The sequence below is a fragment of the Erpetoichthys calabaricus genome, chromosome 11 (assembly GCF_900747795.2).
Source record: "Erpetoichthys calabaricus chromosome 11, fErpCal1.3, whole genome shotgun sequence".
In the NCBI taxonomy this organism is placed as follows: Eukaryota; Metazoa; Chordata; class Cladistia; order Polypteriformes; family Polypteridae; genus Erpetoichthys; species Erpetoichthys calabaricus.
The window spans coordinates 19,198,186-19,270,274 of record NC_041404.2 but is presented as its reverse complement, the minus strand read 5'-3'; the positions used below and the strand labels follow the sequence as shown (position 1 = coordinate 19,270,274).

The following is a 72,089-nucleotide window of genomic DNA, read 5'->3' as shown; positions in this document are numbered from 1 at the left end:
ACTGTTATGTTATGATACAGATTAATATTGCTTGCTCCATCTTAAGTCAGTACACACAGCATAAGGCCTTTCATTTTCTCCCAAAATTGTCTTCCTGGGTGTCAATGCTCTTGAGCAATTGTAGCCTGTAAGCAGTGCCATTTCTGTCTTTTAGTGGTGGGATTTTATTTGCAGTTGCTGGCAGATGATTCCACTTTTGTGCTGCTTCACATGTGGGAATGTGTGAACGTTTTACTGGTATGCAATCTTTAGTATATGCAGGAGGAAGCTCACTAAGGACTTGGGAGCAGAAACATCTCCCACCAAGCCCAATGACCCCTTCATTCATGGTAGTCATTTTCAGTTTCACTGGATATTTATCTGCTTCTGTTGTAGTACATGACTTAGGCCTGGATCTATGAATGTAGTGTCGCTGTGGGTGTCATGCAGGATATTAACAAGTTTCTCCACTTCTGGTCATTTACTTGATGGCACCCACACTGGCACATCCATGGAGGTATCTGCAGAGTGTTTTCCTTCTTGCACAGTAAGTACCACTTCAACTGTTGTTCCAATGCTGCTAACTGCGTTTTAAGCTTTGTAAAGTTGATGTCACATAGTGTAGACTTGTAGAATGCCTTTTCTTACAGAGGTCACAGGAGTGGCAATGACAGCATTTCTTTACGTTATGGCCTGGTGTCAAACACCCATAATAGAATCTTGCTGGTAATGAAACTTGACATTTAATTAGGTGACATGTTCTTGCTTTTATTGTGTTGCGCCAGAAATTCCTTCCCATGTTTACTTTTCTGAGAAAATCACTTTGTGGTGTGGAGTGGATTGATGTCCCTTCATTCCTAAGCTTTTTCTGTACATTTTCTTCAATATTTTAAGTATTTTCTCTACATGCTCTCTGAATGACAAATGGCTGGCCATAAAAACTGTAGTTTAATTTGTTCTAGGAATCCTGAAAAGCCCCATCATTAATTCTGTAGGTTCCACCTAAGATCTTACATACCAGACCAGCTATATATATTTTAAGATAGTAAAGCTTGCAATCAGAAGAAATGGATCTCTACTGAGGACAGATGGTTCTGGCAATGGAAGCCTATATTTAGAGTTACACTGTTTTGTAAGGCCTGTACAAATGAATTTGTGTTCTCATGAGGAGATGTTAATTCATTGAAGGACTGACAGATGACTGTTGCAGTCATGTGCTTTTGTTCTGTTATGCTGCAAGTCATTTGGCGTGATACAACTCCCCCCACCCCACTTTACTAGTCGCTCTAATTCACACTTGAGAGTCTCTAGATGCCTTCTTCTCCGTTGTCCTTCTGATTGCCATATTCTCTCTCTCTCTCTCTCTGTCTCTTTTCTTCCAGCATAACCACAAACTCGGCTTCCTTTGCTGCCATCTCTGCTGCAGCATCTGCATATTTGGCTGCCATGCATGAGGTTATGGAATTGTTATTAAGGTGAATACCAGACCTTTCACTTACACTTTAGATTGTAGATCCACAAAAGGAATGAGCTTATTTGTGACACAGTACCTGATGAAGATGACATTTTTCTCATTTAGCATTAAACTCAACATTAATACCAGCTATGCTTTCATATGAAATTTTGGCAATGTCGGCTGTTACTGCTTTACATGCATCTTCTCTCTGTCTCTGATCTAAAGATGGTTTGATATAACTTTGCACTGCTACATAAATGGCTAACGCATACCAAAATCATATTTGCTGCTAGTGCTATTACATTGCCTGTGTTTTTAAAGTGTAATACACAATTAAGATTGTTATTTAATAATTAAATAAATAATTTAATTATTTAGAAATTTAACAATTTTTATTAAATAAAAGCTACTTTTACTAATGTCTGAATTTCTTAAAATAAAATGGGTAGGCTTTTAAGAATAAGTAATAAACCACGCAGTAATTTCCAACTACAAATATTGTCAATGCAGATATTTTTGATAACAACAAAAGCTGCTTACTACTCATCACATGATGTATTTCTTTTTAAATTAAACATAACATGATTAAGTATTTCTGAAAATAAAAATGCAGAATTAGTCACTGCAGATATTTTTTCTTAATGTAATTTTCAAAGGTACTTTGTTCTCCTCAGGGTTTAGCACTAGAGCTTTTCCATCTCTGAGAGCCACATTTAAGACGAGTGGACATGCAAATGTGTTTCTCTCCACATACAACAATCAAGTCAGCAGAAAAGACAAAAGAATCGTGTGGGGCTGGGACTGCAGTTTGGTAATCCGTGGAAGGATGGTTCTCCGTGACACTTTAAAAAATGAGTGGAATAGCAGCAGTGGTGTGTGTTAAAGTCAACCTACCATATCCTTTGTGAGACTGTTTAGTCTTTGCCATCATGCTAAAATACTAAATTTGTTTATGGCAGTGTGCCATGTCACCATATTTTCACTTTTTCCTGTTGGACTATTGCAAGTAGCCTGTTCCCATCCTAACTACACTACTGGTTAAAAGTTTTAGAACACCTCAGTTTACTGTATTAATGTTTCATGAAATCAAGGCATAGAACAAATAAACAATGGCAAATAAAAAATAAGCCAAGGAATCATTAAGTGTACAAAATTGTATTCAAAGCTTTGATTCATCAAAGTAGCCACCTTTTGCAGACAAACTGTGGTAACCCTTTTGATTCAGAATGCCAATCACTCTGTTGAAGTCACCAACTCTGCCTCCAGCAAAAGAAGCCCAGACCATCACACTTGCTCCTCCATGTTTGACAGTTGGTGTCACACATTAAGGAACCATCCTGTCACCAACTCGATGGCGAACAAACACCCTGAGTGACAGTCCATAAAACTATTTTCATCTGCAGTTATCCACAGCCTGTATTTCAATCCCTATGTTGTCCTTTAAGCAATGGCTTTCTTACTGTCAATCGCCCTGTCAAACCTGTAGCATAACGTCTCCTCTTCACAGTAGAAACTGAGACTTACCTTCTTCGACCACTGTTAAGCTCTTCTTGAAGATGTTGTGCTGTGAGGCACCTATCACGCAAGCTGGTGACCCTCAGAAACTTGTCTTCTGATTGGGTTGTGACTTTGGGTCTGACAGATCTATTCCTATCAGAGTTTCTTCCAGTTTCCAATTACCTCTGGATGGTGTAGAACGACCACTGTATTCACTGACACTTTAATTTTTTTGCAGTTTCTTAAAATGAAAGGACTATACCTCTATTTGTAATAATGCTCTGTCTCATTTCATTTGTTATTTGATAATTTCTTGACATTATCACTGGAACTGTCTACAGTGTAATATTGTCCAACTTGTACTTCAGAGGGTGTAGTAACACAGTTCTTTCCAACTCTGCTTTAAGACAGACAGAGGGTTTTAAGTAATCAACAGAAGTTGGGACACTTCTGCAAATTGTTTGCTTCAACTTGCAAGGCTTAAGTTACTTTAATTGCTTTAATTACATCTGTGGATTGTAAACTATTATTTGTTCGCTTAAGCATGCCATTTGTAAAATTCTGAAATTTCCCTTTGTCAGTTTATACTAATCTAAACTTAAAATGTAAACCTCTTTTTTTAAGGATAACTGGAAAAACCGAGGTGTTCTAACACTTTTGACTGGTATATAGTGTATAGCAGGGGTCTCCAACTCCAGCCCTGGAGAGCTACTGTGGCTGCAGGTTTTCATTCTAACCCTTTTCTTAATTAGTGACCTGTTTTTGCTGCTAATTAACTCTTTGCCTTAATTTTAATTGATGCACTACTTAAGTCTCAGGCCCCTTCATTATTTCTTTTTTCCTTAATTAGCAACCAAACAATATTAAGACACAAAATGAACCAACACATAAACAACAACCTGTGTCCATCACACAATAACTGAAAATAAAGAAAGGTGAAGGCCTCAGTAATGTTGATCTGCTCAGGTCCCCAAAACATTTTGACAGCACTCTTATAAAGAAAATCAACAGCTTTGGAAATGTCTGCCATGGCAGAATGAGCGTCATGGAATTAAATAACGGGTTTAATTAGCAACGAGCAGTGGCTTCAGATTAAGAAACTGAATGAAGTGAAGTTGGTTGGAGTTTGAGGGTCCAACTTAGTTGGCCATCTGTTGGCTCACTCACTTCACATCAAATTTATGTTTAGGTGCCGTCTAAGGAAAAAAGAATCAATTCAGCGGTCAGAGTCTCAAGAAAAGTCAATTAAAATAAAAGGAAATAGTTAATTAGCAGCAAAAACTGGTCACTAATTAAGAAAAGAATGAAAACTTGCAGCCACAGTAGCTCTCCAGGACTGGAGTTGGAGACCCCTGGTGTATAGGTTAATAGCTGCTGCATGCTAAACCGCACAGATTAATGTCAGAGGACAGTGAAGATGCATTTTAATGGCAAGTGTAAATGTAATCCAGCTAATTATAAACAGTGAATAATCTGTGAAATCAACATTAAAGAGAGTTTTTAAGAAAATTGTCAGTCATTGCACACTGTATGTATCATATTTCGGATATTGATGAAGTGTTCTGCTTTAAAAAGATAAGTTTGACACGTCTGCTGTAGCTTGACTTTTAATGACTTGAGTATTGTGCTGCTACTTTATAATTATTTTCAGTCATCTTGCAGCCCTCCTGGAAGTTTACTAAAGCCCCCAGATGAGCACCACTGTTCTAGTTTGCATCACCTCTTCAAGGCAGTCCCTTTGTGCAGCCCGCTTTATTTTAGTTCTAAAAGCTTTAACTGTTGATCTGGGGTGTGCTTCCCAAAAATTCAAAGTCGTAATGATTAACAAGTAACTTTATGATGCATACACAGTATATAGCATACAAGTGACTTTTTCATAAGTTTCCCCAAACCTTTTTAAACAGCCACTTTACAAGAGAAGTATAAAGTGTGAAAAATAACATGAAGTAAACATGACAACATAATTTAATAACATAATATGACTAAGTGTACAGTATACATAACTAAGCACCAAAATAAAACATGTATTGTTTCTGAATGAAACACAAAAAATTATGAATACACAGCTAAAAAAAATCAAACCTTAAAAAAAACCCTAAAAAGCAAACTCAGTTTAGTCAGCAAACAGCAGAGTGTTAGGTAAACTGGCCATAATGTGTGTCTATATGAGTGTATGTGTGTGTGTACACCCTGCAAAGGACTGGCAACTTGTCCACATAATGTTCCTTCCTTGTTCCTGATGTTTATGAGATAGGCTCCACCATCTCTATGACCCTGCTCAGGATAAGCGGATTTAGAAAATGGATGGATGGAAACGATACAAGGAAGACATTGAGCCTGCACATCACAACCTATTTTAGTCTGTTTTAGATATGTACAGTACAGTATTCTTGAAGGAATAGGAACTGGTTCTGTCACCTTGCACTCCATGTGAAAAATTCAAGCAAATAAGCACTGTCACACATGTGTGAGTAAGAGGACGTTGTATGGATCAAGCAAAGGTAATTCCACACCAGGCCAGGGGGTGGCGGGTGCACTGAACCTTCTCCTGTTATCTCTACAGACCAGCCACGGGAAAACCTGTCTGATTCAGAGCTGATGACGTCGCTTCCAACACCCAGCATGATGTCATGTCCGGTTCCAGCACACAGAAGAATGTCACTTCTAGTTCTCCTACATCATTTCCGGTTCCTACACATAACCTCTGGTCTGATCCCTTAAAGCTGCCATCTTTGCAAACCCTCACCAGTTCTGTTTTGGACTCAGCATTGTGAACATCTTTGTTCCTTTAAAAGCCTTTTGCAGCCAGGAAAAATTATACGGGTGGCTGCCCCAAACCTTTTTGAGTATGTCGAGTCTAATCCTTTTTACAGCACATAAAATAATAGAATATAACATTAAAAAAATCACAACATCTCTTACTTACACTGTTAAAGAATTGTGTTAATTTGAAAACTTTAGAATTAACCAAGAAACTATAAATAAAATAACAAATGAACAACAAAAAGACAGATACTGTATTTCACAGTTGATTTGTTTGCGCAAACACTTTTCTTTTAAGTTAGCAGTTAAAAAAGTCAAAGATCAAAAAAAACTCAAGACTAATCCTCTTTTATGTACACACACACACATACAGTCATATGAAAAAGTTTGGGAACCCCTCTTAACTCTTTGGATTTTTGTTTATCATTGGCTGAGCTTTCAAAGTAGCAACTTCCTTTTAATATATGACATGCCTTATGGAAACAGTAGTATTTCAGCAGTGACATTAAGTTTATTGGATTAACAGAAAATATGCAATATGCATCATATCAAAATTAGACAGGTGCATAAATTTGGGCACCCCAACAGAGATATTACATCAGTACTTAGTTGAGCCTCCTTTTACAAATATAACAGCCTCTAGATGCCTCCTATAGCCTTTGATAAGTGTCTGGATTCTGGATGGAGGTATTTTTGACCATTCTTCCATACAAAATCTCTCAATTTCAGTTAAATTTGATGGCTGCCGAGCATGGACAGCCTGCTTCAAATCATCCCATAGATTTTTGGTTATTTAAGTCAGGGGACTGTGACGGCCATTCCAGAACATTGTACTTCTCCCTCTGCATGAATGCCTTTGTAGATTTCGAACTGTGTTTTGGGTCATTGTCTTTTTGGAATATCCAACCCCTGTGTAACTTCAACTTTGTGACTAATATTTGAACATTATCCTGAAGAATTTGTTGATATTGGGTTGAATTCATCTGACCCTCGACTTTAACGAGGGCCCCAGTCCCTGAACTAGCCACACAGCCCCACAGCATGATGGAACCTCCACCAAATTTGACAGTAGGTAGCAGGTGTTTTTCTTGGAATGCGGTGTTCTTCTTCCACCATGCAAAGTGCTTTTTGTTATGACCAAATATGTTCCAAAATGAATCTGGCTTGTCTAAATCAGCATTTGCATACAACAAGTGACTCTGTGGTGTGAGTGCAGAAAGGGCTTCTTTCTCATCACCCTGCCATACAGATGTTCTTTGTGCAAATTGCGCTGAATTGTAGAACGATGTACAGATACATCATCTGCAGCAAGATGTTCTTTGGAGGTGATATGTGGGTCTCACAATCATGCACATATGCCTCTACTGTATTTTTCTTCGCCTGCCAGACCTGCTGGGTTTAACAGCAACTGTGTCTGTGGCCTTCCATTTCCTGATTCCATTCCTTACAGTTGAAACTGACAGTTTAAACCTCTGAGAGAGCTTTTTGTAGCCTTCCCCTAAATCATGATACTGAACAATCTTTGTTTTCAGATCTTTTGAGAGTTGCTTTGAGGATCCCATGCTGTCACTCTTCAGAGGAGAGTCAAAGGGAAGCACAACTTTCAATTGACCACCTTAAATACCTTTTCTCCTGATTGGACACACCTGTCTATGAAGTTCAAGGCTTAACAAGCTAATCCAACCAATTTGGTGTTGCAAGTAATCAGCATGGAGCAGTTATATGCATTCAAATCAGCAACATTACAAGGGGACCTAAATTTTTAAATATTTTTGAATAGCCAGTTTTTCACATTTGATTTCATTTCATACAACTAAATACTGCTTCACTAAAAATCTTTGTTCGTCAAACACCCCAGTACTCAGATGTTCCTAGGAAATGAAAGACATACCACTGTTATCTTTTTTGTTGAAAGGAGAGTCAATTATTATGCAGGCTGAGAGGGTTCCCAAACGTTTTCATATGACAGTATCACTGTTGCTTTTTTTAACCTTATTTATATGTATCTATATCTATATATAAGACAATATAATAAACAACAACTCTTTAAAATTAAATTGCAACAAAACTGAACTCCTGCAAATTGGTACTAAAGCGCTACTTAAGAAAATGAACTCCTTTTCAGTTACTCTTGATGGTGATCTCATCAGACCTTCTTCTGATGCAAGGAACCTTGGTGTCATTTTTGATTCCTCCCTTTCTTATTCTGCTTACATAAACCACATTAAGAAACTTTCTGACTTTCACCTCCATAACATGTCACATGTTTGCTCATTCCTTTTCAAATGCTGAGAAACTTGTCCATGCTCTTACCATATCCCGCATCAATTATTGTAACTCGCTGCTGGCAGGTGCCCCTTCTAATCTTCTATCATAGCTCCAGCTGATTCAAAACTCTGCTGCAAGAGTCCTAACACGAACCAGCAACAGCGAGCACATCACACCCATCCTGCTTCACCTTCACTGGCTCCCTGTGTCTTACAGGATTGAATATAAAATTCTATTAAAATCCTACAAAGCTTTAAATGGCCTTGCTCCGGACTACATCAGTGACCTTCTCCATCACTCTGCTCCTGTTCGCCTACTAAGGTCCTCTGATTCTGTTAATCTGGTTGTGCCTCACACTAACATGCACTCTATGGGTGACAGGGCCTTCAGCTCCATAGCACCCAGACTTTGGAATAATCTCCTGAAATTAATGAGATCAGCGGACTCCATTCATTCTTTTAAAAAACAACTTCAAACTCATCTATTTAGGAAGACTTTTAACTTAACATTCTGCCCTTTCTTTCAGTTTACCTCTCTGTCCAGGTGCTCAGGATAATTTGTGTGTCTGTCATATCACAAATTAGGTTATTTGTTAGTTTTTTCTTTTAGTATTGAATTTAGTATTTTACTCTGGTTTATTGTCATTTATTCTATTTAATGCTTTGTTATCTGTTTCATTGTTCTATTCAGGAAAACATTTGTATCCAATGTTACATACTGTATACCCTGCTGTTTTTTTTTTAAGACTCTGTGAAGTGCCTTGAGCATAGGAAAGGCGTTATATAAATAAAATGTATTATTACTATTATTATTATTAAAATGCTGCCAATACAAAGTGTTGTGTTGTATCATGTATTGTACAACATTACCACATGACTAAAATGAAACACAATGGCAAACAAAAATGTCTTTTGTTGCAAGCAGAGAATTTAAACATTTTGAATGAAACCCTAGAACTAAGGTATAACATGGCAAACTGACAGCGCTTTGGCAGGACTGTTTATTCACTGTCTGTACAATGATGTTTGCTGACAATTTTCTCCTTCACAACAGACATCCTTGTACATAAAAGTGTGCTTGGAATGCAGAATAGGTGTTTCACAAACACACTTCATTTAGTGAGTCGCTTCCTCTGACAAGTATGGCAAATTGCAACATTTTGCAACCCCAGCACTGCACTGCACTGCACCCCCAGGCTTGTTTACATCGGAACCAGCAAAGTGAAGACTTACCATCATATTGGAACAGTTCTCATGCTATACTCAAATGCTACCGGGAGCAGTAGCCTGTGGTCACTGTAGCTCTCATGAGTCACAGATGTAAGAATAAGAGTGTTACATTCATGTGCCGTCCACTGATACTGATTCAGAAATATGGGCAGATTACAGGAAGGAGGAATTATACAGCAGTGGATCTTGCTCTGCCCTCAAGACCTCTAGAATGATGGAGACAGAAAGCAGACAAATTCCCAATTGTTGCTTTTGAGATCAAACAATATGTCTGGCCCTGCTATACCTGTACCTAATGAGTGTTTTCAAATGTACAGGGTCTTAGCTTGTGCTGATGTTTTCATTTTTCTTAAAAGGAAATATAACATTATACGTTCTTCATGGATTCAGTCCAGCTAACAGGTCAGTGAGATATTTAAGCTGGAAAATTGCTGGAGCAAAGTTTGATGTTAATTCAGAAAACAAAGAGATTAATCTTAAATTTGAATGCCGTTGCGGTGCACGAACTGCATATTATAAGTTTATAGAGTTATTATTGTCACCTCTACAGTGAAGTTAACATGCAACACATGTTTTGGTACAGCAGCACAAACATTTTCTGTTGTAGTTGCAGCAATCGGCAGATTAGCCTGAAGATGGGCAGGGCTGAATGCATGATTGACAGTGATCTGTCACACGGGTACAATGAGCTCTGCATTCCATTTGCGATACACTTTTCAAGAACGCAGGCAGACACTCTCACAGCAGAGAATAAATAAAAGTCCCTGCAGAAGATAAGTGGTCTTTCAGCAAGGAAAGATAGTGCCTGCTGTTTTATTAAGGCGATTCCCATGGCCATAACAGCAAGAAGGTATTACAGTACTTCCCAGAGTGCAGTCTTTCAGTGTTGAATTAATGCACCCATTCTTGGGCTTAACTGTCATTTGGTGTGTGGCCTTCACGCTCAATGTTCTTAAAATATTTAAGATTATTTTATTTTAAAACAAAAGAAAAGGCTTAAAAACATACATTAAAACTTGTGTATTTCCAGACTATTATGAGTTTATATGGCAATGTTTTGATTTATGAATGTCTGATAATAAGTATCACTAAACATAAAGTACATTTTTTTAATGAAGATTTCATATTGTAGGACTGTTGTGTCATGAAGAATAGCAGTATGAATTGTATTGTGGGTTAGGTGTATTGTCTCATGCCTAATATTTACACATACACCTTTTTTTAAAACCTTAATTGCAGTACACACATTAACTACTTATAACTGTTTATGCCTGAATTTGACCCTCACACAAAATCCACACATCTTTTGCTGTAATACTTAAGAATCATTTGCTGAAGCCCTCTTATTGCAATTTGTAAAGACTGCCCTGTGCTTTCCTGTTAATTTTGGAGCAGTTCACCCTTAAACTCCGCTGCTACTGAGACAAAACTGCGGTACTTTACCTTTTTTGCTCAGTTATGACTGAAATGAAACACCAGCACTTCTCCTGGGATGTCAAAGCCGCAGGATGACAGGACATGATGAGCGGTTAAGCTCTTACTGTAGCGACCCTGGCTGAATAATAGTCAGCTCTCTGACTGATGCTTTATTCAAGTGTATCACCGTAATTTGTGACTTTTTGAGAAATACACATATGTTAAGAGCCTGCTCACCTTCCAGCCAGGGGCTTATTTGTAGTTTCAAAGGCACCGTTTTTCTGTACTTTTTCCAGCAAAGAGCACGCAAGTAATTATGGGAGCAAAAATTAATTTGTCAAAGTAAAAGAAACTCAGGCCCAGTGATTTAAGCCCTGCTACATCATTTGCATCGAGTGTCCTTTGTAGTTATTGTTTGTTATATTATTTCTTTATTTCTTGAGCTACATTTCCCCTTGGGACAAATAATGTACTATCTATCTATTGTGGCAGACGACTGGGAACTGGGAGAGGGCCAATATCTTCCCCAGGGCACAAGAGGGCAGACCCCTGGATTACATTAGGGCCATGGATTGGGAGCTTGGAACCTCAACCCTGTTGGGGTCTGTGGCCACCGGCAGGGGGCGCCTGCACGATCCCGGAGCCCTGGATGGCAGCACTTCTGCCACACCAGGAAGTTCTGCAGGAAGTTCATCAGGGTGCACCTGGAGCACATCCGGGTGCAACGTAAAAGGGGTCACCTCACTCCATTCAGGGAGCCGGAGTCGGGTGGAAGAGGACAGAGCTTGTGAGTGGAGGAGTGAGGGTGGCAGAGAGAAGGAAAGAAAAGACTGTGAACAATATGGCTGGTGAGTTGTGAAGTGTGTGTGAGGTGCAAAGGACTGTGTAGTGAGAAAATGAAATAAATTGAGTGTGCTTTTGGGACATCTGGCTGTGTCAGTGTCTGTCTGTGTCTAGGCTTCTTTTACACTATCTATCTATCTATCTATCTATCTATCTATCTATCTATCTATCTATCTATCTATCTATCTATCTATCTATTCTGATATTTGGCTGGCTTGTCATCCCGGCCAATACCCCCAGGCCGCCAGATGGAGCTCTCCCTGCAGCATGGAGGTGCCCCGGATACCAGCAGGGAATCATGGACGATGGAGTTTTCCTTTACACCCCTGCTGGATACCACAGGGGCCAACAGAGCACGCTGCAGGGAGATTCAGGGAGTCATTTGTGCCCTATAACCCAGAAGTACGTCTTAGTCACAGCGACAAGGGAGATGACGTACTTCCGGGATGAAGAAGAGGACTTTTTATCTGACCCGGAAGTGATAAGGAGTCACATGGACTGAAGGCTGGGAAACACTTCCGGGTCAGGGACTATAAAAGACTCTGAGAAACACCAGAGTGTTGAGCTGAGGTGGGTGGAAGGGTGGCAACGCGTCTGGGAGAGTGGAGGATTGATTATTGTTTATTGATTAGTATTGTATTGTGTATGAGTATTGTGGAGAGGGGGGTGCTTTGTGCACTGTATAGTTCGAATAAATTCAATTATTGGACTTTTACCTGGTGTCTGGCGTTTGATCGGAGGGTTCAAGGGAGCGATAGCGCCCCCTATCTATCTATCTATCTATCTATCTATCTATCTATCTATCTATCTATCTATCTATCTATCTATCTATCATGTCTTTTATGCAGCAGCTTCCACAGCCACTATTGATTTCTGCCGTGTGTATATTTTACCAAATTTTGAAACTGCCCATTGAACACATTTTACGGAGATGACACTGCATGATCCTCACATTGCCAGCTTGAAGTCTATGTGCAGCCCTAAGCAAGATTTTAAAAAAAAACCACCATGCCAGATTAACCACACAAACAATGAACGCAACAATGGACATTTCCAGTTCTGAAGCACTACTGTGGCTGCCAGTTTTCATTCTAACCATTTTCTTAATATCTTACCCCTTCATTGTTTCTTTTTTTCCCTTAATTAGCAGCCAAGCAATAAGGAGTTACAATATGAGCTAACACATGACCAGCTAATCTGTGTCCATCATAAAATGTCTGCAAATAAAGAAAGCTGAAGGTCTCAGTAAATTTGCTTTGTTCCACAAAACATTTTGACATTGTTCTTAGAAAAAAGAAAATCAACAGTTTTGTAAATGTCTGCTGCAGCAGAATGAGCGCACCAACAAGCCCTAGAACTTAATAACAGGTCTAATTAACAGCAAGAATCAGCCTCTAATTAAGAAGCTGGCAGGATTGAAAATGGTTGGTTGGAGTTTGAGGCCCCAACTTAGCTGGTCATCTGTTTATTGTTTATTTTCATCCTAAACATAACTGCTGAGGGTAGATGTTGCCAACCCAACCTCCATCATGCTAGAAAGTGAAGCACTAGCAGAGGTGGAGAGCTTCACCGATCTTGTTAGTGTCATTGACATGCATCAGGGACAGACAAGGACATCAGATTGGCAAGGCGAGAGCAGTATTGCTTCCTCTAAGGAACATCTGGGGCTTCAGGGACCTGCCCATTACAATTAAGATGAGGATCTTCAATACTAACATGAAGTTAGTCTTACTCTACGGAGAAGAGATATGAACGACTACTGTTGCCACCACTAAGAAAATCCAGACCTTTATCAACTCTCGTCTAAGAAGGATCCTCCAGATAAAATGGCCTGGTAGTATTGGCAACCAAGAGCTGTGATAGCAAAAAATACAAGAGCCAGTGAAGGAAGACATTGTCCACTAGCAATGGAAGTGGATAGGCCACAACCTCTGCAAACCAGCTTCTTGTATCATCAGACAAGCCACTGCATGGAACTCCTAGAGAAAGAGGAAAAGAGGCTGGCCAAGAAACTCCTGGCAGTGTGACATGGAAGAAGATGGAGTACACCTGTGGGCTGCTGGAGCAAATGGCTTGGGACTGAGATGCCTGGAGAACCCAGGTTGGCAGTCTGTGCCTCAGAAATAAGGGGTGATAAAGATGGAGAGAGAGAAAACTTTTAAATGGACTCGTACATTATTTAAGGAAGCTATTATTTCCCAGTTCCTACTTTTTGGTGTCAATGTAGAAATTACATAACATGTTTTGTCAATTTGTACTGGGATGGATATAGCAAGAATTTCTATAAATCACACAGATATAATTGAATGTTTTTTAGTTATCATTTTTAAGACTTTTTCAGGTGTTCTTGTTATTTAAGCCATTAATTGTTAGTGGGTCTGACATGAAGGAGCTGCAGCCTTTCCACATTAAGTGTCACTTGTGTTTGCCTTCATATCTGCTCTGGTTGTCATTAATCATCATTATTTAGATTAATTGAAGGGAGTAGAAAAGGTTATTTAACAGGAAAATGACAGATTTAAGTGTTGTGGCAAAAATATAAAAATTACTAAACTTATTATCTCATACTTATGCACTTTTCTTAAATCAGAATAAGAGGAGAATGAAAAAGGCAGACCAGCAAATTAAACAATGAGAACAATTAGAGGAATAAAGACTTACTGAGGGTGAAACTGGTTAGAACAAAAAACTGCAGCCACTGTCGGACCCCCAGGACTGAGCCTAAGTGCCACTGGCTTAATCCATTACCCTGCATCCCTCTTGATATTTGGTGTCTTCAAGATATTTTCATTTTGTTTTGTAAAAATTAAAGATGATCATTTCAGAGATGTAACAACATTAAACTTTCAGAAGCGTGTCAAGTAAAAAACAGGATCCATTACTGTATTACTTGTCCAGTGCAGTTCAACAGTGAACAGCAGGTCAAGAAGGTGGACACAGGAAAAGGGACAATTACTAAGGGGTGCCATTCCACATCGGTGTAGCCCAGTGTGACAGCCAGCACTTTGGAATTCACTCCCTTCATAGCAGATGCATTCAGAGGTGAACTGCCACCAAAAACTAATGAAGTTGATGATTCTGCTTTGCTTTGCAAGAAATGAAACAGAGAGCTTCCACATCTGGATTAACAAACGAAGGCATATGAAACATGCTACATACTAAATAAAAAAATAAAAGTTTAAAAAAAGTTAAGTTCATATGGGATAAGACTAGGCAAAAAGTTTGAAATTTAATCAGGACTTCTTCTGTGATTAACAGCAGCAAACCCAGCAAAAGCCGGACATTGGAGCCGTGAAGGCAAATACTCGTTTTGGATGATAAGAACATTGGCACTCTGCAACAAATTGTAAGTTTTTCTTTATGTCTACAAGACTAGCTAGAAAGATCTTTCTTTGCTTTTGTAATTCACTCCTGTTTTTGAAGTAATGGGTTTTCTCAAAATATTTATTAAAGAAAAATCTTGATGCTAAAGTAGAACAGCTATCACTAATTAATTGCCCAGTTACATTTGAAAATAAAGACAACTGGGAAAGAAAAAACAATAGAACTATCACCGTAATCGAGGGAAATGTTTGCAGGTCAACTGCCCTAAAGTACACCTTCATGGAAGGGTTTTGTCTGTGCCACCTTAAAACAACAACACTGAGATTTGTAATGGAGAACTTGTGAAGACAGTACAACACTCCCTGGTTTGGACATAATAATAATAATAATTCTTTGCATTTATATAGCACTTTTCTCACTACTCAAAGCGCTTAGCAATTGCAGGTTAAGGGCCTTGCTCAAGGGCCCAACAGAGCCATTTTACAGGATTGGAACCGGTAACCTTCCGATTGCCAGTGCAGATCCCTAGCCTTAGAGCATCCACTTTGCCTAACACAGAGCCACATGCAGAGTTTTTATTGGTATTTCTACAAATGGTTAGTTTCAAATACAGTATCTCTGCAATCCAAAACTGGATTAAGTTGGTTTGAAAATTGATGGATAGACAGTTTGCATTACTAGAAGATGATTTAGACTGTAAAATAGTGTCCTCTCATTTCCCTACCATTGTGAAGGACAGCCGGGTCCCATGCCTAGCAGGGATGCCCCTGCTGCATCTGTTCCGGGGGAGCCACCATGGGCAGCTCAATACCTCCCCCGGGACGCTTGGTGGCAGCCTCCCTGGTGGACGATGATTCCCCAACCTGGTGCAGGGCTCCATGGGAGATGGAGTCCTCCACAGCCTGGTTGGGGGCTCGGATGGCCGCTAGGGGGAGCTGCATGACGTCTGCAGCCCAGCTGGTCGACTCGTCAGCCCCACCCAGAAGGTCAATTAGGACCAGATAATCAAGCACCTGGAACGCTTCCGGGTGGGGTATAAAAAAGGCCAGCCACCACCACTCGGGAGAGCCAGAGTCGGGAGGAGGAGGAGGAGGACTAAGCCTGAGGAGGAGTGGTGGTTAAGAAAGGAAGAGAAGAGAAGAGTGTTGTGGTTTGTGAGTGTTTCGGGACTGTGTTGGGCCTGTGGGACACGGGGAAGGCGTGCCCCACGGCTGAAGAAAAATAAAGGAGTGTGCTTTATTTAAGTACGTGCCTCTGTCTGAGTCTGTGCCGGGTCGGGCGCTATATAGCGCCGTATTACACCATCATGAGTAACTCGCATCCACCTTGTTAGGTACACTTAGCTAACAGAGAATGAGCACTCCACTTACCCTCAAAACAGCCTACATTTTCACGGCTGGACTCCATGATGTGTGAAAAGTGTCTCGCAGGGATGCAGGTCCATGGTAACTCCAATAAATCCTATAGGTGTGGTTGATTCTGTACTCCAAATAGCTTGGAATAAAGTGTTTCATCTCGTCCGCTAAATGTTCGAATGGACCGAGATAACTGAGGAGACAACTACATTAGAATGAATTAATTCATGTACCTCAGATCATTTCAGGACCTACAGAGCTTTACAAAAATATAGTTAAACTGAATGGAAAAAAAGGGAAAATGTTGGAAAACAGACTGGGGGATGACAGGAAGAATCCGAGTCTTATAACGAGCAGGGGACTGAGCCCCTGTCTGTGTGTCCACCCTGTGATGAACGCCCTCTCCAGGGTAGGACCCTGAAAAGCTGCATTCACTCACCATAACTCTGACTTGAGTTATGTAGATTTGAAAATATATGTGTTTTTTAATCTCATTATTAATCAACTAAAATGAATGTACATGTCACCCTTTTAATTACCCTTTTTTTATTTAATTACTCGTTTAATTACTGCCTTGCACTTTGTGTTTTGCCACAATAGGTTTTGGCTCCCGGTGGATAGATTGTTAAAATAAAGATTATTTTCAGTTCCCTATGGCTCAGGAGCTGCACTTGTGCACATTTCACATAACCAAATCAGTCTAAGAATTTACTTTAAATACCTAATAACGGCGTTGCTGCATGAGACATTTCTATACCTGTAATGCAATTTTATACGTAAAGCTGAATGCAATCCTTTGGGGCTCTTTATTCCAAATATTTTTTTTTTAATACAAGAAATTTGTTAAAAATCTTTATTATATACAGTAGATTCACAAAATAGTCAGTCCCCTTCACATTCTGCACATTTTATTGTGTTGTTCATTTAATTTTAAATGAATAAAACATGTTATTTTTGCCTGTCAGTTGACACCCAATAACTCATAATGACAAAGTAAAAACATTTTCAGAAAGGTTTGCAAATGAATTAAAAATCAAAAACTAAAATCCTTCATTCATTAAGTGTTCAGACCCTTTGCTGTAGCAGTCCAAATCATGGTCAGGTGTGTCCTGTATGCTTTAATTCTCTTTGTGATGTGCCCAGAACTTGATTGGAGTCCAATTGTGGCAAACTGAATTGACTGGACATCAGTTGGAAATGCTCACACACACACACACACACACACACACACACATACAGTGCATCCGGAAAGTATTCATAGCACATCACTTTTTCCACATTTTGTTATGTTACAGCCTTATTCCAAAATGGATTAAATTCATTTTTTTCCTCAGAATTCTACACACAACACCCCATAATGACAACGTGAAAAAAGTTTACTTGAGGTTTTTGCAAATTTATTAAAAATAAAAAAATTGAGAAATCACATGTACATAAGTATTCACAGCCTTTGCCAGGAAGCTCAAAATTGAGCTCAGGTGCATCCTGTTTCCCCTGATCATCCTTGAGATGTTTCTGCAGCTTAATTAGAGTCCACCTGTGATAAATTCAGTTGAATGGACATTATTTGGAAAGGCACACACCTGTCTATATAAGGTCCCACAGTTGACACTTCATGTCAGAGCACAAACCAAGCATGACGTCAAAGGAATTGTCTGTAGACCTCCGAGACAGGATTGTCTCGAGGCACAAATCTGGGGAAGGTTACAGAAAAATTTCTGCTGCTTTGAAGGTCCCAATGAGCACAGTGGCCTCCATCATCCGTAAGTGGAAGAAGTTCGAAACCACCAGGACTCTTCCTAGAGCTGGCCGGCCATCTAAACTGAGCGATCGAGGGAGAAGGGCCTTAGTCAGGGAGGTGACCAAGAACCCGATGGTCACTCTGTCAGAGCTCCAGAGGTCCTCTGTGGAGAGAGGAGAACCTTCCAGAAGGACAACCATCTCTGCAGCAATCCACCAATCAGGCCTGTATGGTAGAGTGGCCAGACGGAAGCCAATCCTTAGTAAAAGGCACATGGCAGCCTGCCTGGAGTTTGCCAAAAGGCACCAGAAGGACTCTCGGACCATGAAAAAGAAAATTCTCCGGTCTGATGAGACAAAGATTGAACTCTTTGGTGTGAATGCCAGGCGTCACATTTGGAGGAAACCTGGCACCATCCCTACAGTGAAGCATGGTGGTGGTAGCATCATGCTGTGGGGATGTTTTTCAGCAGCAGGAACTGGGAGACTAGTCAGGATAAAGGGAAAGATGACTGCAGCAATGTACAGAGACATCGTGGATGAAAACCTGCTCCAGAGCGCTCTTGACCTCAGACTGGGGCGACGTCCTGCTGAAAGATGAACCAACGACCCTAAGCACACAGCCAAGATATCAAAGGAGTGGCTTCAGGACAACTCTGTGAATGTCCTTGAGTGGCCCAGCCAGAGCCCAGACTTGAATCCGATTGAACATCTCTGGAGAGATCTTAAAATGGCTGTGCACCGACGCTTCCCATCCAACCTGATGGAGCTTGAGAGGTGCTGCAAAGAGGAATGGGCGAAACTGGCCAAGTATAGGTGTGCCAAGCTTGTGGCATCATATTCAACAAGACTTGAGGCTGTAATTGCTGCCAAAGGTGCATCGACAAAGTATTGAGCAAAGGCTGTGAACACTTATGTACATGGGATTTCTCAATTTTTTTATTTTTAATAAATTTGCAAAAACCTCAAGTAAACTTTGTTCACATTGCCATTATGGGGTGTTGTGTGTAGAATTCTGAGGAAAAAAATGAATTTAATCCATTATGGAATAAGGCTGTAACATAACAAAATGTGGAAAAAGTGATGCGCTGTGAATACTTTCTGGATGCACTGTATGTACAGTATATATATATATATATATATTGCATATGTCGTGCTGGATGGACTGGCCAGGTTAATAGTAGATTCCTATCCCAGTCGGGACAAACAAATAATGGATGGACAATTCTTTCCCCAGTATACAAGGGGGCCATGCTTCTCTGGTTTGGCTCCAGGGTGGCCTGGAATTGGTGTTTTGAAGGGCAACCCTATTAGTATCTGTGAGTGCTGCCAGGGGGCACTATTAGTTCTCCAAGTTTTAGAGGACTTCCGTCTGACCCAGAAGTACTCCCAGTACGTAAGACCGTAACCCCGGCAGTACTCGCGGGTCCAGCATAAAAGAAGCGAGCTGGAGTTGAGAGGGAATGAGATGATACTTGTGGTGGAAGAAGGAAGAGGTGGTGAGTGCTGTATTATTGATTTGAAGCCTGGAAAAGGTATTGCTTTTAATAAACCTTTATTTAAAAAGACTTGGAATTGTCTGTGGTGGGTTGTGTCTGGAGTCAGGGCGCCCCCTGTGGTCACAGTGATTCATTACTCGGCTGGGAGGCCAATGTAATTAAAGAACAGGGGGAGATATTGTATTTGGAGCAGTGGCTTCCCAGATATGCTAGATGGTAGCACAACCAGACCAAGACTTCCACATGGATACCTGCAAGGTATAATGGGAATTGTGGACCCACAATTCACACTGCATGTCAGGACAAAAGCAAGCAATAGCATCCAAAGAACTCTCTGCAGACCTCTGCAATAAAACTATGCTGAGGCACAGATCAGGGCAAGTTTATGCAACCATTTCTAAAACTTTGAATGTTCCCAGGAGTACATTGTGAGATGAATGAAGTTTGGAACCACCAGGACTCTTCCTAGAGTTGCCAAAATATGTAACCAGGCAAAAAGGGCCATGTCAGGGAGGTGAGTAGGAACCCAATGGTCACCCTAACAGAGCTTCAGAAGTCTTCTGCTGAGATGGGAGAACCTTGTTGGAAGGATGACCATCTCTGTAGCTCTCCATCAATCAAGCATTTATGGTAGGTGTGTAAAGCTTGTAGAGACTTACCTAAGAAGATTCAAAGCTGTAACTGCTGTCATAGTGGCTTCTACAAAGTACTGAGCTAAGGCTTTTAATACTTTTATGAATGAGAAAATTCAATTTTTGATTTTTAATAAATTTGCAAACATTCTTGAAAACACATTTCACTTTGCTATCATGGGTTACCAAGCATAGACTGATGGGAGAAAATGTCAAATTTATCCATTTAAAATTAAGTCTTCAATGCAAAGTGAAGCATTCAGAATACACAGTTTCTCAACCCACTGTATGTCCAACATCTTTGACAGCATGTACTGTAACAAGACACAACAGAATATATACAGTAACAATCAAATCCAAAGCCACAAGGTTCAATGTGCTTACTCATTCTGCAGTAACAGTGATGGAGGGCTGGTTTCTTATGCTGGCAGCATTTGCTGAAATGCAAGATGAGACGCCACCTACACTTGAGTATTCTGGGTGAATTTACAGTTGACAGTTCATTCAATTTAACTGTGAAATGGCAGCAGAACACATACAGATACAGGGAGAATGTACAACTCCATACAGTCAAAGTCCAGGCCAGGATTTGCATTTATGTCCAAGGATCTTTAAGGCAGGACTATTAAATTCCCCAAAATATGAGAGCACATGACAAATGCCAGAAATGACTTACACATATCTGAGCGCTTTGAGTAGTGAGAAAAGCGCTATATAAATGCAAAGAATTATTATTATTATTAATTATATCCAGACATGAGTGAAGGAATGGAGAACATACAAGTAAGAGTTGAGTGGTGGAGCACTAGACACTGTTCAAACTGCCTGAACTCCCAGAGGAAAAGTGGGCTCTTCATCATGATGGGGCTTATGGACCAACCTAAACCAAGAGTTCCGTTGGCTACAAGCCATAAAGATGAAGAAGAGCTTACTTTAGACTGTTTAAGCAAAATGTAGAAAACAGAGGGAGGATTTCAGGTGTCTGGCAGTTTATCAAGAGCCAAGCAGGATGGTTGACAGGCTGGAGTGTTTAAATTAGCAGCTTGTTGTAATTCTGGGGATGTTTGGATAAGGATGGCTCTACCATTAGGGCATTCTTGAAGCATGTCCAGGGGCCTATGATGGCAAGGGACCTTTTCTCCTACGAATGGAATGATGAAACGATGTAAACTTAATGAAATGATTGAGCTTCTGTACACTGAATACAATAGTGGGAAATACAGTAAAGTACTGGCTGTCCATGCACCATATTGTTTAAAGTATGGTTAACTTTTTATTATGGACCTAAGTCATCCAAAGGTCTGTGGGGGGTCTTAATCTGAGCTGGTTTTTGGATATCAGTCAGAAATCCAGTGAAAGTGAGCCATGTGATGGTTAAGGGAATTACATTTGATCTGTGCTGGAACACTGCCTTCTTCTTCTTCTTTCGGCTGCTCCCATTAAGGGTTGCCACAGTGGATAATCTTCTTCCATATCTTTCTGTCCTCTGCATCTTGTTCTGTTACACCCATCACCTGCATGTCCTCTCTCACCACATCCATAAACCTTCGCTTAGGCCTTCCTCTTTTCCTCTTCCCTGGCAGCTCTATCCTTAGCATCCTTCTCCCAATATACCCAGCTTCTCTCCTCTGCACATGTCCAAACCAACACAATCTCGCCTCTCTGACTTTCTCTCCCAACCGTCCAACTTAAGTTGACCCTCTAATGTACTCATTTCTAATCCTGTCCATCCTCATCACTCCCAGTGCAAATCGTAGCATCTTTAACTCTGCTACCTTCAGCTCTGTCTCCTGCTTTCTGGTCAGTGCCACTGTCTCCAACCCATATAACAAAGCTGGTCTCACTATCGTCCTGTGGACCTTCCCTTTCACTCTTGCTGATGATACCTGTCTGTCACAAATTACTCCTGACACTCTTCTCCACCCATTCCACCTTGCCTGCACTCTCTTTTTCACCTCTCTTCTACAATCCCCATTACTCTGTACTGTTGATCCCAAGTATTTAAACTCATCCACCTTCGCCAACTCTACTCCCTGCATCCTCACCATTCCACTGACCGTCTTCTCATTTATACACATGTATTCTGTCTTGTTCCTACTGACCTTCATTCCTCTCCTCTCTATATATCTCTATATATCTCCACCTTTCCAGCGTCTCCTCAACCTGCTCTCTACTATCACTACAGATCACAATGTCATCAGCAAACATCATAGTCCACGGGGACTCCTGTCTAATCTCGTCTGTCAACCTGTCCATCACCACTGAAAATAAGAAAGGGCTCAGAGCCAGTCCCTGATGTAATCCCACCTCCACCTTGAATGTATCCGTCACTCCTACCACAGACTTCACCACTGTCACACTTCCCTCGTACATATCCTGTACAGCTCTTACGTACTTCTCTGCCACTCCCGACTTCCTCATACAATACCACAACTTCTCTCGATGCACCCTGTCATATGCTTTCCCCAGGTCCACAAAGACGCAATGCAACTCCTTCTGGCCTTCTCTAAACTTCTCTATCAACATCCTCAGAGCAAACATCGCATCTGTGGTGCTCTTTCTTGGCATGAAACCATACTGCTGCTCACTAATCATCACCTCACTTCTTAACCTAGCTTCCACTACTCTTTCCCATAACTTCATGCTGTGGATCATCAATTGTATCCCCCTGTAGTTACTACAGTTCTGCACATCCCCCTTATTCTTAAATATCAGCACCAGTACACTTCTTCTTCACTCCTCAGGCATCCTCTCACTTGCCAAGATTCCATTAAACAACCTGGTTAAAAACTCCACTGCCATCTCTCCTAAACACCTCCATGGTTCCATAGGTATGTCATCTGGACCAACGGCCTTTCCATTTTTCATCCTCTTCATAGCTGTCCTTACTTCCTCCTTGCTAATCCGTTGCACTTCCTGATTCACTATCTCCACATCATCCAACCTCTTCTCTCTCTCGTTCTCTTCACTCATCAACCTCTCAAAGTACTCTTTCCATCTGCTCAACACACTCTCCTCGCTTGTGAGTACGTTTCCATCTTTATCCTTTATCGCCCTAACCTGCTGCACATCTTTCACAGCTCGGTTCCTTATAGAGCTAGAAGTACTGAATAGAAAACAGCAATGAGGTTTAGTAACAGTATGACACAGGTGTTTTGAATGTGTGAATGGTCAGACACCCGCAGTAATTAAAAGACGTTTTGACTGGTGCCATAACATGACAGTTAAGAGTACTATCGAGTAGGACTCCAGTGCTGGTAATGGAGGACACCAAGTGTGCTTGATTCCTTCACCTGTGATAGATTTTGGAATGAATTGTAGACATCACTGTGAGTTTGCACTAAACTCGGTGGATAATTGATCACACTAAAGGGGATCATGACAAGATGGCCCAATAGTTAGCAGAATCCCACCCCTGGTTATGGTTTGGGTGGAGTCTGTATGTTTTCCTTGTGTGGGTTTTCCACTGGGTACTCTTGTTTTCTTCTCACATCATGCAGGTTAGGCCACTTGGTGAATTTAAATGGTCTCCATCTGAAAATGGGTGTGTGTGGGAGTGGGCTTGGGCTGTTTCCCAGTGCTGTCATTGACCTTGAATTGGATTAAGTGGGTATTAGGATTGGTGATATTAAATTTGCCCTAGTGTGTGTTTGTGTGGGAATGTGTTCACACTAAGATAGACTGGCACCCCACCAGGGATCCTTCCTGCCGTACACCTAATGCTGGCTGGGACAGACTCTAGCATTCCCGATATCCTGCTCTGGAAAGGCGGGTTTTTGATGATGGAAGTATGGGTCTTAGAATGTACTGCATATTTTTGAGAAAGTTATGTTATATAATGGAGATCATAAGGCAGGATGGAATGAGAAAGCTCTTGAATGTGAGGGTCACCTTCAAACAGAACAACAAACCTCTTTTTACATACTTTCCATTTACACAGCACCTATCCCATGCTCACAGTGGAATCGTCTTTTAAAAATAAAACTCTTTCAAGGGGCTGTAAAATACTGCTGTTGTGTTTGAAGCACTGGGACATTAAACAACTCACTCCAGGTCAGACAATGACACAGCAGTGACTATCAGGTACTTTCCAGTCCAAAGTCTTAGCCAGCCACGAAGCCACACTGACCATCTTACAAACCTAGGAAGGTCAAGATTTTTCCATTCAAATCATTTAACTTATTTGTCCTTGATCTTCACTAAGTTAATAAAAGGTCAGTTAACAAATGCAAACTTCAAACTTCTTACCTCAAAAAAAATCTTGAGGCAAAAAAAGGTCTATGCTGCCACCTGGTGATGTTATTTGGATCTTTAAACCTTTCTAAAAATGTGTTTTCACTTGGACGTTATGGGTTACCGAGTGTTGATTAATGGAGAAAAGTGGCAAATGTATCCATTTAAAATGAAATCTGCAAAACCATAATGTATGCAGAAAGTGATGGGGTCTGAATACTTTCTGAATCTACAGTATGTAGCATCTCACCAGAGACTTTGGATTTATTTGAAATGGTTACATTTTTTCCAGTGATGGATGTTGTATCTGTTTAACGTGTTTTATTGAAAAAAGAGAAAAAAAATCAGCCTCTTTTCAAGACTTAAGACTTTGAAGTAGGCACTTAATGGTGGATAGAGGCAAAATAAATATTCTTGCGTAATGGAGATACTTTTTCCATGTTTTATGTACCTGTCTGCTGTATATAATCATTATGTATATATTTTAGGGGTTTTAATAGTACACATTTGCTTTCAATTCCAGTCAGCTTAAATAGAAGGTACTAGTAGGAATCACAAATGCTCAAAGCTTAATAGACTATGCCCAGGAGCTTATGAAATATCCATCCATCCATCCATCATCCAACCCGCTATATCCTAACTACAGGGTTACGGGGGTCTACTGGAGCCAATCCCAGCCAGCACTGGGCACAAAGCAGGAAACAAACCCCGGGCAGGGCGCCAGCCCACCACAGGACGCGCACACACACACCAAACACACACCAGGGACAATTTAGGATCACCAATGCACCTAACCTGCATGTCTTTGGACTGTGGGAGGAAACCCACACAGACACGGTGAGAACATGCAAACTCCATGCAGGGAGGACCCGGGAAGTGAACCCAGGACTCCTTACTGCGAGACAGCAGCACCACCACTGTGCCGCCCATTTATGAAATAGCCTGGTTAAAACATTTGAGGTTATTCTTGAGGTTCCTGACACCCAACAGACAATACAGGATGTTCTAAAGCATCAAGAAAAATTAAAAACGGCATATCTAAATTTTTCTTTTTTTTTTCTTTTAATTTTATTTAAAAAAAGAAAAAAGAAAAAGGTTCAAAATGAATCATCCCCCACCACAGAGAAAGCGAGTTAGGCCAGCAGTGTAAAACTTTATGCTAGTAAAGACAAATGAATAGATAAAATAATAAAGATAAATGGAGTAAAAGAGGTGAGAGAACCTGCTTCCTCAATGTAAATGCTTATTCTAAAATGTTATTTATTTGATCCTGCCAGGTTTTGAAACAGTTTTGTACAGATCCTCTAAGTGAGAATTTGATTTTTTCCAGTTTCAAACAGCATATAACATCAGTTACCCACTGACTTAGAATAGGAGAGTTAGGATTCTTCCAGTTGAGCAAAATAAGTCTACGTGCCAATAGTGCAGTAAAGGCAATCACAGTTTGTTTGGAAAAGGAGTGGAAGGCAGCAATGCACAGAATTCACTCGAGCTCCATATGCGCAAAGCATACAATTATTCAACTCAAAATTATATATCGAGCACATCTATCTCGTTTAAAATTGTCCAAAATGTTTCCAGGGCAAGATTCAAACTGCTAATATTGCAATTGAGCTCCCACCTCACAGGCCACATGTTTTGGCCTGCAGCAAATTAACGTCATTTTGGACCAAAATCTTTAAATGCCTCTCAGACAGCCTTGGCGTCACAATCCCTCCTAATCCATTGACAGTTGTATTTGGTGGACTCCCAGAAGGGCTTATATCTAAATTTTTCTGCCTCTTAATTTTTTCAGGTTTTTCTCCTACAAATTGGCTAAAGTTAAATTCAAATTAACTTTCAAATCTTGTTTCCCGTATTTGCGAACACAATCATCGAGTGAACACATTCGACTTGTTCTTGTTCTTGTGTTTTAAAGCGAAAAAAAATTCATGAAGTCTTGGAAAACAACGACAATTTATTTCTTGCATAGCTCAATGTCACATGCCTCAATGGGCTTTAACAGGCCCTGTTTTTTGACATCTCCCCAGCCTTGACTCCTTAAGAAGATAAGAAAAAACTCCCAGACTTCTAAAAAATGCAATACAGAATGAGATCCCCTTCCAGGTAGGTTGGGCATACAATTGTAGTCAAAAAATGGGGTACAGTAAATACAATACACTAAACAGAACACAAGTAATCCTCTTCACAGAGCTAGATGTCCCATCTATCATCTATCCACCTCAGAAATACAACACAAACATACAAACTACTTTTTCTTGCACAGCTCTCCTCACCGAGTTCAGGCACAGAGCTCAGCAACAGCTCTCAAGGTAAAACGCAAGAGGAGATGATACCTCTCACTAAATACAGAACTAGGACATATGAGGGAGTAGATTTGTGAAAATACATCAAAAACAAAGTAGAAATTAATTAACATAATCAAGGCAAATGATACTGCTTTTAAACTGACTTATTGAATAAAGAGGACAGCAAATCAGACAACCTGTGCAGGGGAATCCGAAGTGAGTTAAGTAAAACTTGGGTGAACATTGGGAAAAAAGTTATATATATTTTAAAAGTATCTTGTTTTCTTTGGATTAATTTTGAAGCATATTGTTGTATCTATTACGTGATTCTTGATGGTCTGATTCATCTGCATGTTGTTGTAATGTTTTGTCTTTTAGTATACTGTAAAGATGTACAAATTGGATGTAAAGGCTCAATGGCACAACCTCTGTGTCAGGGAGGCACCTTTTTCTAAAAATCTCAGTATGCATATTTAATTTGCAATTGCTGATAATGGTTTTTCAATTCTTACCAACACCAAGAAGCAAACGTTATCAAACAAAATGTCTTTCCTAGTGAGCATGAAGTTGATGACGATTTGTTTTGGCCTGATGCATTGGTGCAACAACAGCAACATTAATTTATATAGCATGTTCTAATGCACAAATGATAGTAAGTGGAAACAAACAAACAAAAAAAATGACCAATTGAATTACTTATACTAAGGGGCAGATGGACATTGGGGAGAGGAAAAAACTCCAATGAAGAAAAAAACCTCTGGGGTTCCACAACAACCCAGAGAACTGCAATTTCAAATTCAGGGCCTGGACGGCTGCAGTGGCTTCTGGTTTTTGTTCCAACTGCGGTCTTATTTAGTAGCCAGTTTACTGCTGCTAGTAGAACTACTTTACTGCCGTCATTTTAATTGATTTGCTTGTTCATATTCTGAAATTTAAATTTCTTATTTTTTTCCCCAAACTAACTGCCAGTTAACAATAAGTACTGAGCTGCATCAGTGTGTCCCCTTAGATCAATGACCACTGTAACAGTTAACGGTGTTCTATACAGCCAAGTTTATAATCAAAAGCCAATTCATCCTGTTAGAGATATGTGTGGTGGCAGCTGGTGAAAAAAATTTGGGCAGAGACACAGTTTTTGAGGGACAAACTGAAGCAGCACTTATCTATTAAATTGTGCCTTTCACATCTATTTATTATATAGTGCCTTTCATATCTATCTATCTATCTATCTATCTATCTATCTATCTATCTATCTATCTATCTATCTATCTATCTATCTATCTATCGTGCATTTCACATCTATTTATTATATAGTGCCTTTCATATCTATCTATCTATCTATCTATCTATCTATCTATCTATCTATCTATCTATCTATCTATCTATCTATCTATCTATCGTGCATTTCACATCTATTTATTATATAGTGCCTTTCATATCTATCTATCTATCTATCTATCTATCTATCTATCTATCTATCTATCTATCTATCTATCGTGCATTTCACATCTATTTATTATATAGTGCCTTTCATATCTATCTATCTATCTATCTATCTATCTATCTATCTATCTATCTATCTATCTATCTATCTATCTATCTATCTATCGTGCATTTCACATCTTATTATATAGTGCCTTTCATATCTAGTTGTCTCTCTATCTGGTCATTCCACGTGCTCTCTTGGTCCTCATCATATTGTCAGTGCACATCTTGGCCTGACCAGTATCAGATCCATAGTACTAATCCAGGCTAAAATGTATTATACCCTTTGCACCATGCTGTCCAATCTAATGCCAGCTTTCCCATTTCTATTGTGCTCCAAAACTTGTCTGTGTCATCAAGTCCGTGACATCCACAGTCCCCTTATTCTTCCCATAACTTGCACTATAGATGTGGAAAGTAACAACTTCACCTGTCAACCACATTTTACACTACACCTGTCTCTAAATTGCCCAATCCTCTGCCACCTTGCCCAGTTCCCCATTCTGCCAAAACCCACACCATAATGTCCACACCCCCACCTCCAGTAATCTTCCAATAACGTGGCCTTCTGTTTTTCCTATAACACATCCATAGCATAAGTCCAATCCAAATCTTATTCTGCCTCTGCTAATAGAGTGCCCAGTCCTGGGCCATTTCCACTGTATTCCACAAATCCACATCATACAATCACTAGTCTTCCGATTTTTCTCAAGTCTTGCATCCCAGTTAATCATTTTACCACACCCACAGAGTCATTCTCACCCTAATCGTATTTTACACTTGCTGCCATTCTGCCCAGTCCTGTGGAAGCTTTCCAGGTTTACCTCACCTGAGCACAAATTCACATTGTAAGATTCACAGACCCCCACATTTTAAAATGTAACTCACTCCCAACCGGTCTTGTACTACGCCCACAAGACAAGACAATATTAAATGTTACTTTCCTTCTGAGATATGGAAGATGGATTGGGATTCTTTCTGTTGAGCCAAGTAAGTCTGGCTCAGGATATTCCAGTGAGGTTTCCATTGCACAGTGTTATCTTCTCTCGTATTCCACATATTAGACGTCACTTTAAATCTAAGGCTATCCAAGAGCTGACATCCCCAGAACATGTGACCTTGTGATGCAGGCGCTTAATGACATCACTTGTGGGCTGAATCTCGCCCTGGGCACATTTTATATATGGACGATGAATAATTTTAGTTACATTGTGGCTTGTATGGTTAATATTGAACTAGTGTGAATGTTATGTCTGGCTAAGTTCCATCCCTTATCTGAGAAATCCTTTTCTCTTCAATCGCTAAGGCCATTAAGAGGTAATTTCCTTAAAATTTTTTGATACACCCTGGAAATGCTGCCTGAGTTTTCCTATGCACAAGCCACTGTTTCCTCAGGGACAGATAACGGCGAAAGATAAGGCTAATTAGAAAGGTTTGCTTTAATGTACTGTAATTTCTAATACATACAAACAAGAAAAGGGTCTCAGTGGAAGATTAAATTTGAAGGTTAAGAAATAATAAACTATAAAATATTAAAAAGTGTAAATGTATGTTTCATTGAAAGCAGCATAATATTACCAGATATAGCATGTTGAAGTGCGCATGGCAGTAAATACTCTATCTCCATGTAGGAGGATGAATGTAAAATAAATGTTAAGCCATTCTGCCTCAGTATTTGGATGGCATTGAAGACACCATCCCAACTTCGGTCAATGTTTTATTTTGAAAACATATATATGACCCTGCCCAATAATGGATTACCTTAATGCAATAGCATAATATTTGAGATGCGAAAACACCAAAAAGAGCCTTTACATGAATTATTTTTATGACTTACTTAATCCTATTTGTGCTTGACAAATGCACTCACATTTCTTCATGCCAGCTCCTCACCTCATCCTGTCCAGCACAGTTTCCTTCATCTCGCCTAACTCTCCTTAGCCTTGGATTGAATCTCCTTGGTCACTCCAGTTGTTTCGTATTCCCCAGTACCTCATTTTTGCCCTCTCTTTATTGCTAATTGTGTGTTGACGGTCTGATGCTGCAAATGACAAACAGTGCAAATGACATTTTTGTTAGAAAACTGGGTGAAGGATGTTATGGTAGCTATCTGCTTGGTAGGCAAACTGAAAAACTGCACATATGGGACATGCATAGTGGAAAAGAGTGAGACTGTTAATTGCCTGGAATCAACTTGCACTTTTTAGGTGCATTCAGATATAATGTGAAAAACACCTACTGCTACAGCCGTCTTTGACTGTCTGTCTGTCTGCATGAAACAACTTATTCTTCAAGGAACTTAGCCGGGGCAGTTTCATTTTCACTGAGATATCTGAAATACAAACTGTTTGGAGGCTGCACATTCTATTCCCTTATGCTTGAGAGTGTTCTCTGAGTTCTTTCCCAAAATCATGAAGGTTTACTTGGTTATAACTCTAAACTGGCCTAATTGTATGTGTGTCTCAGAGTCTGCCTTGCAATAGTTGGGCTGCCAGAAAAAGACACAGACTCTGATGTTCAGCAAGTACAGAAAACCATCAAACCATCAATCCATTATATAACTTTCTTAGTTTACTTCAGGGTTGCAGGGGCTAGAGCCCCCTGGTAGCATTAGCCACAAGCCAGTGTTGGAGGCAGGCTGGGAGATCAATGGATGGGACTTTTAATGGTATTGTTTTGCTTTTATTTTCAGTTTCCCTCTCGATTTATTTTTTATCTAGTTAAAACTGCTCATTGAACGTCTTTTGTTTCCTTGGAAACGAAGCCTGTGAAACAATCTGCTCATGACGTCATATCCGTCTCCCTCCTCCATGTTGTGCACCAGCGAGACTGCCTGCTAAAAGAGCCGTGAGTACCTTTCTTTACTTTGAAGTGCCATGCGTCACCTCTTCTGTGTCTGTGTCTGACTTACCAGAGCACCTCAAGGTCTTGGCCTGGACTGATGACTAGCATTTCCCCTTTAAGTACAAACTAGAAGAAAGTTACAGTACAAGTACCAACAGATAAAAGTACGTGGGCGATGAGGAAATATTTTCTAGCTCTGCATGACAAGCCAGAACAAGCTTTGCAGTGAGTGATTGTGGGAGGGAGAACACACAAGGAGTCAATCGTAGGCAGCACAATTAAAGAAGCTTTACAACTGTTAGACGGGTTTGAAAACGGTGGTCATCTGAGCTTTCAGCCAGCAAAGTGGAATCACTTTGGCCATTTTGGATTGAACCACATATTGGTTACAATTGGTTTTGTTATGCAGATGATCAAATCTGCTGTAGCCAGAGCTGTTTTAGCAGGTTGTCCTAGTCCTGGGTTATTGAGATATTGGGGATTTTTTAGTGTGTTGTGAGCAAGCACTCTGTGTCGGCCTACTGTATAGTTTTCCAAAGTATGCAGTGCTGAAGATGATGGCTATCAATGCCTGTCCATTTGAGTGTCATTTGCCAAATGGATGGACTCCGAACTATTTTTTTCAATCCAAAACAACCAATACTGGTATGCAAAAAAAAAAACAAACATTGCATGTTCTCTGAAGGATAAGTTTGCTATTTTTCATGTCAAAGTTATTTGCCTAGCAAAACTGTGTTCTAAAGTCAAGCATTTTGTCCATCCATCCATTTTCCAACCCGCTGAATCCGAACACAGGGTCACGGGGGTCTGCTGGAGCCAATCCCAGCCAACACAGGGCACAAGGCAGGAACCAATCCTGGGCAGGGTGCCAACCCACCGCAGGACACACACAAACACACCCACACACACACTAGGGCCAATTTAGAATCGCCAATCCACCTAACCTGCATGTCTTTGGAATGTGGGAGGAAACCGGAGCGCCCGGAGGAAACCCACGCAGACACGGGGAGAACATGCAAACTCCACGCAGGGAGGACCCAGGAAGCGAACCCAGGTATCCAGATCTCCCAACTGCGAGGCAGCAGCGCTACCCACTGCGCCACCGTGCCGCCCCAAGCATTTTGTATAATTTTTAAAAACTACATAGCCAGTGGAACCTTATGGGGCACAGCAGACACAGAAATCAAAACATAAAAGCTTACCTAATGTGTCAATCTTTTAAGCCAAGACAGATGTTGAGCATTCATCCACATTCTGCAATTACACACACATTGTAAAAAGGCTTATATGTGTAACTTTTGATAAAAAAAACACCAATATCATGATATTTAGCCATTAAAAAAACAGCTGTGCGCACCACCTTAGCGCATGTCTTCTTTGCCAATGACCTTTCACCCCCCACCAGGACATGGTTTACTCTGAAAAGACAAATCACAATAAACTGTTTGTGTCACATAGTCAGTTTTGTTTTGATTTGCTTCTGTATTTATGTGCCAGTTCACACAGAAAACATGTCCTTGCCTTAAGAAAAATAGTACCAGAAACATGCAATAAAATAATCATTTGTGGATCCCTTTAGTTGCCACAAACCCATGTTGGAAACACAGAAGGCATGTTTTCTTTAATCAGTTTGGAAAGTTTTTATGCTTTTATTTCCCACTGATGCCCAAAGCCCCATTGGGTCCATTTAAAAAAAGAAAATTATAGAAAATGCTTAATTTTAGAACACAACTTTGCGTGGCAAGTCCAAATTAAAGGATAAGTATCCGTGTGTCTGTCTGTGTGTCGGTTGCTGTGTCCCTGTCATTCCAACAGATGGTGCATCACAAAACATTTTTAGTAATAAAATGCATTGCATTGTCATTCTGATAGATGGCGTATCACAAACATTAACAATCCCATACCAAATAACAGAGACATAAGCATTGCAAACGTTAATGCTGAGGCCTACATTGATTAATTAGATTTCAACCCGTCTTAGATGAGTAGCGCAGCTAGTGCATATATAAAATGACAAAACATCCAGTGTCCATCCATGGAAGGGTGTAATGTCATCCGGTGTCCCTAAGAGGGCTAGAATGTCCAATGAACAGGCGACAAGAAGCCCAAGGAAAGAAGGACATAAGGGCTAGCATATCCAGTGAACAGTAGTTGCTAAATGGGTGACCTGACTGAAAGAGACAGACTTTCCACTGCATTATTTAGCCAGTTTTACTAAACAGACATTTCTTGTGGTAGGCAATACTAACTGGTAGCGATTATTGAATCACTATCTAGCTGTTCTTTCCAATAGACACAAAATTAGTACATGTTTGGCTTTTTAAAGATTTTCTTTAAGTAGTGCGGCCCACCACGGGGCATATAGCCACCACAACAGACAGACATTAGACACAAGTGGAAGCACACACACGTTTATTTTTCTTTCTTTCCCGTGGGAAACGCCTTCACCCGTTTCCCACCGGCACAGCACGGTCACAAGCACAGGTCAGCACAAAACCTTTTCTTTGCCTTCTTTTCTCTCGACTCGGCTCCTTCTGGCGAGCTTCGTCTTCTCCCATCCGACTCAGGCTCCCAGAACAGCAGCTGCTGGCTCCTTTTATAAGGCACCCTGAAGCGCTTCAGGTACTTGTTGACCTACTTGCTGCAGCAAAGGGCTCAACAGTTCTCCAGGCGCCCCCTGGTGGAGGCCGTGGGCCCAAACAGGGTTGAGCTTCCATGCTTCAAACCTGTGGTACCACCACACTCCAGGGGGGGATGCCTTCTAGCGCTTCAGGGGAGGAAATGCTCTGGAAACGGTCCATCTCCCGGTCCTTCCAATGTAGAGGCTGGATAAGGGCCCCGGCTCTCTGCCACAGTAGCGCTTATTACCCAAAAGTGGAATCAAACAAACACAATAAGGCCTGCTTGTCATTTCTCTTCTAATTATACGTACTAAAGCAGGATCATAAAATGTGAACAAAACACACTGCAAATGTTAAAGTTGAGGTCTACTTTGATTATTTAGATTTCAATCCATCTTAGATGGTTAGTACAGCAAGTGCATATATACTACATTTGTGAAGAAATAACTTTGACTTGAAAGATACTGAACTTATCCTTTAAGATGAGGTACAGAACACAACTGCAAACCACTGTGTGTGTTGTTCATTGTGTGGACTGGCAAAGGCCATCCTGATAACACTGAAGAGAACTAAGACCATCTCACCTGATTTACCTGATGTCTTTGGCTTACCCCAACGATGCAATGGTGTTTTAACTGTGTAAATTACAAGATGGAAAGACATCATTTACTTAATGACTACTGACAGATGCACAGACTTTGTTTTTGGTACCGAGAATTCAAAAGATACCGTATTGAAGTGTAATATACCTTATTTTTTAAGAGCAGTATAGTAGCCACTGATCAACTCAATATGAAATTTAAGATGCACTGTCATTCAATAATGTACTGAGAGCTGTTGTCTGCAGCCACAGGTTGAAATAGTGAAGGACTTTGATAGTAAAATCCATCCATCCATCCATTTTCCAACCCGCTGAATCCAAACATAGGGTCACGGGGGTCTGCTGGAGCCAATCCCAGCCAACACAGGGCACAAGGCAGGGACCAATCCCGGGCAGGGTGCCAACCCACCGCAGGACACACACAAACACACCAAGCACACACTAGGGCCAATTTAGAATCGTCAATCCACCTAACCTGCATGTCTTTGGACTGTGGGAGGAAACCGGAGCACCCGGAGGAAACCCACGCAGACACGGGGAGAACATGCAAACTCCACGCAGGGAGGACCCGGGAATCGAACCCAGGTCCCCAGATCTCCCAACTGCGAGGCAGCAGCGCTACCCACTGCGCCACCGTGCCGCCTGATAGTAAAATGATAAACAGAAAAGAAGACTGTTTAAGATTACAAATAATTCAAAGATGGTAAAGTTTCGTTAAGTGGGTGAATTATCTACTCTATATATTGTAAATAAAGAGCACAAGACACTCATAAAGGTTTGGGGTTTGAGCCCCGTATACTGTAAATAAAACGTTTCGTCAATTGTTTTTCACCAAAACTCAAAAGACATTGATGGGAGGGAGGACGGACAGTTTATAGTGGAGGACCAGAAATTAAACTGTGGGATGCTGGGAGAATCATGGTGGAGTATGGGAGTATGATGTCATCCATGGGTAAGCAGAGGGAACAAAGGAACCCGGAAATGTGTGTCTCTTAAAGCCATCCGGGTGATCTTTACGGCGGCGGTGTCCTGGTCATTCTGAGGAAGCAAAGAGAGAGATAAGTACACTGCCGTTGTCCCCCTGCAGGACTTGTTGCGAAGCAAACCGGGTTGTTAAGCTGCTCCCCAAGCGCTCGTGCGTGACAATATATAAAATCCTAAGCCTAAAAGTGCAACAATTTTATGTCACTTTTTATGTCATGTTTTTTGTCACGCTTTGAATCGGGCTTATTTTAAAATCTACTGTACATATACAGTATATGTTTGGTATCATTCTTTTCAGAATGTATCGAACTTTAATGTGATGTTGTTAGATTTTCAGATTCTTATTCCGTTTTTAAATTATAAACTAAAAAATATCAAGAACTCACATTCCGCAAGACAAGACTTTGTGCCAAGAGATTTAACCTCACCCGGGGCCGGAAATAAAAGACCAAGAGTAGGACAGCTGCTGTACAGGCTTTTAAACATTTGAAGCACCGCATGAGATGCAGATCACATGGCACGGCAGCAGCAGTAAGCCAGCAGCTGATCGAGCAAAGAGGAGGTAAAAAAAACTTTTTGTTTCCCATTGTATCACCGTTTAAGAGGGGTTTTCGGAGGAGCGACCGCATCTTCACAATGCGAGCGGCAGAGACACAAAGTGGCTGGTGCATAGCGCAGGCCGGGGGGAGGGGGGGTTGGCGAGCAAAGCACGGAGGGGGCGAACCCTAAGTATTATATAATTGTCCACATTTCTAAGCTTTTCCATTCTTTTTTGTGAATCTACTTGTTTCAAAATTGGCTTGTGGGGAGCCATAGCTTGGCAGCATTGTGCACATTGTAGAAAACAGCCATGTTAGGACAAATGTGTACCCACACTTAGTTACACTGAGCCAATTTAGGGTCACCAACCAGCATAAAACAGAATACCCTGCTGAAATCTACAACAGCCAGAATTTAACACTGGGAATTGTGAGACAGCAGTGCAACACTCAGCCAGCACGCAGCACTAAACCAGTTAACTGGTCATTTTAAAGGAATATTCCACCCAAAAATGATATTTATTATATGTACTTACACCATGTAGTTTGTAGTGATGGTCATGAATTTTTACAATCTCTGGTTTTTGGGAAGAATGAAAATAACACAGTTCCTGATAGAATGGGACCCAATTGTGACCAACGCTGGACAACAACAAAAAATATCAAAAGCATCCATGAAAAAAATCTCAAATTATCAACATCTCTTATTGAAACCAGACCGTACGTTTTTATGGAAAAAGTTGCAGGTATTTGGAGCAAACTTCCAAGCTGAAGCAGAAATGTTCACAACCTTTAAGAAGGATGACATATTGGAACAGCTTGGCTATTAGCTAAACAAACAAGCTTGATAAGCTGAATGTTCTCCTCTTGTTGGGCAATTATGTTCTTATTATAATCCACACATCAAGTCATCTAACAAGCAAAATGCATGTATTTTTTGTAAAAATATGAATGACTCAAGAAGATTAAAGCGGATCACAAACAGGAAGCCACTTCTCATGGGATTGTGCTTTTGAATTGAAAACCAATGAATGTTGGAGAGAGGTGGCAGTTAACAAATTCCCAACATCCAAATTAAGTGAGTTTCACAACAGATGGATGGTTCCTTAGTTACAAATATGCAGTAAAGCTCTTTCTCTGCTTTCACGCCTCTGCACAGCCATATAAACAGATCTGATGTCACTTCAGTTCACAAGCCAAAGTGCTTACGTATGCTGCTTTAACTACTAGTTAAATGTATTCATGTATTTATATGGCAGGTGAAAAAGAAGCCCACGTCTGGCAGATGTGGGTTTTTAGGATCATCCTGCCATCTCAAGCCATTTTTTCAATTCAATACGTTATTCACTAGGCCAGACTACCTTTAGATGTTAAATGTAAGGCACAGCCAATCCAGACCAGACATTTAGAGCTGATGTCCATCGACTGCAGAGCAGGTTTCATATTATGATTTTACATTATCTGTCTTTAGCAATTATTCTGGTGATGCCATTTTGTTTTAGTATGGTAAGTTCTATTTTGTAATCATCTCTGCACGGCAGCAGTAATGCAGTTTTAGTTGAACACCCATTAGCCACATAAGATATTTGTCGTGACATTCTGTTTATATAAGATGGCGGTGTACAACTTCTGGCATCCAGACCTTTTATAAAAGAAGCAAACAACAATAATTAGTGTTATTTAGGGTAAATAAGTTAGTGTGAGGACCTTTTTGCAATGCTATTTTGACTTTGACTTTAGTGTGTTTGGCTTAGACATTGAGTTCTGTGTTTCACTGTCAGTATTCTGACTGCTGCTTATTCTAAGACATACTTTTTTCACGTTCTTAGTTGCTTCTTACATCTCCTGACCATTTCCTCTTTCACATTCTCTTTCTCTCTGGACATTTTGCTTACAAGATGCCCATAACGCCCACATTTTCAAAGTAAACTCGTTCTGTTCTCCTTCTGCCTGTATGTTCTCAGCCAACCTGTCCACAAACTGCAGACTCTTTCATTTATTACATGGTCCAAGCAGACTTAAACGGGCTCATTAGAAAATTAGGAACAGTTTGACAAGAACAGGTCATTCAACCCAACCTATTCGTCTAGAATAATAATGTAGATCAATAAGGCCCTACAGTCTATCACACTACTTGATAATTTATCCCATGTGTCTATGGTTCTCCATTTAAAGATAAACCTATTAATATTTGGGCTCAAGTTTCTAACTGTGCCTATTTATTCTTGTTGAGCAAATTTTAAAGTAAAAAGTTGGATCCGCTATACTAATTCTTTTCAAACATTTAAAAACTTAAATCATATCACATCTTCAGCTGCATTTTTTTAAACTGATAAAGCACACTTCAATCTTTCCTCATAGCTCATACTTCTCAGTCCCAGAATCAGCTTAGTCACTCTTCTCTAAAGTTTCTCTGGCACTGTCATGTCATTTTTGTAACATGGAGGCCAAAACTGCACACAGTACTGTAGATGAGCCCTCACCAGTGTGTTATAAAACTTTAGCATAACCTCCTTGGACTTGTTATATAAGCTAACATTCTAGACTTCTTCATGGCTTCTGTATGTTGTCTTGATGTAGATAGTGACAGGTCCACTATGACTCCTAGGTTATTCTCATAAGGGGTACTTTCATATTCAGACCTCCCATTGTGAATTCAAACCTAACATTTTTAATTCCTACATGTAATACTTTACATTTTCTTACAGTCCAAGTCCCTCTGTATTTATTTCCCTCTGTATTTTTACAGATTCTACATTATCTGCCAATCCACCTAGCTTGGTATCATCTGAGAACTTAACCAGCTTGCTACTTATATTCCTATCTAAATAATTAATATATAGTAGCCAACCCGCAGTGTAGCATACGCATGCATAATTATGTATTGATGGGTGAACACTTCCTGAAAGACACAGTTGTCCAAATGGGGTTGGATTTGAGGATACGACTGTAGGTGAATGAAAAGATGGAACTCTGGAGAGGGCAACATAAAATACAGCGTTTTACACGCTGCATACAGCGATTCACATCAAAGCGTAGACACTGCTAAGACCATGGGATACCCCTTGCAAATTGTTTTACACGCTGCATACAGCGATTCACATTTGCGACAAATATGATTCTTCTTAGATGGTCCTGTCGCGTCCACCCTCACTCTCGAAGCATACACACTGCTTGGTCATGTGCTCGCTCGCAAGAGCAACTAACAGAGACCCACCCACCAACTGTAAGACCATGGGATACCCCTCGCAAACGGTTTTACACACCGCATACAGCGATTCACATCCGCGACAAACATGCTTCTTCTTATAGGGTGGGTTTGAGGATACGACTGTAAGGAAACTCTGGAGAGAGCAACATACAATTGTCCGTGACTGAAAATGGGAGGACCACCGCCGCGCCCCCATCTCCCAGAGCGAGGGACGGGGCTGGACGGTGGGCGCGCATGGAGGGCGGAACACATCTACGACAAATATGATTCTTCTTAGATGGTCCTGTCGCGTCCACCCTCGCACTCGAAGCATACACACTGCCTGGTCATGTGCCCGCTCGCAAGAGCAACTAACAGAGACCCACCTACCAACTGTAAGACCATGGGATACCCCTCGCAAACGGTTCTACACACCGCATATAGCGATTCACATCCGCGACAAACATGATTTTTCTTAGATGGTCCTGTCGCGTCCACCCTCGCACTCGAAGCATACACACTGCCTGGTCATGTGCCCGGTCGCAAGAGCAACTGACAGAGACCCGCCCACCAACTCTAAGACCATGGGAAACCCCTCGCAAACTGTTTTACACGCTGCATACAGTGATTCACATCCGCGACAAACATGCCTCTTCTTAGATGGTCCTGCCGCGTCCACCCTCGTTCTCAAAGCATACACACCGCCTGGTCATGTGCCCACTCGCAAGAGCAACTCACAGAGACCCGCCCACCAACTCTAAGACCATGGCGTGTAAAACAGTTTGCAATGGTGGGGGGTCGTGCATCATAACTGAAAAGAATAATGAAAAGTCAACGTGGCTCAGAGGTGCATGTGGAGTGTAATAGAGATGAATGCGAATGACGCCCTGTTTTGTGAGTTGCTGCGTCCGAGTTGGTGGGCGTGGCTCTGTGAGTTGTCGTCGTATCCAATGATGCCGTGTTTTGTGAGTTGCTTCGTCCGAGTTGGTGGGCATGGCTCTGTGAGTTGTATCCAATGGTCTTAGAATTGGTGGGCATGGCTGTCTTGCGTGCTTCCGTGGGTGTCTTGCTTGCACTGGTGGCAGCTGTTGGTGGGCGTGGCTCCATCCTGCGTGCTTCCATGGGTGTCTTGCTTGCACTGGCGGCGGCTTAGTGAATTATATATCCATATATATAATTCACTAAGCTGCCGACAAGTAGCCACCCATGGAAAGCACGCAAGACAGCCACGCCCACCAACTCTAAGACCATTGGATACGACGACAACTCGCAGAGCCACGCCCACCAACTCAGACGCGATGCCTTGGAAAACACACCGTCATTCATGTTCATCTGTACTGCAGTCCACATGCACCTCTGAGCCACGTTGATTTTTCGGTTACGACGCACGGCTGCGTGCACCATCGCAAACTGTTTTACATACAGCATACAGCAATTCGCATCCGCGACAAACATGCGTCTTCTTAGATGGTCCTGCAGGAACACAGAAAACGTTTCCCCGCCCACCAACACTCCTTATTCCCCGGCCCGCATCCACCCTCGCTCTCTAGGCATTCACACTGCCTGCTCATGTGCCCGGATGCTACAACTCACCGACCACCTCGTAAGTCGCTTTCATCTGTGCTAGGAGTCCACATGCACCTCTGAGCCACGTTGACTTTTCATTATTCTTTTCGGTTACGACACCCGACCGCGTCCACCATCGAAAACCATGGGAAAGGAACAACGAAGCCCCGCCCAGAAAATCTACCCCACCTCCCACGTGATACGGAACGCACCTCAGAGCACTGCCCGCCAACTCAAATAGCTCATCAAACACATACTCACTTGCTTTGGTCTGTGCTGCAGTCCAAATCCAGCTGTGAGCCACGTTGACTTCATTTGCCCTCCATGGCCACCGCTTCAAATGTATTTCATGGAAACAACACTTCTTTCAATGTTATACAGACTCCTGCATCAGGTAACTGCACGCGCGCTACACTGAATGGATCAACGTGTGTCTACCCGCCGCAGATAGGCGTGGGTGAGCCGTTAAACCCCATTCGTGCTGGAAACTGGGGCTTGCAATTGTTCCCCACGAACGAGGAATTCCCAGTAAGTGAGGGTCATACGCTCGCACTGATTATGTCCCTGCCCTTTGTACAAACGCTACTACCATGGTCGGGTGACTTGGTGGATTATATATAGAAAAGCAGCCAAAACCGCAAAGAAAAATGAAACGTCTACGTGGCTCAGAGGTGCATTTGGACTGTACCAGAGACAAAAGTGAATGAGGTGCTGTTTGGAAAATGAACAGTCAATGTGACTCACAGGTACATGTAGACTGTGCAAAGACAAAAACGACTCAAGTGATGAGTTGGGGGTGGGCACATGAGCAGGCAGTGCATACTGAACGAGAAATCAGCAGACTAGCATGATGGAGGGGGCGGAATGGGCGTCCTTCCCCTCTCCTCCTGTTCCGCCCTCCGCGCCCAAGCGCCGTCCACCCCCGTCCCTCACTTTGGGAGGAGAAGGCACGACGGCGGTCCTCCAGTTTTCAGTCACGGACTGTTGTATGTTGGTTCGTACCGTGCATTGTTACAATGTTACTTTTCTTAGTGGTTTATTAAATTACGGATTTCTCAAATGTTAATTTTTTTCTCTGTGCTTAAAAATCATTAAAAAAGCGGCCTGATTATGTGGCGTATGCTGCACCGCGGGTTGGCTAGTATAGATATAAAACATAGCAGTGGCCCTAGCACTGACCACTGTGGAACACCACTCTTAACATCAGCCAATTCTGAAGAGGTTCCTCACACCATCACCCTCTGCTTCATGTGTCTGAGTACCCATCTACACACAACACCTTTAACTCCCACTTCTTTTAGTTTGATGCCCACCCTCTCATGTGGCACCTTATCAAATACTTTCTGAAAGTCAAGATAAATAATATCATATGCTCCACTTTGATCATATCCTTTTGTTGCTTTCTTATACAATTTTAACATATTAGTAAAACAGGACCTCCCTTGTCTGAAACCATGTTGACAGTAAATTGATACTTGACAATAGTAGTAATACTTGGCAATCATAGCATTGCAAAGTGCCAATGCATTTCATAGTACTCTTTACATGTGACAATACAATTGAACTTGAACCTTTAATAGAAGTGTCAAATAACTAGGACGTAGGAGTCACCTAAAAGACATGACGCATGCATTCTTTGTGCTGTCAGTCCATGTGCCCAGAATTCAAATATGTTTTTCCTTTAAATAGCCTTACACACTTAAGAACTACCTACAGGAGATTCTGTCCATAGCAGGTCACCGGATGCATTCCATGTGCAAGTCTCTTTCACTAATCAGCAAATGATGTTTTAACACCAGTATGTAAACACCACGTATTGTTTTTTACTGGTAGTAAAACTATTCAGTTTTTTTACACCAAGTCATTGGCTATTGGCTGGCCCATTTAGGACTTAGCCAGTCCTAGTAATCTTTGGACTGTACTCATAATATATTCTCCAAAACAGATTCACTGTTGTGAAAAACACTCATGAATACTGGAGATTTAAATAAGAACAACGGTGAAGGCCTGGAAGTTACTGAGTGTGCTGCTCACTCTCTACATGGCACATCTGCCTTCTGCATATATTACAGACCTGTCAAACATCTTGCTGAGTTCTTCACTGGGAGGGATGCTGAGATGTCTGAGAGCAACATAACAGTACTAATGACTCTACCTGAGAATTGCAGCCTGGAGAATTACAAGAAGCCAAGACATCTCTACTGTTGGAATGGAGGTTACTTCCTGCGAATACTTCCCAGTGGTGTCATTGATGGATTCAGGGAAAGGAATGACAAATATGGTAAGTATGTTAGAACAGAAGTTAAAATAATAAATGTGTCAGTTCTAACAAACATACTTTTTAGTGAACACCACTCCAATATTCTTTACAACACAAGCTCTTCCTCCTTTTTGTTTACAAGTTAGAGTACGGGCCAGGGATCCCCTTAGGGCCACATAGTGACTCATTGGTGGGGACTGCAAGGTCATTCTTGTGGCTCACGTCCACTAAGCTGCAGATCTTTTCTTCCACAGGAGGGACTGGTGAGGTTTTGGGGATCTTTAGTTAGGCATACAGGGAAGATGGGAGCAGGACCATAAAAGTAAATAGTAAAAGATTTCTGCTTTCTGTATTCAATTAGAAATATCATTAGAACATTAAAGAGGACTAGTGATGACTGTGAAATTACCCAAAATGTTTTTCACAATGAATATGCTGTGTATTCCAGTGACCTTCTTCTCCAATTATTTTCCTGGAAATGTGCAGTGTGGACAGCAGTGCCCCATGATAATTTGTGAGGCCAGCATATCATCACAAAGCTGTATCAGCCATGTACAGAACTTTCACGCTTGTGTACTACAGGGTGGTCCAGATATAATTGTGCAATTATTGCATTGCATTGCATTAAAAGTTGCATAGTTAGATCTGGACCACCCTATATAACCGTTCTCCACCTCACATTTTGCATCGCTAGCTGATCTGCTTCACGCACTTCTTTTGTCACTACTTGACTTTTTCACTTGGGCCAGATTTGCATTTTAAAAAACAAACAGACAAAATAAAATTGTATTTTAATTTATGGGGTACATAAAAAAGTGTGAAGCATCTGCACAGACAGATTGGAAACAAAAAAGACATGACAGCTATATGGATGCCACAGCGCCACATGGCTAATTGCACACGCTTGCTGAGGCATGACTTTAAAAAAATGCTGTGTGGCACAGCCAGTCAGTGCACTGAATATCAGAACTCTGCGAGTGCAATGATGCTTTTGTTTTTTTTACTTATTGTGAGCGTTTGTTGTATTTTGTTTGTGGTATTCATTTTGTCTGTGCCTTTTATTGTTTGAGGCATGGTGGCACAGTGTTTAGCACAGCTGCCTCACAGCTCAGGTCACATTTTTGGCCACAATAATCAGTTCAGCATAGCTGTCAGACACTTCCCTAGCCTTTAAGAACACCGAAAGAACACTTCACCATTATAATCCACTCAGATTAGTTCAGTTCCTCCTTTCCCATTGATCAATGCATTTTACTGAGTTCAGCTAAGGAAGTTCTCAAACATTTCAGCAATTTTGCCATACTCACTGTTAAGCAAACTCTGCTGGGTAAATAGGATGGACCTATCATGGTTTTATGCATTATGTATTGCTTTGAAGTTATACTGTTGTGAATATCTGGCAGAATATGTTCCAAAAAATGGTTCTTTACGTTAATTAGTTATGCCATACATGGCAGAGACATGTCACGGTGTGGAGTTTGCATGTTCTCCTTGAGATTATGTACATTATTGTCAATTTTCCTCAAACATCTCAAAGACTTACAAGACAGGTTGATTTTCAACTCTAAATTTGCTTTATTAACTGACATCTTTTGTTGGGGTTTACTACCGTGTTTTTTTTTAACCCAGTTATGCTGGGGTAGACAAAAATTTAAATTTGGATAGAGCTTCAGGTAATGAATGAACAAATGTCTGAAAGAATTAAACCATGCAGATGTTGCATTGTTTAACTTTAATTTATGCATCCATCGTTCTTGAAGCAAGGCTTAATCCAGTTCAGGGTTGCAGTGAGCAGAAGTCAATCCCAGGAATGTAGGAGACCAGGAAAGACCCCACCTTAGACATGACAGCAGCACATCAAAGACAAGAATTACGCACACATATGATTCCTGGTAAATTTTGTTTAAAGTTAATCTGCCTGCACAATTTTAGGAGACATTAGGAAAACCAGAGTACCTGGACCTGGAGAAAAGGCCACACAAACACAAATGAGTAAACTCGATACAGACAGTGATCAGGGATTTGAACCCATTGACTCTTCTTCTTCTTCTTTCGGCTGCTCCCATTAGGGCTCGCCACAGCGGATCATCTTCTTCCATATCTTCCTGTCTTCTGCATCTTGCTCTGTTACACCTATCACCTGCATGTCTTCTCTCACCACATCCATAAATCTTCTCTTAGGCCTTCCTCTTCTTCTCTTTCCTGGCAGCTCTATCCTTAGCATCTCTACTTTGTCTCCCAACCGTCCAACTTGAGCTGACCCTCTAATGTACTCATTTCTAATCCTATCCATCCTCGTCACACCCAGTGCAAATCTTAGCATCTTTAACTCTGCCACCTCCAGCTCTGTCTCCTGCTTTCTGGTCAGTGCCGCCGTCTCCAACCCATATAACATAGCTGGTCTCACTACTATCCTGTAGACCTTCCCTTTCACTCTTGCTGATAACCGTCTGTCACAAACTACTCCTGACACTCTTCTCCACCTGCCTGCCACCCTGCCTGCACTCTCTTTTTCACCTCTCTTCCACAATCCCTGTTACTCTGAATTGTTGATGCCATTGACTCTAAACTTGCAAAACCCCACCATACTGTCCTTCAGCAAAATCCATGGATTTGTAACTGGTTTTAAAATTTGATTTTGCTCATTAGTTTGTTAGTTTTATACTGTATTGTGTTGTTATTTGTGTAGTAAAGCACCTTGTCACAGATGGTGCATTCTGTTAAAGTTCCTATATAAAATTACAGACTGATTGAAAGTGGAACATCACAAGAGAAAATATATGTTGACTCATTGTAGATTCAAATCAGCCAAAATGTATTCTTAGCTTTCACTTCATCTCATCCTGGAATATTTCTTGCGTCATTTGTTTTAGAATGCAGACAACACAACTTCTGGTTGTTACAACTTATACTGCCAGTATAGCTGGTGGCTGAGATTTTCCACTTCATGTATTCATCCATCTCCTGTGCTTCTTGTGCTCTGGAGCTCTTCTCGTTTCTCCTCCATGTGTGAATCACGGCTTTATAACCTGGCAGAAATGAGTGTCACATACAGAAAAATAATAAATGTGATACACTCTTTGTCGTGTCTGATTCACTCATGTGCCCGCTTATTCCAGCTGCATATATCTTTTCTAATAAATGCTCCAGCTGGCTCAGTACATTTTGTACCCAACATTAGAAAATGAAAACCATCTTTAGATGGCATTAAACTTTATTAACATTTAGAATTCTGTATTAGAAGTGAATTAAGATATGGATTCCCTAATCAATATGCTTTATTCATTAAGATGAAAACTGGCACTCTTTTCAAAGCATACATGGAAAGTGTGATTGTTGTTTCATTGAAAGTCTGATCCATCTAAACAGTCATGGTAGTGCTCTTTATTTTATAATTGGCAATCTCACTGACTTTCCAGCAATGTCAAAAATGAGATTCACCTTCTACTAAAAATTACAAGCTGCTGAAAATGAATCAAGCTGGCACTATCTTACTGAGGCAAAGTGCATGTCGTATATACAGGGTATCCCAAAAGTCACTATATACTTTTAATAAATTCCTAAAAATTACACAAGAAACTAAGTTTATTAATATTTCTAGCATCAACAAAGGAGTTATTGCAGTTTTACTCGCTAGGCTTGCCATCACGTTCCAACGCCTTGAAGACTAGTTGTATACCTCCACATGAGCACCTCTTCAACCTTTTGCAGCATCTCTTACCCAACCTCACTGCAGGCCGTGCGGATTCTTTCCTCAAGCTGTGACAGGTTACGGGGCTTAGTGGCATACACATTGCTTTTGATATAGCCCCACAAAAAAAAGTCACAAGGTATAAGATCAGGAGAGCGCGGAGCCCATTCGAGGGGACCCCTTCAACTGATCCATCGGTCAGGAAACTTGATGTTCAGGAAATCTCTGACTAACCTGGCAAAGTGGGAAGGGGCTCCGTCTTGTTGAAAAAAGACATTAGCAAGGTCACTCCTCGCCTGAAGCTGTGGCACAGCAAACTCCTGCAGCATATCTGGGTAATTTTCCCTTGTAAAGGTGGTTGTAATAGAAAAAAGGAAGTGTATAGTGACTTTTGGGACACCCTGTATTAACTTCTAGGTTGCAGATGGGCATCTCTATTTTTTGAACACTTCTATTATTCTGACTTCTTCCTGCTTGTTACAGTTCAGCTTCAGGTTACTGCAGAAGGTTTTGGGATGGTGTCCATCAAAGGGACAGAATCAGGAAGATTCCTTGCAATGGGTGCAGACGGACATTTGTATGGATCGGTAGGTACTATATGTGCATATTGTTTATCACAAAATCCTATTTAATCCTTCTTATCTGGCAAGAAAAAAACTTTCAAATTCAAAATTCAGAATTGAAACGCATCACTCAGAATTACTTTGTGTTTATTGTCATTTACTTTGCCTTTACAAATAAAATACACCCCTCTCAAAATAACAGAGACATCAGACATCTGTACCGCATGTGTACTCCTCCGCTAGTTCAAAACAAAATGAAAGATGACTCACTTGTCCACACATCATTTTACTCTACTTCACAAACAACTGCTAATATTCTTTACACCAATTTAATCTCAAAAGAGCACTTTTTTGGACTAACAAGGGAAATGCACAATACAACCCCATCCACAACTGTATCCCCATCTGTAAAGTTCTTGATGACACATCCTGCTCCTGCCTTAGATTAATATTACAGTTAAAAGATAAAAAATCACTTGTCTTTCACTTCATTTCAAATAAATGCACAGATACCATGATCGAACACTTGTGTGCTTTCATCCACAGTGGTCCCTCTCTGCTTATGGCTTTCCCACAGACTTCCTTGCAAATGACCCTCATAAACATCTGTTCTCCACTGAGAAGTCCTAATCACTTAAGTGTTTGCCCAATTTGCCCCACAATCAGTCCCTTCTCAAAGTCCCTGAGCTCTCCTCCTCAAGCCTTGGCAACCAGCTGAGTCTGTTAAGCATTTTAATATCTGACCTTAAAGATTATGGGATGTTAACTGTTTAAGTATACATGCTTTCCTTATCATTAGTATCCCTCATTTGCTCAAATGATTCATATACTGTATTTTGACATGTTTATATTTTGTGTTGCATTATTGTCACCTTCACTCTTTGCAATATTACATATGTCAGGTCCAGGAATGGAAATGAATTTGAATTCTGGGCCCAGTCAATTTCTATATCACATCTGCATGCTGGTAAGACTTGACGGAGGAAAGTGTGTGCATGGGGAAAGTACATATTTTGGGAAAATTATTAGGCCTATAGAGCCAATTGAAATTGATCTTAGTTGGGAATATAAAGTATTTTAGTTTAGAGCATATGACTAATTATAACAGAACTTTTGGCGGCTATACCATTAATAGAAAAAAAACATATACAAAACATTTGCACTTTTATTCATTTATTTATATGTTTTTCATTGGGCCTGGTCACTATCTGTGCAGAATTCAAATGTTACCATGTATGTATTGGTTTACTTGGGGTACGCTAGTTTTCTTCCACATCCTACAGATATGCTTGATGGATTAATTGGTGTCTCTAAATTGGACCAGTGTGTGTGGGCCCTGCAGTGGACAGACACCCTAAACAGGGCTGACAATTTTAAATGAGATAAATGTGATCAATGAAAAACGTTTAGTTGAATTATGGACTGCTTGGTCCATACACTGTAGAACTAGAGTGGATTCTATCCATGGTTGAGCGAATCATCCACTCCTTATGTGAGACGCTACTTGAATGGTCCTATTCCCACTAATCTCCAGGATCACTGAAGGGTAAATTCCTTGAAATGTTTTTGCAAATTGTTGAAATGCTGTCCGAGTCTTCATCAAGACTAACCAGCATGACTTTTGGGACAAACATGGGTGTGAGATGTGGAAAATTAGGTAAGTTAGTTAAGTTTATTCTAGTAAAATTTCTTATTTGTATATAGGAGAAAAAATGTACCAGTGGAAAATTACGTTTCTAATGGAAATACATATATAAATAATTTATGTAAAGATCTCCAAGTGTCTTAATCTCTAGTGTTTTTCATAAGTTACAAATTGAGTAGATGATTATTGTGTACTGTGCAACCGATAATAGATTCACTACCTTGAAATCCACCCTACATTGGTTCCATATTTTGAGTAGTTGATGTATGGCTAGAATGCTGGTAAATTGACAATAATATTGATCGGAGCGCAGAGCAGGGAACACAAAGAAGTTTCAGAACAGAATTGGTTTTTACTTGCAAGCCAAAGCAGTCTGAATTTATGGATTTCCACCAGTTTCCAACATTTCATTGTGCTTCTATTTGTTGTCCAGTAATAAAATTGAAAGTTAGGTAGTGCCATGCTACCTTCTGTTTTAGATCTTTGTAGAGTTGCCTATTGAATACACATCCATTTTGAATTCCAGATGAATGGTTGAGTCTAATTTCTTAAAGAATTATTTGTTGATGTACTGTATATAGGGATGTTCTTGATTAGATATAGCAGCTTAGGGACGAGGTTTGTTTTGACAGTGTTAATTCTCCCTGGTAAGGTAATATGGAGTGTGGACAATCTTTTAAAATCTTGTTTGATTTCTCCCACAGTACTTCCAAAACTGTATTAAAAAGATCTTTATATTTAATTGGGATGGTTATCCCCGGAGATTCTATTAAGCAGACACATGGAATTTTATTTACAGGAAAATTTATTTGTTTAATTTGGCCAAAATCAAGCATATACTAACACCTCCAGGTTGGGCCACCTGAAGAAGAAATGCACAAATACAGGTATTAAATATATATATAAACTTCACACCGAACACATCCAGGTAGGGGGACTGGAAGGCAGAAGCCCTAACTACTATACTGCCATACCCCTTGGAAAACAAAAGGAAACCTTTTAGTTTAATATTGTAGCATTAAAGACTGATTGAAGAACTTGAAGTTAATTTTGGCTACTTCTAAAATGTATGCCTTTTTGGATTTGTTTAGAGGACTGCAACAGACGAATGTGTCTTCCTGGAAACTTTAGAAGAGAATCACTACAATACTTACAAATCCCACAAGTACCAGGACAAGAACTGGTATGTTGGCATCAAGAAAAATGGAAGTTGCAAAACTGGGCCAAAAACTCACATTGGACAAAAGAGCATTTTCTTCCTCCCTCTGTCCATTGACAATTGAAGGCAACACTTTCTTCAGCTGACTGTACAAACCTCAGTAATGCATGAATATGAGGTGGAAAAGAACTGAACACAATTCATGAACAAGAGAACACAGCAGAGGGCACCTGGGACCTTTCTGACAAACTAGCTGTTCACTGCCACATACTGTATTTCCACTTTCATTACTGATATACAAAAATGCAGAATTTTTTTTTCTGCACCAGGACCTAGAATTTCAATAAACCTAAAATCATTTTCTCTTCATAAATTGTGGCAAAAATGTGCCATATAATTATGGCAGGTTTACTTGGGTTTTACTACTTGCAGGATCTTTTGGCATGAACATTCTGCTGGGGCCATGCTAGAATTTTTCTATATGTGTGCAGACTTCTCTATCATAAATATTAACTTAAAAAAGTAATCTGTCCTTCTTTCGCTAATGACTAGTGAAACATGCAAGCTCATATGCCTTTCAGCTCACATGGCATCATTCTGAAACCTTCTAACATCTTGAGCATCTAACAGAATACAGCTATATTGATTTAAAGGTTAAGAAAGATGGAGAGCCTCACATCCAAATGCTGCTCAGGAAAATCTATTGGCTGTGAACTGCCTAATTTGAAACATCAACTCGTCAAGTTAGAATCAAATGCCTTGACGGAGAGAAAGGACAAGCCACGAAAACAAAAAAAGAACACACAAACTATACACATTGAATGGCTAGTGACAGTGCTAACTACTTTGTGGGCAGATGATTTTTGGGTCAGTGCAAGGCCATCAAACAATTGAAAAAAGGAGCATTGAACAGAAAAAGATCTTGTCACTTACCTCTGGAACAGGATGTTGGAGTGGAACCATCTGTGGACTGTGACACCAGAGCTCAGTGATTAGGAATAAAGTCAACTAAGTTTAAAGTTTTTGTCAGAAGAGACTTTACAACATCTCACCCACCCAGTGTTGCAGTGTGCATTTTTGATGTAATGTAATTTCTGGCAGAACTGTGATATGTTTTACTGTCATATTAGATTTATTAATTTTTTTCCTTGGAGTTACAATGGGCGGCATGGTGGCGCGATGGGTAGCGCTGCTGCCTCGCAGTTGGGAGACCTGGGGACCCGGGTTCGCTTCCCGGGTCCTCCCTGCGTGGAGTTTGCATGTTCTCCCCGTGTCTGCGTGGGTTTCCTCCGGGCGCTCCGGTTTCCTCCCACAGTCCAAAGACATGCAGGTTAGGTGGATTGGCGATTCTAAATTGGCCCTAGTGTGTGCTTGGTGTGTGGGTGTGTTTGTGTGTGTCCTGCGGTGGGTTGGCACCCTGCCCTGGATTGTTTCCTGCCTTGTGCCCTGTGTTGGCTGGGATTGGCTCCGGCAGACCCCCGTGACCCTGTGTTCGGATTCAGCGGGTTGGAAAATGGATGGATGGATGGAGTTACAATATTGTGCTCCTCATATGCAGATCGTCCATAAGCCACTAGCTGTAGACTGTCAGGAACTAGTGACAGTAGATCATAACAGTCCGTTTTGTGCTGTGGATATGGACAACTTATGGTTTCTTTCAAGATCAAGAAAAATGTACCTTAGAAAATAGAATCTCAGTTGCTTATATGTGCATCTGCTTCTGTTGGTTTGACATGCAAGTAAGAATTTCACAGTACTCTGTACACAGGACAATAAACTTGGCTTTGAGCTTGAAATCATATCTTTTAGTGTGAACAATTAATGGATATAAGAAACACAGGAGGCAATGCCATTCAGTCCTCATGAAAGGAGTACAGAGCCAAGTAAATTTTGAGAAGCTAGCATAATAAAAATAAAATACAATGTATGCACGTTATCCATCTGTCAAATTAATTCCTTGTGCTCTCTAGTTCTTATTTGTATGAAAGGTCAACATCTCTGTGTGCCAAAATGACTTCATAACATCTGGGTATATGTTTGTTGTAGGTTTAATTTTAAAAGGATAAATCTCATTTTACTGATTAATCTGCACCCAGTAATACATGAAGAGAAAATGAAAACATATTTTCGGAAAGGTTTACATCCTGTTTGCTTTGATTATCCTAAAGATGTATCTAGATCTTGATTGGAGGCCATCTGTGGCAAATTGAATTGATTGAACATCGTTTAGAAAGATACACACCTGTATATATAAGGCTCCACAGCTCACATATGTCAGGGAGAAAACCAATTCATGAAGTCCAAGGTGCTCTCTGTAGATCTACATAATAAAACTGTGGTCAAGCATAGATCAGAGCAAAGGTATAACATGATTTCTAAAGTGCTGAGTGTTTCCAGGATCACAGTAGCCTAAATAGTTGTGAAATGGAAGAAGTCTGCAATCACGAGGTCTCTTCTTGGAGTCTGCCATCTGTACAAACTGAGTAATTGGGCAAGAAGGGGCTTGATCAGGGAGGTGATCAAGAACCCAATGGTCACTCTAGCAGAGCTTCAAAAGTTCACTACTGAGATGGGAGAACCTGTCGGAAGGATGACCATCTCAGCAGCACTCCATCAAGCAGGCTATTGTGGTAGACTGGTCAATCAGTTTTTATGATGACTGGCTGGATGTAAGCCACTCTTGAATTACATGCATATGAGTGTGAGGATAAAGTTTCTCTGGTCTAATGAGACAAAGACTGAACTCTTTGATTAGAACTCCAAGCACTATTTCTAGTGAAAACCAGACCCTTGATCTCATCTATGCATCATCACAATTCGATCACTGAGCTCAACAGAGAGTTCTTAGGACTTCATGGTTTGTTTTATCTCCTCACATGCAGTTTGAATTGTAGGACCTTCTATATACATGTGTACATCTTTCTAAACTGTCCTATCAATTCAATTTGCCACAGGTATACACCAGTCAAGTTCTACACACATCTCAAGGAGAATTAAAATATGCAGGAAGAACCTGACCATACTTTTGAGTGCCACAGCAAAGGGTTTGACTACTTTCATGAATGAAAGATTTCAGACATTTTTGTTTTTTACAGGCAAAGGCATTTTGTGTCTTTGTTGTTGCAATGCAGCAGTCAGTTGAGAGGGAGTACGTCCTCAGAAGTCACTCTTTTTGCATCACTGGTGCAACAATTTATAAGCTGGCGATATGTGCAGCCATTATCCAAGACTGCAGGTAAACTTACAAACTTTAAAGGTGTCGTTGGAGCAATTTTACTCTATGGTTGTTATGCTGTTAATGTCTGAGGATTATTATAAATAAGGTAAAAATAGCCAGTAGTTGACTTTGTGAAAGTGAAAGTGACAAAGAAACCAGAATAAAACCAAAAGAGGCAAATGATCAGGCAACCAAAACACAAGGACAAGACGGAAATCAGCAATCAAAGGAAGAAAGAGGATTCCACATACCTAAAACAAAACCTGACACTAGGGCCTACTTGTTTGGACACAGGCTGTTGCTAGTTTGGAGTTCAGAGTTTTATTTAGCCGAGGAATAAAGTGCCACGTAAGTCTTGTAATATTTATACCATTACATCCACTGATTTAACTGATGTGATGACCACAGTAATGTGACGTCTCCTACTGCATCATGTGAATAAAGAAGGAGACAGAAATATGTATCAAAATGATTAGAAATCCTCCAAAACAAAATCTACACATTAAAAGCAAAAACATTAGCTAAAATTACTGTATAAAATATAATAATTATATTACTATCTGGTAGGCTTCTTATCAGCTCATTTATATTAGTTTTTGTTTTGGAATTTAGCACTTGGTTTAGTCTTTCAATTTTGACTCCAGCACGGTATTGTCCTTGGTCTCTGTCTTGTCCAAATCCTGATCCTTATCCTATTGTCCTTTTTTGCCTTGCTCTGGCGTGGCATAGTAATTCCTAACCTGGAAAGCAATGGTTTTAGTAACATAATCAATATGGGATGAGAAACTAATTTCAGAATCAGTTACAATACCCACATTTCTGATCTTAGATTTGTTGGGTAAGTTTAGATGACCAAACCTCAGTACCTCTTCAGGTTTTAGAATCAACCTCTGAAATCTCAATTATGTCCTCATCTAATTTTAACATATTCTTTGAAATCCATTTTGCATTTGCAGCGCTCCCAATACAGCGAATTAAAGGGTGTTTTGCACTTCACTCTTTAGGAACTACAGAGAAAGATAGTTATGTATAATCAAAATCAACAACACATTTCCTAATTATTCCTCCAAGGGGGAGCATATATATAAAGGAAATGAAAGTGGGCCAAGAATCAAGCCCTGGTGAACTCCATATGTAATCCATCTATGCTTGAATAAATTATTACCTAATCTAACATCAAGACCTGAATCCAAAGGAAGACCTTAGACATGAGGTAGGACAGAAGATTTGTACCATGAATGTGCAGCCAGCACATTTCAAGATGCAATCATCATGGACCAGGACCTCAAAGGAATGTTTTCAAGATCTTGTGGAATCCATAATGATGTTTTAAGAGCAAAACGAGTCTCTATCCTGTGATAGCTTGGGGTTCCTAATAATTGCTCGGTGAGTGTATAATACTTAAATAGTTGCTACTTTGACTTCACGAATTTTATATCCAGGAAAAAAATTCCAAATATTGTTGTGTAAAATTACTATAAAAATGTCTTATATTCAAATGTTTTCAATTCTTGTATTGAGAATTTATTCAGCACATGCCTACAGTGTGTGCAAAATGTGTTACATTATCCTTTGTTAGCAAGACAACTGCTTGTGCATGTTTGCTAATAATTATTTCTTATTTCTGGCTGCTTTGTTAATCATTTTTAAAAAAGAATTCTGCTTTAGATCTTATGAAAACATAAAAGTATTGATTTCATCATCAGAAGTAATGAAAATAAGGACTTTACTGGAACAGCCTGCATAAGAATTGCTGCTATAAGTACCCACAGCACAGGATGGCACATGTGATTTTGCGATCAAACCTAACCCTTCTCTCCTCTCAGTTCTCATGTGAGCTTTCCCATTTTCCAGCTGGTCCATTTTCCTTTTCTCATTTGTAAGCGGTGTATGGATGCAGATTCTCCATGAGGTGTCACTGTTTCATTACATGTGGCTGGATGCCTTTGTCTCTCTCTCTCTCTTTCTCTCTCACTTGCTCGCCCACATCTCACATCTCCAACTTCCTTGCACCTGCACAATTTTTATCACTCCTGTACCTCAGAAACAAATCTTCTAAAGAATAAGATAAACAACATCTGTATTACATTAGTAATTCAACAGTTTAGAGGTTTTCCTCTTTTCAGAATTAATGACTGCATACTATTGATGATCTCCTAAGGTTCATTTGGATACAACGAGAACAGCAATCTCATATTAATTTTCTTCCACATCCTAACAGTTTGTTTCAGAATGTTTCTGTCCCATGCTATGTTTTATCTTGCATCTCTAACCTCCTAGCACTATCTTTACTGACTCTAAGCCTAAATGCCTTAATCTGATCTTGAGTTATCTGGCCTACATTGTAATGCTCATGTTCTACAGTTAAACTTTAACCCAGCAAGTTACTTTTAGTGACTGTGGGTGCAGAATTCTTTGTGCTTTACAGGTTATCTTATAACTCCATATATCTGTGAGAACCATATTGGCCCTGCAAATACACAGTAACAGTGTCACATTCATGCCACTTGAGGTGGTATCAATCCTCATCAAAAAGTGACTGAGAGAGTTTAACTTCCTTTAGATTTTGGCCTCATGTGGCCAGCTGACATTTCCATTATGCATCCTTACATCCAAGCTAGAAGGGCCAAAGCACATGGAGCAGACATCGAACACTAAGGAACTCTCAGGGGCCCTCCTCTCATTTCCGTCAGTTCTGGCCATACCGTGTAATGCAGGAACAGCACCCACTTTGGAAACGGATAGAGAGCTAGGCTTAGTGCAACACTTTTCTCTTTCCTTCAAAAAACAGTTCATCAGTGTTACCTCATTTTTTTCTTTAAAGCCCTAATGACTTTTTCAGGCTTTCCGCTCCAATATCATGAGTATTGACCCCATAAGAGCAGCACAACTGCATTTGGAGGAAAGCAGACAGTTAGAGTCAAGATCTGAACGAATTACCAACTGACAAAATGTTTTATGACCCCACAATCCCCACTCTAGCTGAACTCATCAGGAATACATGAAGAAGAGAGACACACAGAGAAGTGACTGGCTTTCTTATGTTTTGTAAAATTTGATTTTAATATGAACAAATATGTGCATTGGTGATTCTAAACTGTTCCTAGTATGTGCTTGGTGTGTGTGTGTGTGCGTGTGTGTGTGTGTGTGTGTGTGTGTGTGCATGCCCTGCAGTGGGCTGGCACCCTGCCCAGGGTTTGTTTCCTGCCTTACGCCCTGTATTGGCTGAAATTGGCTCCAGCAGACCCCCATGACCCTGTAGTTAGGATATAGCAGGTTGGATGATGGATGGATGAATGAACAAATAAAGCTAACACTTTCTTTCTTTCTTTTGATTTAATTTTATATTAACTAATAACCCTGGTGTTTTCTTTTTCTTTCTTTCTTTCTTTCTTTCTTTCTTTCTTTCTTTCTTTCTTTCTTTCTTTCTTTCTTTCTTTCTTTCTTTCTTTCTTTCTTTCTTTCTTATTGATGCATAAACATCACATATTCTTGTTCTCTATCTTTGTTTCTTTCTTCTTCAGCCTGCCTAATTGGCCAACTCATATTTCACTGTTTCTGCCTCCATTTTTACTGGCCCAGTCTACACTAAGGCGCTGAAGGACAACTGTTACATCAGGCAGGTCTCCTTACTTGAACCTCCCGTGAGGCTTGCTCTCTCACTTTAAGAACTCATTACTGTATGTCCTATTCGAACAGCTGCAGACGGAAGTCCTTGATAACGTTCCCATTGTGGAATACACTGTTCTGTAGCTGAAGGCAAAAGTCTGATTTTGCAATATGGTGTGCAAGTGAACAACTTGCTTTCTCTCTCAAAATGTATTTTTTTTAACTGGTACTACTCCATGACATTACAAAATTAAACTCTTCCACTTTTTCAGATTTTAGGCTTGAGGCACAATGGGGTGGGGTGTGAGTGTAGCCTGCCTTATTCCAGGTGCAAATCAACCAGTTGATGCGTGCAAATTCCATATGGCAGTACACTTTCATTATTATTATTATTATTATTATTATTATTATTATTATTATTATTATTTAGCAAATATCTTTATCCAAGGGGACTTACAGAGCAAGTTGTAATACATATAAGAATGAATAGGAGGTGCAAACATCAAAAGAAACAGAGGACAAGATAAAAAAAACAAGCAAGATGGAGTAGTACTACTACCTTTCAATAATCATATCTGCAAGTGGAATAAAAAAAGAGTATCCTAACCTCCATCAGTATAACAGCAGCTATCCTGCAAAAGAGAAGCTAAACAGATTGAAAATATTTATGAAAAGTTGCATTTTGAAAAGCTGGCTAAACATGAGTAAATTGTGTGCAGTTCAAATAGCTAAATAGAGATCATTCCACTGCTGTAGAGTGAGAATGGTGAAGCATTGTCTGGTCTTGGCATATCTGGCAAATTTATGGACGGACAGGAGACAGGTAGAGCAGAACGGAGACATCTTGAAGTGACATATGGAGATTCCAGAGACTGGAGATACTGAGGAGCAAAAGCATTCAGAAAACCGTAAGTCAAGACAAGACTCTAGAACTGAATTCTTGCAACAAAAAGTAGACAGTGAAGAGACCAAAGGAGAGGAATATTAAGAGGGAAACGAAGAACAGAGAATGCCAGTTGACGAGGGACTTGGAGAGGTCTGAGAGCAGCTGAAGGAGGCCCTGCTCAGAGAGAGCAGACAGAATACCAGTGCCTGAACAAGTTGTGAGGTATAATTAATGAGGAAAGGTCAGATCCACTAAGTATTGTAAAGAAAAAAGCAACATGATTAGGTCATTGAAAAAATCTTACAAATTAGAATGTCCTAAAAACATTAAAATAATTATGATGATAAATATGAGAACAGGCCATTCAGCCCAACAACCCTGTCTGTCCTATTCACCTAGATTCTCCAAAACAAAATAACATCAAGTCAAGAACTCTAAATTCCTCTAAAGATCCTATGGTTCTTTGCTTGAAGAAAAAATTTACAACATTTGTTTAAAATCTGCCCTTAATAAGTTTCTAACCATGTATTTATGTTTTTGTTGAAGAATTTATTTTAAAGTAACTACTGGAATCCACAGTATTAATTCCCTTCAACCACATCACCTCCTAATCAACTGAAAACGTTCAGCTCCTTCAGTCTCTCCTCATAGCTCATATCTCTCAGCCTGCTAGTTGCTCTTCTTTGGACTTTTCTAGCACTGTTACAGTATGTCTCTCCTATAATATGTTGTGGCCTCCACGGGATGCTACTGAACCCCCAAACCTCAGATACAATTAAATGTAAATGTTTTTTATTCACAATATCTTGTTTTTCCATTATTCAAAGTCCACACCACAATCAACAATAAACACAGTGTCTCACTCTGCTCTTCCCGTTGGGTTTTGCCCTCTGCCACCCAACTCTGACTGAACCCTTGAAGCGAGACAGCTTTTTTTTATGATAAATTCAGGAGTACACAGCCTCGCATAACAAAAGCACTTCCAGGTCACAGGGAAGCCACCCAAAACAGGTAGGTGTATTCCCAACAGCACCCTCTGGTGGCACCCAATGACCTCGATGGGGTTGCCCTTTGAAACTACAAGTCTCAGGCAATACTGTGGATGTTCAGACTTGGGGACAAACCAGAGGAGCACTGCTCCCTCTCATACTGGGGAATGAACTGTTCAATTCCCCCATTCACCCCCAGTCCATCCCCTATTCCTTTATCTCAACTCGGATAGGAATAAATAACCATCCCAGTCTGGTTGTGCCTACTCTTATGTTGACTTTTCTGTTACGACCTCCTGGCCAGACAAGAATTCACTCTCAGTCCCACACAGGACACCAGTCCATCCACCATGACATTTACAATGAGGACCAAAACTGTACAGACAGTTATATAACTTAAACAAACCCACCCTTGACTTGTACTTCCCACATTGCAATATATCACATAACACTGATAAACAAGTAACATAAAAAGCAGAATCTTCAATTATTTATTAAATTGATCAATTTTTAGTGTTCAAATCAAACACTGTGTATTCCTTTATGCTGGTGTATTTTAGATAGGCTAACATGTATGTACATTTGTTTTATTTTCTGACTTTGTGTCTGATATAATGTGATATTTATAAGATCATACTGTCAGATTTCTCTTTTCTCCAATTTGTATTCATGACTGTATATCTGTAGGCTGCTCTAGGATTTAATTCTCACCCTATGAAGTCTCTTGAATTACTGTATATCACTGAATGATCATTTTTGTACTCAGGTATTGTTTTGCTTTGATTTAAATTGTGCATTTTCAAATGTCACTCTTTACATCTACGGACTTTTTTAAAATAATATGATAATTCATTAGTTTTCCTCTGGGCACTCTGAGCTCCCTTTGTTAACTGCCAGTTCCAACCTGGCTCTGTTGTGTGAGTGGGACCTGTGATGGACGACTGGAGTTGAGTTATGAAGATTTCAGAATCTTATGTATGTTTTGTTTACATATAATAATGATAATAATAATAACAATAAGAAGAAGAAGAAGAGGGCGGCACGGTGGCGCAGTGGGTAGTGCTGCTGCCTCGCAGTTGGGAGACCTGGGGACCTGGGTTCGCTTCCTGGGTCCTCCCTGCGTGGAGTTTGCATGTTCTCCCTGTGTCTGTGTGGGTTTCCTCCGGGCGCTCCGGTTTCCTCCCACAGTCCAAAGACATGCTGGTTAGGTGGATTGGTGATTCTAAATTGGCCCTAGTGTGTGCTTGGTGTGTGGGTGTGTTTGTGTGTGTCCTGCGGTGGGTTGGCACCCTACCCGGGATTGGTTCCTGCCTTGTGCCCTGTGTTGGCTGGGATTGGCTCCAGCAGACCCCTGTGACCCTGTGTTCGGATTCAGTGGGTTGGAAAATGGATGGATGGATGGATAATAAGAAGAAGAACTAATCATCCAGACACAACCTCCATACTTAAGACACTATCACAGAGACATAACAACCGCACAACTTAAAACACAAGCATGGACCCAGAAAGCCTTGCATGGCAGACATCCTCATGAACTTCTCATACATCCTCATGATCAGCCTTGTGTGGATATGATTGTGTTAAATAATGGGTAAAAATAATAATAATAACTTTATTCATATAGCACCTTGTCATAAATTTACATGCAACTCAAGGTGCTTTCCATAGAGTAATCACCAAAAACAATAAAAACATACTTGGATATTATTATTGATTAATATTACAATAATTTCTAATAAATGTATGTATACTAAATAGAAAATCAACCTGGGCATTGTTAAAATAAAAAAACTACAGAGCAAAACAAACCTTCACTCTTTTCAGAAACAGGTTCACATTGTTTTCTGATTAATATAATTATACATAAAGATGGCAAGAGAACTAATTTACATATTTATAAAAATATATACATTATATATCTACATTTCACTTAGGCATGTGTACATGGCAACACATTAAGTACAAAAATAAAACAAAAAAGCCATAAGCTGTGGTGACATATTTGGTGAGACAGAAGGGTTTTTGCTATCCATGCAAGGTCAACTTATAAACACAAGGAACTAAAGAAAATATACTCCTAAGGCCATTAAGATTACAGACAAAACATGCAGGTATTGGCACAAGGAACAAGAAACCACCCAACACTTCACATCAGGCTGTAAACTACTGACACCGACAGACGAGGTGCACAGACACAATCAGACGGCAAATATTAGATGTCAAAAAATGGCACTACAACACAACAATACAAGCTGGTAGACACAGACAAACCACATTTTAATTACTTCTCCACCTCAGTACTAGAAAATGACACATATAGTATAAATGATACTGACAGAACTATACTGACAGACATATCTATACACCATAACAAAACAGGCAAAATAACACTGGTAGACAAGCAAAATAAAGCCACGTATATTATTGCCATTGCCACACAAAACACACAGAAATAAAATGCAGAATTACACAGAACTGACAGAAGAAAGACGCTGCTTGTAGTGAATGGATGGGGTGATCATTGTGCTCATTGTTGTATCCACCACTGGTGTCATCCCACCTACACTATACAAAAACCTAGAGACATATAAACCAATACACATACATTAAACTACAGAAAGCAGCCATTTTAAATATGTGTCACATAGTGAGGAAATTCCTCAACACAAACACAATCCCCTAAAACATGTACACTCCACATAAACTTGCCAAATGTCTTGGCCTAGGCTTGATATAAGCAATAGCAACAGGACTATGCCAAAATACTTTGAAGAATAATAATACACTTTATTTAAATATTCATCTATATATTTCACAGTCATTAAAAATATAAAATTGGACTCAGTGGACTGAGAGTATTTTGGAAATTTGCCCTTCACTTTGATACTTACATAATTTGTAAAACTCATTTTAAAAATGTACAGTGTGATAGGCAATACATTAAATATTCATTGCTTAACTCTATAAAGTTTTGGTTTACCGTCCATTTCTTTAACCTGGCCACTCTGACTTCTAAATACTGAGTGGCTAAAGATAAGAGATCAACAATTTGAAGGAAACACTACAAAAATCCATCCCTCCATTTACTGAACCTGCTTATCCAATTATCGGGTCATGAAGGGCGGGGCTTCTCTATTGAAGCTTCAGGTTTAGTACAGGAAATAACCTTGGGCAGTGTTACCAGTCCATCACAGGACACGCTCGTGTAAGGCACAAAGACAATTTACAGCCACCAGTTAACCTAACTTACTTGTCTCTCCAAAGCACACCCACACAGACCCTGACAGAAAGTGTCCACTCCACAAGGGCAGTGCAGGATTCAAAAACCAGGAGCTGTGAGAAAACATCCCTTAACATTGCACTTCCATACTTCTTCTTCTTTCAGCTGCTCCCGTTACGGGGATCATCTTCTTCCATATATTTCTGATCTCTGCATCTTGCTCTGTTGCACCCATCACCTGCATGTTCTCTCTCACCACTTCCAGAAATCTTCTCTTAGGACTTCCTCTTGTTCTCTTTCCTGGCAGCTCTATCCTTAGCATCCTTCTCTCAATATACACAGCATCTCTCCTCTGCACATGTCTAAACCAGCGCAATCTCGCCTCTCTGATTTTGTCTCCCAACTGTTCAACTTGAGCTGACCCTCTAATGTGCTCGTTCCTAATCCTATCCATCCTTGTCACACCCAGTGCAAATCTTAACATCTTTAACTCTGCTACCTCCAGCTCTGTCTCCTGCTTTCTGGTCAGTGCCACCGTCTCCAACCCACATAACATAGCTTCCATACTGCATATGGAATACTGCATACTGCACTTCCATACTGCCCAGTGTAAAATTGACAGAAGAATTTGTTTCAAAGACTACTCTTTTTCTATGGATCATGAATCCACATTACATTAAACAGCCGTGATCCAAACCATCTTTTGAAGATGTCTAAATTAACATAAGACATTGTACACCATGCATACTTTAGTTAATTACCTGGGAATATTCATAATCCATCTGGCCATTAAGTATCACATAAAAGGTAAACATAGTTGGCCATATAAATAATGAAGCATAGTTTTTATTTCACTTGCTTTATCTGGAATTACAAATGATCTCCTTGCTACACTACAGTATGTGTCACTGTGTTAAGGAAATGCTTGAGGCATTTAGTCTGAAATCCATGTTAATCTACTTAGAGCACTCCGGGACTCTTGCAGTTAAAGCACCTTGGGAACCTGGGGCACCAGGCAGAATACAAATAGATAAGAAAGTACAATTGTAACACAGACTTGGTGTCTTCTAATTCTAGATAAAATAACAAGAATTCTACGGCCAACACAATAATTTCACAATGTGACTCCTCATTTGTGTTCCTCTGATTACTTGGCTTTAATATTCACATTGATGGACAATACTAAATCAAAAACAACAGCAACATCATAATGTTTGGAGCAAGCAAATTTTATCCTACTTTTCATTTTGTTTAAAACTGTAATATGAAATGGATCTGAAATGGGTATTGTACAGGTAGCATTTAAAACATAATTCATGAGCAACATTTATATTTAATTATCCATCCAACCACTTACTGAAACTACAAACATACTGGTCAGTTTTGAGTTGACTATTAGTCTAACCTGGACATCTCTGGGTTGTGGCAAATGTAATTTAATGTAAGTAAATGTAAAGTATTATATGTAGGAAGTTAAAATGTCGGAAGATTCAAATACACAATGAGAGGTCTGAAACTTGAAAGTACCCCTAATGAGAAGGGCCTAAGTGTCGTAGTACACTCATCATTGTCTACATCCAATGTACAGAAGTGATCAAGAAGGTGTATAGGATATGGAAAGATGTGGAGTACAAGTCAAAGGAGGGCATGCTTAAGCTTTATAATGGTGAGGCCTTGTCTGGAGTACTGTGTGCAGTTTTGGCCTCCATATTACAAAAAAAAGACACAGCAGAACAGAAAGTCCATTGGAGAGCAGCTAGGCTGATTCAGGACTAAAAGCTATGAGGAGAGACTGAAGGAGCTGATTATGAAGGGAAATGACTGAAGTTTTTAAAATTATCAAAGGAATTAGTACAGTAGATCCTAGCTGTTACTTTACAACAAGAGGATGGGGGACACGATTGGAAAATTAAATACAGATTTTGTGCAAATTTTAAAAGTTTTTTTTTTACACGTTAGACGCATACAATAAATGACCAATTGGTGCGATAAAGCAAAGGACTTTAGGGACCTTTAGATCTCAGCTTGATATTATTTTGGACAATCTAAGCGAATAGGATGGATGAGCTTGTTGAGTCAAATGGGCTGTTCTCATCACTCTTTTTGTAATATTTCTAATGTGAGGGGTAAAATCAATGTGCCTGGAAAAATACACATAAAGACATTGGTGAGGCGCAAAGACTCCACATAAAGGATAAGATTTGAATGCAGAATTCTTGAACAGCAGCCCTAACCACTGCGTCACCCATCATCATAATTATTATGTCCTGTCATTTTCTAACAAACCTGCTTAATCCAGACCAGGGTCAAGTTGAAGGTGTTTACAGCCTATCCCAGGTAGCGTACGGTACAAGGTATGAACAAACTACAGACAGGGCACCAGTCCATCGCAGAGAGAACACACACACTAACCCATCTAAGAATAAAACAGATCATTCCAAACTATCCTCAACAAAAGCATCATACTTCTGATGCTAACTAAAGATTGAATGGGTGAATCTTCAGTTCTTCTTACAAACAGGACATTTTCTAATCAGTATGAGTGGCTGGGGTACTTGCATTCAGCAAAAGAAATTGTCAAACACCTTGGTTAACACCTTATAGGGTGACAAAGGCTACGTCCACACTGCTACATTCTCATTTAAAAATACACACGTTAGTCTCCGTTTTCACCCTTTGTTCACATTATCCCAACGTTTTAACCTCAAAAACTCTCTCCAGAGAGTTCAGCATTGAAATTTGGAGAGGTGAAAACATAGGGTTTCAAAAACACAGAGTGTAATCGTTCTTTAACTTGCTGGTACTTGTTGTGGAGCCCTTCCTTGATTGGATCATGCTCATTACAACTTCTCATTCCCTGATTGGTTACCCTTTCCAGAAGAAAACCATCTTCCAACACAGCAGAGAAAGAAGAGTTGCTTTCCATGGTGCTTGTTGTGTTGCTTAATTAACCAGTCGCTACAGTTTTCTGATGCCAATGTGCACATCCACAATATAGGCAAACATCTGCATCACGTGCATTTTTGGTTGTTTTAGTGTGGATGGAGAATTATGTAAAAATGCTAGTGTAGACAGAGATCATTATAATTTAAAAACACAGTTTTTAAATAAAAACATAGTGGTGTGGATGTAGTCCTTGATGTCTCCTAAAAGCCCAGTAAGAAGATTTACAATATGATGATGCCTAAGCAGGAAGGCAATGGAGGGAAATCTAGAAAACTGTAATGTGATGGTAAGGGACTGCTTGGAGAGCTGAATTTGTCAAGTGAGTTTCTCTCTGACAGAAATGCAGTAACCAAGAGGGCATTCAGTCAGCAACCTGAGAAAGTGATAATATCAGGAGTGGGGACAAACATTACAGAGACGAAATCGACAGGAATGGCTAGCTGAATTAAGGTTTAATTTAAAATTGGAGCCATAATCAAAGAGAACGCCCAAGATTTTGACCAGCTTGGGGGTTTTCATAGTAGTTGTGTCCAAGGTGCACTCTGAGATGGACTGACTGCAATATGGAAGTTTAACCTTTGAGTTTAAGTTAAAGATGGTATTTAGGATATCTATGCAGTGCTGTGAACCAGGAAGCAGACATTACAGGGGGTCCTCGGGTTACAACACAGTTCCGTTCCTACAGCAGTGATGTAACCCAAATTTTGGTGTAAGTCGAAACACACCCTAGCCTAAGTCATTTACCTATCCTAACACATTTGCAAAATCATAATCTAGAATATAAAAACACAACTAAGCCACAGAAAAAGGAAAAGGACATAAATATACTGTACTGTACACTGTACTGTAATAACAGAAAAAATGACAAAAAATTAGTGTAAAAAAAAAAACCCTTACCTTTATTCCTTCTGATCTCTGTACAATGTCTAATTTCACTTCCATCGTGATGGCTTTCCTCTTCTTCAAAGCACTGCCATCTGAAGACTCTGACTTTCGTTTAGGAGCCATGATAAGGGTCAAAAGGTCACCAAACAAAGCAACACAAACAGAACACTTCCTCCGCGCGCAACCAAACTAGTTCGCCAACTCCCTCCTTCATACACTGCATTACTGCGTATTCTTACGCTGCGCACAACCAAACTAGCTCACTCACGTAGTCTGTAAGTACAACGCTAATGGTGTTAGCCGAAACACTCACGTCTCAATTTTTTAAAGTTTTTATGGGAGTGAGCATTGTAAACTCGAAACGTCGTATGTCGAGACGTTGTTACCCGAGGACCCCCTGTATTTATAACCTGATTATTTAGTGAGGTGTTCAATGCCTGAAATGTTCCATTTGTATATCCATGCAGTGCCTTAAAACACAGGTTTATTATAATGAAACTTTATTGTATTGTTCCAAGATGCAAAGGTCATCTTTCTGAGTCTTTAGGGGGGCATTAAAGTTGTTGTAGTTTGTTTTAATTAATCCTCCCACTTTATTGGTTCTTCAGTTATAGATAAAGTGCATAAGACAGATGCATCGGACCATATCTTTAACCACTCAATTCCTGCTGCTTGACATCTGGAATTATTTTGTGATCACCTAAGGCCCATTTGTCTTAATTTCTATTGTATTTAAGCAGGACACTGGCCCTCTTTCAGGACTCGACCACCGAGTCAGATCCTTTGTAATCTATGCTTATGACCTTTTGTCATAATTTCCGTGACTATAATTTTTGTTTTCCTCCTTTGCTTTTGGTTTTGATTGCTTTTGACAAAATTATATACTTCCTCATTCACTAATTTGTTCAAGGTATATCCTGATTGATGAAATGACTCACCACACACATTTGGTAATGTCTTCATAATCTCCAGCTACCTGTCTGCACATTGCTGTCCATCTCATTCCAATCACGTAAGCTTCATTTTCCAGCGTCAATAATTCAAAGGGAGATTCCTCAGGCTTTGCCAGGGTGACCCAGACGAGATCAACATTGCCACTGAAATTTGTAAGATCCTCAACTAATATATTTCACCTATTTTTAAAAGATGAACAATGGAAAAAAAACATCTTTACAACCCTTCAAATACTCAATAACATTTCTCTGAAAGATATGTCTATGAAGTGGACCCCTGCTTGTCCTAAAGCATACTGCTGGCAGTGCTAAACCATTCACTTGAATTACCATGATCATTACATTGTATCAGCAGCCCTTTTTCCTCTTTGAATTCTTATTTGTTTTCAGCTTATTAATAATGTGGAGCAAAGCAGGAACAGAAACTGTGGGTAATTTGCTCTCTGCATCTTACTTCAAATCCTGATTGCTTTTTTAAGAAGTGGAGAAATACACATGCAAAGCCATGCAATTATTGGTGATAATCACAGTGGAAGACAGGGCACGTACCACAAAGAGTGGGCATAGTTCTGAGCTAGTATGCCTTTGAGATGGCATAGAAGATGCTTGTAGGAGAGAGAGTTTTATAAGTGCATATATTGGTTCAATTAATTTTATTCTAGTAAAGTATACATTCACTTATAAGCTAACTACAGCAACAATGAGATGTTTTCACTCACTTAGAAGATTTCACATTTTATTGTCAAACAACTTTGAAACTCTGTGGGTTTCATTTACCTTTTTTCGTCAACAGAAAAAGACTATAATGTCAAAGTCAAAACATATCTCTGCAAAGTGGTTTGAATTAATCACAAATATAAAATAAAAATAATTGATTGCATAAGTATTCACTTCCTTTAATATCGCACTGCAAAATCATCACTGGTGCAGCCAACTGCTTTTAGAAGTTAGAAGTTAGTTCAATGGAGATCACCTGTCTTTAGTCAAGGGTTTTCTATTATTGTAGTATAAATGTAGCTTATCAGGAAGGTCCATCTTGTTGTGACTTAATATTGTGGCCTAAGCTACACAATGAAGACAAAAGAACACTCCATGCAACTCCAAGCAAGAAGTAGGCCACCAAATGAGGGAGGCAACCAAGAGACCTGTGAGAACTGTGAAAACTGTGAAGGAGTTACAAGCTACAGTGGTTCAGACTGGAGAGACTCTATGATCTGCTGAGACCAGAACTGAGATTTTGGGCCATCTGATTAAACACCATGTTTAATACAAACCCAACACAGCATATTATTAGAAACACACTATTCACTTCACAGTAGTGGCAGCATCAGTGCTTGTCAGTGTAAAGGGTAAAATGAATGCAGAAAAATACTGGGAACTCCTGGGGCCTCATTAATAAAGTTTTGCATGGCAAAAAAACCAAGAAAAAATCAAAATAACAGCCAAAAAAATCAAATCATTACACCGAAAAAAAATCACATTTATAATACCTGTTGTGCACAGATTTCAATGAAATTTTCTCTTTAGAAATCACATATAGGGACTGTACATACTGACTGCAAATACCTTAAAACATAATATAAAACAAAATTTAGTGTTTTACGACAAAATATTCATATATCCATATATTTAAAGATGATTTACATACTGATGGTTTTCTTCATTTCCAAAAATATTAAGCTTATTTTATTTTTTTTATTAGAACTGTGTGGTTTAAAATGAAAATTACTGTAAGAAGCCAAACCAATTTACCACGTTTAGTTAACTCATTCGCTCTCATTCACATTTGCAATCCTACTTGCAATGGCCATCTTATCTCCAGCAACATCATCCCATTTCTCCTAGGGAATTCCTTACGTTTTCACAAGCCAGTCGACTTATTTATTCCCTCCAGCATGTTCTGAGGCTGCCACTGCATTGGGTAGTGTCTGGTACACCTACTGTATTTTAATTCACGTCTTCTGGGAACTTTCTGGGCTTTTTTCTTGACAGAAGCTCCGGGTAATGAATTTTGTTTTGCTTAATTCATCCTTAAAGCATCAAGAGGCAGACTTGACAGGTTACCTAGCAGGACAATTTGCTGTATTCTCTCACAAGCTCCTTCCCAAATAAAAAAGATGTCCACTCTTGAATTTGATTATTTGGCACTTCCATTGCTACATCTCTCTTTCTACTTCTGAAAGTTGTGTAGAACTCATATTTCATGATGTCCAAGGTGGGAAAGAGAAGGGACCAACTCAAAGGAAGGAAAGAATGTGAAAAGGTCTTGTTTTGACAACTTGGACTACTGCTCAGATGTTTGTGACATAAGGTATAATAGCTATTAAATCCTCTCTGAAATTTCTGTTTTCTAAAAACCCAGTGGAAAAACCCAGTGGTTTAATGGTTCTTTTTCATTTTGTTTTGGAGACTTTGTGAACACCTGTAAGATTTAGGCCAACAGAGGTTGACAGATTTCATTGCCATCTTTAACTGTTTTCTCCAATTGTGGGCTGATAGGTACACATATGGGCAGATGCTATACAGTATCTTCAAAAAGTATTTTGACTCCTTCAGTTTTAACACATTTTGTTCTATTGCTGCCTTAGGCCAAAAAAATGTAAATTTGTTCTTTTCTTCATTAACCAACAGGCGATACTGCAGTATGAAAAAGTGAAAACAGGATCTCAGGATTTTTTACAGATCTATTAAAAATAAAACACTGAAATCCCACGTTGACACAAACATTCAGACCCTTTATCTCAGTACTTAAATGAAGCCCTTTTGGTAGCAATTACAGCCTGGAGACTTATTGGGTGTGGCGGCACGGTGGCGCAGTGGTAGCGATGCTGCCTCGCAGTAAGGAGACCTGGGTTCACTTCCCGGGTCCTCCCTGTGTGGAGTTTGCATGTTCTCCCTGTGTCTGCATGGGTTTCCTCCGGGTGCTCCGGTTTCTTCCCACAGTCCAAAGACATGCAGGTTAGGTGCATTGGCGATTCTAAATTGTGCTTAGTGTGTGTGTGCTCTGCGGTGGGCTGGCGCCCTGCCTGGAATTTGTTCCTGCTTTGCACCCTGTGCTGGCTGTTATTGGCTCCAGCAGACCCCCGTGACCCTGTGTTAGGATATAGCGGGTTGGACAATGACTGACTGACTGGGTGGGATGCAACAAGCTTCACAAACCTGGATTTGGGGAGTTTCTGCCCTTTTTCTCTGCAGACTTTCTCAGGTTGGGTGAGGACCATCATTGGAAAGCTCTTTTCAGGTCTTTCCAGAGATGTTAATTTGGATTCAAGTCTAAGCTTTGGCTGGGCCACTCAAAGTCATTCACAGAGTTGACCCGAGGCTACATTTATGTTTTCTTAACGTTGTGCTTTGGGTTATTATTCGTTTGGAAGGTGAATCTTCAGCCCAGTCTGAGGTCAGGAGAGCTCTGGAGCAGGTTTTCATTAAGGAATGCTCTACACTTCACTCCATTCAGCCTTCCCTCAACCCTGTCTCATCCTCCAGTCCCTGCCATTGACAAACAATCCCACCATGCTTTACCACTGAAATGGTATTACGCAGGTGATAAGTGGTGCCTGGTTGAGAACTGAGGCCAGGCAGTTCAATTCTGGTTTAATGAGACCAGAGAATGTTTTTTCTTATGGTCTGAGAGTCCTTTAGGTGCCTTTTTGCAAACTCCAAGCAGGCTTTCATGTGTAACCTGTGCACTCTGCCATAATGCTCAGATCGGTGGAGTGTTGAAGTGATGGTTGTGCTTCTGAAAATTTCTTCCATCTCTACACATATTCTCAGAAGCTCATCCAGAGTCAACAACAGGTTCTTGGTCACCTTTCTTACAATGGCCCATTTCCTCCAGTTGTTCAGTTTAGTCAGACAGCCAAGCCTAGGAAGACTCATGGTTGTTGTAAACATCTTCCATTTAAGAATTATGGAGGCCGCTGTGTTCTTGGGAGCCTTCAAGAATTCTTTTGTAGAATTTCTCAGATTTGTGCCTCTACACAGTTCTGTTTCTAAGCTCTACAAGGCAATTCCTTCGACCTTATGGCTTGGTTTTTGCTCTGATACACATTTTCAACTGTGGGACGTTCTATAAACAGGTGTGTGCCTTTCCAAAAAAATGTCCAGTCAATTAATTTGACCACCGGTGGACTCCAAACAAAGAAAAATCTTAATGATGATCAATTGAATGGGATGGAGCTGAGCCAAACTTTAAGTGACATAGCAAAGGGTCTAAGTACTTTTGTTAATGTGATATTTCAGTTCTTTATTTTTTCTGCAAAACTGCTCCAAGAGATGGGATCTGAGTCTTGTCCTGGTCACTTTGAGCATGCAGTTTGCACATTACCTCATGCTTTTTTATTTCTGTTCTGCCATGGGCTGCCGGCACCCTATCCAGAGTGATTTCTTGTCTTGTATTTAATGCTGCTGGGATAGTCTCTAATCCCCTGCCTTACAAAATCGAACACACACTTATTTTGTTTGTCATATGGCAAGCAGGCACCAGTCCAAACAATACAGGGTGAAAGAGGAAAACCAGTCTTAAAAATATTGGTCAACCATCTAGGGTTCCCTCTGGGATATAATTCAGCTTCTCACCACCCTGAAAAAAACAGGTAGAGGAAATCAGGTGAACAAGGTTAAATTTTAAATGGATTGCCAGAAAACACAGAGAAAGTGAAATAACCTCGAAAGAAGCCTGTGAAATGCAGCCACGAAGTCAAAGTTTATAGGCAACCACTCCACCATTACCGACTACTGTTATTCCTTTGACACTGGTCACCTATCTGGTTTCCGAAAAGAGGCATAATGGTCTGTTTAAAAGGACAAGGTGCTGACACCAGGAAATCAAAGGGCTTTTTCACTTTGGAAACAAAGCAGTTGTTCATTGACCTTTTACGTTTTCTTCTTCCGATGTAACAGGGTAGATGATGTTATGTAATGCAATCTCTTTCTTCAGTTATTCTTAGCTCCCCTGCTCCTATCACTTTTCATGGCTCCATTCAAATGCTGCTACCCTTCTGCTAGTACAGGAGGGCTGATGACTGATGGCAGCCTTCTCTTTTCTTCTTCTTCTTCTTCTTCCTGGTCCATTGTTCAGCTTCTCAGATTGTCCTGCCAATCGATTGGGTCTCTGTGGCAAACTTTGTGAAAGGGCCCCTTTAGTGTACCACTGGAGAGATAGGCAGGAAAACATTGTGATCTTAACCCAGTGTCAGCAGGAGTGGGGGGAGCTAGAAATTACACTATTCAATAAAGAAATGAAACATGTTACAGTCTACGTCTAAGAAAAAAAGAAGATGACATTTAAAAGTAAAATATTTCTGTTTTCATTAAGGAGACAAATAATGTGGCAGAAACCTGTATTGAAGCACTTTTGGCATCTTTAAACAACCTTGGCATGTGTACAGTCATATGAAAAAGTTTGGGAACCCTTCTTAATTCTTTGGATTTTTGTTTATCATTGGCCGAGCTTTCAAAGTAGCAACTTCCTTTTAATATATGACATGCCTTATGGAAACAGTAGTATTTCAGCAATGACATTAAGTTTATTGGATTAACAGAAAATATGCAATATGCATCATAACAAAATTAGACAGGTGCGTAAATGTGGGCACTCTAACAGAGATATTACTTCAATACTTAGTTGAGCCTCCTTTTGCAAATATAACAGCCTCTAGACGCCTCCTATAGCCTTTGATGAGTGTCTGGATTCTGGATGGATGTATTTTTGA

At 40.2% G+C, this 72,089-nt stretch overlaps 1 protein-coding gene across 1 annotated transcript; it reads left to right on the top strand.

Moving 5' to 3' along the window:
- The first annotated feature begins 30,801 nt into the window (after positions 1 to 30,801).
- Positions 30,802 to 51,548, top strand: fgf1a (fibroblast growth factor 1a). Its single transcript, XM_028812768.2, has 4 exons — positions 30,802 to 30,854; positions 42,425 to 42,633; positions 46,787 to 46,890; positions 49,603 to 51,548. Exons 2-4 carry the CDS (start codon positions 42,471 to 42,473, stop codon positions 49,792 to 49,794), a joined length of 459 nt encoding a protein of 152 aa, XP_028668601.2. The 5' UTR covers positions 30,802 to 30,854; positions 42,425 to 42,470; the 3' UTR covers positions 49,795 to 51,548.
- The last annotated feature ends 20,541 nt before the right edge of the window (positions 51,549 to 72,089 follow it).

Excerpts from the sequence above, each read along its gene's own strand:
- fgf1a (XM_028812768.2), top strand. The coding sequence starts at position 42,471 with ATGTCTGAGAGCAACATAACAGTACTAATGACTCTACCTGAGAATTGC. Across the intron at positions 42,634-46,786 it reads GGAAAGGAATGACAAATATG|TTCAGCTTCAGGTTACTGCA; the intron begins GTAAGTATGTTA and ends TGCTTGTTACAG. Across the intron at positions 46,891-49,602 it reads ACGGACATTTGTATGGATCG|AGGACTGCAACAGACGAATG; the intron begins GTAGGTACTATA and ends GGATTTGTTTAG.